We start from the raw sequence: 72,089 nt of genomic DNA, 5'->3' as shown, positions 1-72,089 counted from the left end.
AAGAAACAAACAGAAATCCCCCAAACCACACTGTCCCCGCCAAAGCGACTATCTATGCTTAAATCTAGCAAGAACATGCCAAGCAGCATTTAACAAGCCGAGGATTTTGCTTCGAAACTTAACTGGAAGGGAAGTATCTCTGTCTCAGGAGCACCTTAGAAAACTGGTTTGGTGCCAACAGAGTCCCAGGAGCCGAATTGGCTGCCGCTCATCCTGATACCTGTGGTGCAGCCTGGGGAAACCCCCCGAGCATCACCTACCACAGGGCTCAGGCAGACACGAGGGCATTGCTCATACGGGCCACTCGCTACTCTCCGAACAACAGCACACCCTGCCCCTTTGGATATTCCATGTTTCAGAGCTCTACATGAGCCAAATCCCCATGCAAACCCGGAGCTGCAGCCTTTCCTTCGGGAAGCTGCCTCCCCATCCCATACTGACCCAGCCCAGGTTGTAGGATTGGACAGATGCAAAGGCTGGTGGTGCAAAAGGAGAATGTTTTGGGTTTGGAGAAACTCAGAGACCTTTTTGCAAGCCCTTATCGAGACAGATTTTTTTCCACTGACTTACGTTATGGGAGAGTAAATAATATTGTACATTACATTCATTTTGGTGCTTTATGGGAGTATCACTGTGTCAAGAAATAAATGTATTGTACTTCTTGGTAATTGGACCCAGAACAGTTTCGTTCTTTAGCCAACACACTGTAAAAACAGAACTAAAAAACTACTGTGCCGGTCATCTCATCAGACCCACGCTTTTAACTTTCTACACAAGCTCCTGAAAATAAGTGTGAAGCACAGCAGCATGCCTTAAGAAAACAACTACTCTCTTTCAATATCAAGCAGGTGAGCAGCTCCCTGAATGGCTACCACGCCAGTTCTTCAGTAAATGGAATCATTTCTTCTGCAAGGCACAAGAAAGCCATCTGGACCCAGTGGAATCATCTTGCATTTGTTCTTTCCCAAATCAACAGGAATGTGCTATGATCTACAGACTTCTGCTTCTTCCCGAGATACCTACTGGCTTAAGCTACTGAGAGAAATCACCCCAAAAAGCAAGTGCCAGATCTGTCAGTCTTGTGCTGCTGCTGCTCTGGAAATAGCCTGACCTGAAAGCAACATAGCCCAAAGCCACAGGGGAACGGGCACAGCACATCGTGGTTCATCTCATCCACAAAACAGGAAAATGCAGCAGGTTAAAGACGCTCGCGGCTTATGCCAGGTTACAGGAAAATCTTAGGGTGCAGGAGGATTAGCAACACTTTTGAAAGAGTTATTTTGCCAGCTCATGGTGTCTTCAGATACCATCAATTCCATATAAATGTCATGCTTAGCTATGCCAGCTACTTGTATCTCACAGCAGTCCTTCACAAAACCTTTCATGCAAAACTTGCCCAGACTTCACTGGAAAAGAAGAGTTGAGCAGAGCTGGAAAACACACCAGAGAGGCTGGGAGACAAAGCAAGCATTAGCTTCCCAGATTAAGTATTCTGCTAGGAAAATGGCATGCTACATATCCACTGATGTATTTTACACCAAGACAGAAGTTCCACCTCACTTAACATCCTACGTCAAACCAGTATGAGCTTTTTATAAAAGGTATTTATAGATATGTCATGAACAAATCTTCCATAAGGAGAACTGTTGTGCATTTTGAAGTAGAGATGGATGTTTCCCTTTTGTTAGAAGCACAATGTACCACACCCCACGAAAAAGCCATGCAGCATGGGGTAGTTTTTTTAATTATCTTTTTTTTTTTTTTTTTAACTAGTCATTTATCTACTATCCCAGGGGATTCTTTTAGGTCTGTCTTAACCACAGAGTGACAACTACTTTAACAGCATACAGAGATCTCTGTACAGCAGGGACTTAAGAACATGTCTTCTTTTCGTTTGTACAAACTGCTGACTTCACCGGTATACATGAAATAAAAGGTAAAACATATCCAAGTATTCTAGGGAAGGAAATAAGAGAGAATCTCTCCACAAGACATTCCAAACAGTACTTACAACAGAAAGTATTAAAAAAAAAAAAAAAGAAAAAAACAGGAGCCTGCTCAGATTCCGCCCCACCCGCTGCAAAGGAATCAGCCATCATTTTTTGTTTTCTTTTATTTCATGGAATATGACACTGCAAAACAGCAGTGACCATTGCACAGTAGCAGAGTACCAGGTGATGATTTTTTTTTTGTTTGTCAGTTACGTGGAATGTTTCACGGATGCAACAACAGACTTTTCCCCCGTGTGAGTAAAGCACAATCCCGCAGGGACCCTCCCTGTTTACCCTGTAGCTCTCCGCTGGTTTTCTCACAGGCAGTTTGCCGAGAGAGCTGGCAGAGTTACGCTGAAGCCCCCCAGTTCGGGCAGCGAGGGTCTGCGGAAGGCTCTGCGCTGGCCGCCTGACACCGAGCACACAGCAGAGAACTGCAGTGCTCAGCAGCTCCTGCTAAGCTGGGCTTTACACATGCCCTCACGCTGCAGCTCAAAAAGCAGCTGACAACCAGAATGAAGAGTCTTTTATCCCCTTTCTGGTAATATTAACATGAGGTTTCTGAGCTGGCTAGAAAGATTCGGTTTAGACATTCTCCTTTCTAAACAGGAGGTATTTGTCTGAAAAATCAGTTTCAGATCAGCCTTGTACTAAAAGGGAAGCAGTCACTCTAGACCTAACAGAAAAATGAGATGAAAATACTGTCTCCTTCACGACTCAATTCCTAAATATTTTACCACAGGGGAGGGGGAAAAGGGCTGGAAGCACTCTCTCCCATAAACCTAAACCAGAAAAGTATCCTCATGGGGAGCATCCCATCAGGTGCTGAGCCTCTCTGTATCTTTCCTTTGCAGATGCTCGGGAATAAAAGCATTCAAAGGAACAGGGAGAAACGTGAAGAAGCCCCATGCCAGAAGACTGCCTCAGTTGCTTACTACAGCAAACAGCTCCATGCTCTCTGACAAGACCATAAGAAGCAAGCCAGCTAGAAAAATACATTTTTAGGTATGTCAGCCAACACAATCAATCAGAGAGTCACCTTGAGGTTGCAGAGGAGCAGAAACATAAAATGAAACTGCAGTCTGTTGAGACTGTTGGGTAGCTAACCGCATAAGAAAGCCATGGATTTACCACTGTCGCCTTTTCCTGCCATGGTTAAAGATGAGATACATCTAAAAGGTTTTTATATTTTAAACTTCAAAGCAGAATCAAAATACAGGGGGTTTTCTCTGTTTTAACCAAAGGAAAATTTAAGGTAAGACATTTTAATCTTCCACGTTTCACTGTGTTGCACATGCAAAGCGCATGAAGATGGATGGAAGAGGCCAGAATATAAGACACCGGGTCAAATCACAACTCCAAGGGGTTTAACTGGTTTGAAGAGAGTTGGGACATTGCCCTAGGACTTCCCTGACAAAGAGCTCTCAACCACGCAACCACAGGCATCGTAGAGATACAGCTTTAGTCACGGCATGAAAGATATCCTGAGGAAACTCAAGCCTAAGTTGTCCAACTTCCTTCATTGCTGTTTGTTTTCAAGAAATACCATCGACTCATGATCTTTAATTTTTGTTGGAAAATCTGCTCAAGGCCCTAGGGAAGTATAATGGGAGATGATGGTGGGAAGTTCAGAAAGAAAGCATTTTCCCCATAGTTGTTTGTTAGGAAGGAGAAGTAAATTTATTCAGACTTACTAGTCAGAAAAATAGACATTATCTTTAAATCAATTATATTTTTTTTCTTATGTGATGACAGAATTCCTCGGGGCGGGGGGGCAGGGAGGTTGGTGGTTTTGTTTGGTTTTTTAAATTTTAACAGAGCCACTTTCTTTCCAGTATTTTATGGAACAAAAATAAAAGCTGCATTGCAGTGTTTTTCAAATGCTATAGTAAAACAAACTAACAAAAAAAGTGTTTGGTTCTGGTTTATTTTTGCTTTATATGATGTTTCTAAGAGCTTTTGAAGACCAAAATCCTGCTTTCTAGAAGGAAGTCTACTCTGGCAGTGCCTTCCACCAGAATTGGGATTCCTTGCCACTGCCAGGCATTATTTGTTGGAGCTAAGCAGCCACCCTAAACCAGTAAATAACAACAACAAATACCACTTTCTACTAACGTACTGCAGTGGCATCGACTGTAGATCAAGTTATACACCAAAGCACAATGAGCCCAGTACTGCAAATAAAGAGGACAAAGAATATGGAAAGATTTTCATGTTCGTTTACACTTATAAAACCACAAATATCCCCAAGGAACCCCAGCCGGATGGTTTCTCTTTGGAAAAAAAGCAGCTGTATTTGAGGACATATTGCACTAGTTAAGATGACTAAAATGCGCACCCAAACAAGACCTGTATTTTGCCCTGTGAAGGGGAAGGAAAAGCACACTCTAAGCTTCTGACTGGATTTTCAAGGTGGCAAATAACCCCCTCAAAAAGATCCTGCCGAACTGAACGTACATATAAAAATATTTATATGTATTTATATAAATAAATACATGCACTTTTCTTGTTTCTCTCTAACAATTTTTTAAAACTTCCATGGTAGGAAATTGATAGTGGTTGTTATTTTTCCTTTTTACCTTCACTAAAGTAATTATCTCCTGTCTGTAAGATATAAATACCTTTTTCAAAGCATCATAGTTACTGTTTTCCCAGACAACAGATACTTTATAGACAAAGATACATTATACGCTTGCACATTCACTTAGGTGGGAAAAAAGGATTCTAAACTCTTACTTCTCTTCAGAAAATAGTATTGTTAAGGGATTTATAGTAGATGTACTTTGATCTACTTTTAGTATATCTGAGGGTTTATTTATTGGGGGGAGGGGAATTTGCTGACGTTTGTTTCTTAAACATCCAAATGACTATGCTACAGTTGCGCTTTCGTTCCAAATATCTGTTGACCAAAGACAGCCCTTCATTGCTGACTGAGATTGATAACCAATTTGATTATTCTATTGTTAACAGATTGTTGTGGGTATTATGACTTTAACCTTCAAATAAAGAAAATTAATTTGGCTACACAGAAAACATTTAATAAAAAGAAATTAAGAAAAACAAGTTAGCCACTCCTGTCCAGAATTCAGCGATCTTTCTTCCTCGCTTTTCCATAACTGTTTGGCAACTTTCATGAAAAAAGTTTCTAAAAAACGCGAGGTTTTAGTAAGGATCTTGACAAATCGCACGCACGATTGCTCGTTCTTTGTATTGACAATTCGTATCAAGATCTCTTTATCATAGTACAGTATGGATCGCGTTATCGGTTTAAGACAGTAGACCGATATGTAAAACAAAGCCCCAAAGACATGGGCTGGTTAGACGGCAAACCAAAAATGTACCTCAAGTTCAAGCGCCCGGTGTCGTCTACGTGGACCCACCAAAACCGGCACCAGCAGACTCCTCAACGCAACCCCAACCCAGACACCCGCTATCGGAAAGCTCCAGCGCTGAGAACCAAAGAAAAGCAAAGGCGCTTTCCTGCACAAGGCTGATGAACGCGCTGCGCCATGTTCAACGCTCAGCAGAGGAGCCACATCGCGGACCACGGCGGGCCCAGATACACACACGCTTTGTTCATTTTTAAAGCCTTTGCTATTGTCAGCAGCCAACCCCCTGTGAAGTGTGGGGAAAACGGAGAGTTTGGGTATGTCGTTGCTGCAAGCGGGTAGGGACTCGATTTTTTAATTTTTTTTTTAATGAGAAGAAAAAAAAAACTTCACCTGGCCTAGGTCATTTTAACTAACGATGCTTCTGCAGTCCCTACAGCCGTTCTGACCGGGACTCTCCGCCAGCCATGCGGGACAGGCACGTCGCACCCCCCCCCCCCCCGGCTCGACCACCGCTGGCCCCCGGGCGAGCAGCCAGCTCGGCTTTGTCTGTCCTCTCAGGGGCTCCGCGCCCGCGCAAGGGCGGCGGATGCTACGCGGACCCCGGTCCGCGGAACTCCTTCCCGCATCCTCGGCGGAGGGTGGGAGGGAATCCCACCCTACCCCTCACACCGGGGAAAACTTTCTCCCCCCCCCCCCCCCGTCGGCTGCCGCAGGGGCGCGGCGGAGGCGCGGACGGCCGCCCCCGCGGAGAGCCGGCGAGCATGCCCAGTCACCGGCATGACATCAGCGCCGGCGGCGGCCGCCCCCGCACCCCCCGCCCCGGTTCCCGGGACAGACCGGCGACCCCCGGGGGTGGGGGTAGGGGGGGGAGCCCAGACCCCTCGCCCGCGGTGGGGGGGGGGGGGGGGGTAACCCCGCCGGAGGGGAGCCCCGCCGCCGCCCCTCCTTCGCTCCGCCGCAGCGGGAACAATGGGCGCGGAGCCCCCGGGGGGCGGCGGACCGGAGGGGGGTGTTGGGGGGGGGGGATGTGGATGTCTCCCGGGACCGCGGGGAGGGATGCTCGCCCCGTCACGGCCCCGCGCGGGGGGGGAAGAAGGACGCGGCAGACTCACCCCGATGACCACCGTCTCCTCGCCCTTGAATTTGGGGATGAATTTGTCCCCCCGGAGAATCTCCGCCTCGTTGAGGGGCCGGAACCGGCACATCACTTTGATGCTGCACTCGGCGGGATCCGCCATCTCGGCGGAGGCGGGCGGGCGCCGGCCTCAGGGACCGAACGCTCCCCGCCGGGCAGGTGCCGCAGACGCCCCTGCTTGCCGCCGACCGGGCGGGGCGAAGCGGGGCGGGGAGAAGAACCGTTCGGCGGCCGCGCACCCCGGTTCGCCCCCTCCCCTGCCCAGGCGCGGCTGCGCGGGGAGGGAGAGAGGAGGAACGAAGGGCGGCGGGCAGCCCTCGCCCCCTCAGCGGCCGCGGGGGCCGCGCCTCAGCGCGGCGCCTGCCGGGAGGCGTAGTCCGCGCGCCAGGTAACGGCCGCTAACGGTCCCAACGGCTCCCCGCAGCGGCGGAGTGCCCCCCCCCCCCCCCCGCCGCCAAGGGCGGGCTTCTCCCCCGGCTCTGCGTGCCCCATTTTCTAAAGGGTAGGTGCTCTCTAAGGGGAAAAAAAAAATAAGACGGGAACACGGAGAGAGGACTGGAGCCAGGTCTGTAACCTGGTTAAAGGAATTTTCTTGCTGGGATGGGACGGCATGCCAGCGCTTCCCTTCGGTACGCGGCCCTTTTTTCCTCACAGAAAACAGCGGAAGCAATAGTATCTCTGGGCGACGCTTTGACCTTGTTCAATTTACAAGAAGTTTGTCACGAAGCAGCCGGTGAATCAGCATCTGGGAAAAACAGCGTCTGGAACCTGTTCCTACACTTCAGGGGTTTTGTCCTCCTCCTCCTCCTCCCTTCGCTCTCTGACAATGCTTCTTCCTTACCTGCTAAGAATACCTGCGACTTACCCTCCAGCCCTCAGTGCCGTGCCAAGGCTCGTTCATGCCACTAGATTAAAGTTATTGGAAATAGTCTAATAGTCATAATCTCCTCCTCCTCCATCATTTTCTCCCTGCAAGAAGCTAGAGTGCTTGAAGATGAACCAACAACTGTTGATGTCTTCTGGAAAGTTGCAGACAGTCCCTGGACTTCAGCAGCTCTGAGCAACTTTTGAAACTGGTATCCTCCAAAGTACCAGTTTCATTAAATTAGCCTTAGTCATGCAATTAAGATGAGAGTGGTCACTTCTTCAGTATTTCTACAGAGATTTCCCTTTCCTCTAGCCACAGTGGTTGTCCTCAGCACCTGATGTGGATGCAAGAACAGCAGGCTAGTTCCAAAGGCTCTCATGCCCTTCTTAAAAGCAATTACATCATGGAGAGTTAGCAATGTGCAGCATGTGATAAGACGTTATTATATAATGTGATTTATTCCCGTGGATTACCAATTATCTAGTCCTTTTATTTCTCTTATGTTTCAAGCTTTTTCCCTGAATAGCAAATTTGTTAGTCATGACAAGTAAGGGCTTAGTCATAAAAAGACAACCGTTTCAACGAATTAATCCTTATTTTTCTCCATTATCAAGAGCTCATTTTGAAGCAAGATAGGCAAACCTCTATTTTCCTATTACAGCAGGTATAATCTGCCATCAGTAAGAATGCACTGAAGAGCCATCTTTTCTTAGCAGTTTTGTCACAAACAGTATTACATTGTCTGTATTGGAGACAATACCGTATTGTCACAAAGCTGCTCTTTTTACTACTTATTACCAGATTACTGGGTTAAGCACCCTAGTCAGAACATTACTTTTCAGCCAGATTCAGGAGCGGTCAGAACCTCCTTGAGCTTGTGAGCTTCTTCCAGGCTGCTCTGGATGCCTGATGGAAGGTACAATTTACAGTTTATTGGGAAACTGCTTCACATAAAACATGAACTATCAAGATACAGACAAAAGGAGTCATACTCCGCTGCTGTAATCTTAGGCATTAGCATTATTAATTTCTTTCATTTCTGAATCCACGCATTTTTTCAGACTGCGTACTTACAAGCATATTGGCTTTGTGTGGCAAGGTTTTGGTAAGGGGGGAGGGTTACAGGGGTGGCTTCTGTAAGAAGCTGCTGGAAGCTTCCCCTGTGTCCGACAGAGCCAATACCAGCCAGCTCTAGGACAGACCCGCTGCTGGCCAAGGCCGAGCCCATCAGTGATAGTGGTAGCGCCTCTGTGATGACATATTTAAGAAGGAAAAAAAGTTGCTGGGACAGACAGAAATGCCAGCCGGAGAGAGGAGTGAGAACATGTAAGAGAACCAACCCTGCAGACCCCCAGGTCAGTGCAGAAGGAGGGGGAGCAGAGATCTCCCTGCAGCCCGTGGGGAAGACCATGGTGAGGCAGGCTGTCCCCCTGCAGCCCAGGGAGGTCCACAGGGGAGCAGATCTCCACCTGCAGCCCATGGAGGACCCCATGGTGGAGCAGGTGGGTGCCCAAAGGAGGCTGGAACCCCGTGGGAAGCCAGCACTGGAGCAGGTTCCTGGCAGGACCTGCAGATCTGTGGAGAGGGGAGCCCACAGAACAGGTTTTCTGGCAGGACTTGTGACCCCATGGGGGACCCATGCTGGAGCAGTGCACTCCTGAAGAACTGCACACCGTGGGAAGGACCCACGTTGGAGATGTTCATGGAGGACTGTCTCCTATGGGAGGGAGCCCACGCTGGAGCAGGGGAAGAGGGTGATGAGTCCTGCCCCTGAGGAGGATGAAGCAGCAGAAATAACGTGTGATGAACTGACCGTAAACCCCACTCCCCATCCCCCTGTGCTGCTGTGGGGGGGGGAGTGTAGGTAGAGAATCCAGGAGTGAAGTTGTGCCTGGGAAGAAGGGAGGGGTGGAGGGAAGGTGTTCTGAGATTTGGGTTTACTTCTCATTACCCTACTCTGGTTGACTGGTAATAGATTGCGTTAATTTTCCCCAAGTTGAGTCTGTTTTGCCCGTGATGGTAATTGGTGAGTGATCTCTCCTGTCCTTATCTCAACCCACGAGCCCTTTGTTATATTTTCTCTCCCCTGTCCAGCTGAGGAGGGGGGAGTGATAGAACAGCTTTAGTGGGCACCTGGCATTTAGACAGGGTCAACCCACCACAACAAGAAACACCACTATAGCTAAAGTTCGCTTGGGTTTATTGAACTACAGGCACCAGACTGCAAGAGAATTTTCTTGCTACCAGTACTACAAAAGTAAAAGAGGGCAAACCTTGATGTCATCTCAATTTCCTACATTTCAGGCAAGTTCTCCAGCTGGATACTGGTTTAGATCACCCTGGCAGATTAGATACAGTGTGACAGTGAATTGATTTTTCCTGAAGAAATTCTCAGGCTGAGCCAACCTCAGCTGGGACAGTTCACTAAAAAGCCCAAGATGTTGGAGGTCTCCAAAAGGAATAACCAATCCACTCCTCAAAGACTGGGACAAAGCGGGACAGCCATAAGAGGACAATGAGATTCCACTTCTTTGCAGGTGAGCCACCAATCCAAGAAGGGGGCATGGGATGGAGGTTCTGAACAATGGCAGAATGTGGATTCTGATAGAGAGGTGGTCCCACGGAAATAAGGGAATAGATGCTCGGGCATTTCAGAAGTGAAAAACCAATTTCCTATCCACAGAGCCAAAAGAACGTTGCTTGCTTTCATTGCTTCTGGGCTCCAGGAACAAGCTTTGGAGTTGGGAAGGAGCTTCAGGAGAAAAAGAACAACAAGGTTGAATTTCTGCTGTCTTTAACAATTCAGTGCAATGAACAGACACCAGTACTGGCCAGGGGTGTAACTTATCAGCAGGAAGAGTGGCTTTAATGTAGATTCCATTGATCCTGGTGTCTCAGCAATGGCCATTGAGATGAAATTTGATGATATGCTTGTGTCATCAGTGCTGAGATATGTCTACGGGTAAAAAGGTGGTAAAGGATTTCTTCCAGAAGGTACCAAAAAGGTTGGGATCCCCATGACAAAAAGCAATTTTAAATGTCAAGGATAGTTAGTGACCCACAGATGCCAGAAAACACTGTTAGGAGTGCCTCAGGGAAAATGTTGACAAAGCCAGAACATAGTGCTTAACAGGAAGAAAAAGAAAGCAAGCAAGCAAGCAAGGAAGCCAAAGACTGAAGAACAGGCAATAAAATGAGCTAAAAAGTGCTGAGAAGGCAGCTAGGAGGAACTGAGATACAGAAACAATCTAATCTGCATACCCACACATCACCAAAGGCAAGGAGACATATTTATAGTTTAGGAGAGACTGGGCTAAAAGACCATTGGTCCAGGTAAAGGAAAAATTTAATAGCAAAATGTATAGGATCTGCATAACTGACAGTCACCCAAGATGATTATCCCAGAAGCAATATTTCCCTTGGTCAGACAGGTAATGATTTCTTTGGTGATCCAGGGCCACAGGGTTGCCTTTCTCACACCTCCACAGAAAGGTCAGATTTGCAACTAGGGTACTGCCAGTCAAAAGATACTCTATCAGAAAGTGTTCTGGTTATGCTAGCAAGGAGTTTAAGAACAGCCAATGTTTCTGATTTGCAAAACACTTCAATATATGCTTACTTTAAAGTGTATATATATATATATATAAAAAGTATGTTAAGTACACACATAAATCTCAGTCTTCATATAAATTATTCACATTATGCGAAGTCATATATATCTAGTTAACTCACCTATAAAAAGATGGGTTTGCTAAAAATAAGTAAATCTGGTTTTACCACTTTGTATAAAACAGCAAAATGTTTTTGTTGATTATTCAATACTCAAAATATTTTTCCAAGTTACAATCCTTTCATTTGGATTACTCAATAAATAATCCAAATAAAAGGACTGTAACTTGGAAGAAGAAAAAAAAAACTGTCTTCCTTAACTATAGGAAGCTATAAAGCAATCATAAAAATCCCAACTAAAGAACCCCGAACCCACTAAAAAATACACAACTCCAAAACACAATGCCTCCACACTGCACACCGAATTTCGTTGTGAGGGAGAACATGTCCATTGTCAAACCCCCCCCATCTTTATGCATGAAGATCCAGAAATAGTTAAACAGCATTACAGGCAGATGATGCCATCTTCTGGTGTCACTTACACAGCTGTTGATTTAAAACCACGATGACTAGTCTAGTCAGATCATCATCAGGAAGATAGGGGATGATGTTATTTTAAGCATCACTTTATCCCCAGGGCATGGTTCAATGAAATAACATTAATTCAGGAAGAGTCAGTGAAGCATTAACAGCGATGGTGGGAAAGCGAGCACCAGGCTGCCATCAATTCACAGCGAGCTGCCACCAGCCTGTCCCCAGGGGGTGAAGTCAGGGCACATGGGCTACATGGCAGCTTGCTGAAGCAGGGCCTTACATTTCCGTCAAAAATCAGTTTGAACTGCTAGTGAGGTTTTGAAAGTGTAACTATTAACTGTGCCTAGCCTTGGTCAGTTGATCACCTTCTGCCCCATTACCTTCTTTCTGCTATCCTTAGGAGAGTTCAGCAGCTGACAGGCATAGTACTAGTTTATTTTTCAGACATTTCTGAATAGATAAGATCTTGCCAGAATACGATAGGATAGGTATGGTGCTGTGGTCAGAGTCTTTTCATTGTACCTGTCAGAACTCTGAGGAAGTGGTTGCGTACTCCTGTCAGACAAAAAGATTTAGGCCAATATATGTGTTCTGTTACAAGTTTTTTCTTATCATTATCTGCTATAGTATAGCCTTGATTAATTGCCTCCCTCCTTCGTTTGCCCCTTGCTCTCTAATTGATCTTTCTACATTATCCTCCCTGTGTAATTACATTTGTATTAGAGTTAAATCAGTGTGTAATGGATTGAAGCCAGATTGGACTAAACAGATTTTCCCATTCTTAGTCACAGAAACAATCGTAACTGTAGAAAAAAAAAGCAGTGTAACTGGGGTACAGGGGAAAGGCTATTCTGGCACACCATCAGGGCTCAAGACATCTCTCATTTTCTGCACAGGAGATTTTGGGCCATCGCATCTCTTCATGCCTGCACATCCACTCACCCCGAGACTGGGGAGGGGCGCTGGGTTGCACTACATAATTTTTGCAGTTGGTACAGGGCCCACCCCATTCAACACTACTGCGTACAGAGCAAGAATGGGAAGATGATGCTGATACTCAGAGAAAAGAGTGGACAAACCCAGTGAGGAGTGGACATAGCCCATGTTCAGGAAACAGTTTAGTTGCTTCACTGTTATTCCCTTCTAGTTTTTAGATTTTAGTCCTATTCCAACTACATTAATTTTTTTTTCTTTGAACTATAATCACTGGGTCACAATACAGACTGTGATTAAATGGGGTTAAATTCATAGCAAAATGTAACTTGCATGGGTGCTCTTCATTTTTTTTTTTGAGATTACACCATTAAAAAAAGCATTTTGAGATACACTAGGTGACTTGGAAACAAGCAAGCCACTGAGAAAACAGGGAACTTAAAACTCCCTTTTCCTCCTGTATCACAGAAAGGCACTTCAGAAACAAAAACGTTCTCACATTAGGGAATGTCATTTTGGGTACTGACCGTCACTGCAGCAGGATGGCACACAATCAAACCAGTTTAGGGACACGCGAGAACCTCACATCACCTAGCTTCAGACACTGCTGCTGGGTTCCTGCAAGTAGGATGCTGGTATTCCTAGGTTCTCCCTTACGCAGTTCAGCGAAGACGCAACTACCTTCAGTTAACAGAAGTCATGTGAAAGCATTCTGAAGTCACTCCTTTAAGAAGGCTCTGTATTCACTAGCAGGAGGATAAGACACAGAAGTTCAGTGCTTGGTGAGCTAGGTGCTTAGAAGTACAGAAAATGTATGAGCAAAAATCGCAGCCTGCTTCCAACTCATTCTTAGCCAGTGGACTTTCTTACCAAATGGAAATGAAATCAGTATTACATTCCCCTTCTGGCCATTTAAGTAAAGCTTTGTAAAGAAAATTACCCAAATATATTCCCATTTCATACATATGCTATTCTTACACATTATCACTGGCCTACAAGAGAAATGCTGCCATTAAATGCATTTAGGAACTCTGCAAATAGCTAGAAAGCTGCTTTATTTCTATGTAGGCTAGAGCAATGTAGCAGGGTATCTGTCAAAGACAAGCAACAGGCTCTCCAGAATTAAAAACTCCAGACAATGCAGTTACGGTAGGATGTGCTGGGAAGCACAACAGCCCTCATTGTGGATCTGCCCTGGCTTCAAGTAACACTTCCCTCACCCTGAAACGGCCTGTTCTTTTCCCAAGAAACCCCCTTCCAAGCAGCTGCCTGCTTCAGGGCACTTTCCAGGTACGAGTGGTTTCACACTGGGGCTCCACACGCTGACACACCACTGCCTCCACGCTCGTTGGTCTGGATGCCTTTCCTGAGAGATTAACCTGACCCAGGGTTGCTTTGGCTCACAGACAGCAATCACCCGTATCTAATGTCTTCCACGTAATTAGCTGGTTAGATCAGAAGAAAAACAATTATCCACCATGTGCCTTTGTTCACACGTAAACACTTGGACCTTAATAGCTAACCCAACTTAAATTGCCTGGGTCTGCTGCTACACAGGAAACATTTCCTCTCCCTTTTACAGAGATGCCTTTCTTTTTTCCTTCTTTCCCAATTAGCAGTTTACTGTGAAGACATGCTTTAATTTATGAAGTTATTCTCCATCCTTCTAAGAAGTCTGAATATTGCAAACCCTAAAAGTAGAAGAAATAAGGAAGTGAGATTTGAAACCGTTTCTCTGAAAGTCAAATCCAGGAAGTCAGTTGAGATGACAGCCCTGTATAAAGTGTTTAGTTTGCTGTAGCCTTCAGAGCTTTCCTGTTTGAAGATGTGAATTTCTACCAGGGCACTCTATTCTGAAGGTCAGAGTAGTTCTTCCTGAATGGTACTGGAAATAGAGGAAGGCTGACTACATGCAAGCATGATGCCGCATGAGTCCACTTGAGGATAACTCTCTCACCTCCTGGAAGGCTGCACTGTCTGAAGATTCTGCTTCAAAAATCACAATTACTATAATAAGAAAATAGGAAACATTTCTGTTATTTTCTACAAAGGAGTTGGAGTAGTATAGGAAAACGGACTATCAGGGAAGGCAAAGCACTCTAAGTCAGAGCCTCAGAAAAACTGTGAAGGGCTGCAGTAACTGTCATCTTGTTTGCGGGGGGGTGGGGTGGGGGGAAGCCACACATACAGACTACTGTAGAGGATTAAGGAAGAGGAACAGCTCTGTAAAGAGAATATTGTTTAAGATATTGTTTGGAAAGGGGAGGAAAAACCCTATAGCAGAATTGGCAACAAGATGCCTACAATTAAAATACATATCAAAACTCCACTCAATCTATAGAGTAAATAAATTAGATAAAACTTATCAGAAAAAGAATCATCATTTTCTAATATCTGACATGTAAGGGAAAACTCTGCACATTACACTTGTAGTCCAATATAAATTGCTGTAGATAAACTACATTCAAAAAATCTTACCTGAACATTCCCTAATACGTAATAAAGCAGAAATCACTATTAAAATCATATTGCAGAAATGCATGATTGCATGATGTTCAAATAAGGGGGTTAAAGAAGAACGTCATAGCCTCAACACACACTTTTAAAACAGCACACAAAAATAACTCAGTCATTGGTATTCCCTGCTGTATACCAGTATGAGGAGAAAGCAGAAGACTTTCTAACAATACTCCCCACTCTTTTTTAATGAAGTTTTCTATGGACTACAGTATTATTCATCATGCTCCTTTTCTTGCACTTGAGGCACGCAATTAATTGCTAAAAATTCTTAAGATGACTATCATAGTTCTACTTTACAGAAAACTACATCAATACTAATTCTTTAAATGCAATGTATGGCATACTTACCATTATAGCCTTTGGAGTTTATGAAATCCTTTCCTCCACCTCACATTTTTCCACAATCTATTAAAAGTCAGAAGCTCCAGCTAGAAGTTTTTTTAAGTAATTAGATGAGGGTTAGACTATACCAAGTCATGGATACACAGCAATCTTAGAGACATTTTCAGTCCAATTTACCATGAAAGTGATCTACGTTTGTAGTGAGAAGAGTCTATGTTACAGAGCTCAGTAGCTGTCATTCGCTAAAGCGAACAACTTTCAGTCGGCAGAAGAAATGACTTCACATTTTCATTAAACCTCAAAAGGGTTTTGGGAATATTTTAGAGAAGCAAGGTTATTTTTATCTATCAAGGAGAATAACTTTTTTTCCTTTCAGACACAGTTTTGCAACAATTCTGCTTTAAAAAAAAAATTCATTCATACTTCAGACTACATAGGTCACAGTCATTCCCAGAAATTAACCCGGTTCTACAGAAAACCTCAGACATACCTGAAAAGATCACGTACATGTAACGAACAATTTGCCAGGGAGCAGCAGTTCCAATGAAGACACAGTGCAGAAAGTGATAAACAAACATGCATTTGCAAAGGTGCCTCCCCCTTGTGCTGACACCCCGAATCCTGCCATCATGCCTTGCCTGACCAAGGCGGTGACACTGAAAGTGTCATGGGTTCCTTTGACTATTCTCAGCAGATATAATCTATTATCATCTCTCCTTGAAGACCTCATACTGAATAGGAAATAAAGCATCAGTTAAGCAAAAAAATAGTTAATTTTAGACATCTGAGTTTCTGACAAGCTCTCGGTATTTAAAGCTCTGCAAGTGTTTTTAACTGTCAGAACTTTTAACTTACAGAACGTATGACAAAACATGTTTAAGCACAACTTAGATTAAAAATAGCTCTTTATATAAAAAGCCAAGAGGAAAAATACACTGACTGCATGACATATAGGCAAATCATTATCTTGACTTTCTTTGGGGAGGGTGGACTGGACTAGACAACGTCCCAAGGTTCCTTCCAACCTCAATGATTCTATTATTTATAAGAAATACAGAAACATTAACCAAATCACAGGTAGAGAACCAAACAGCAGAAAATTCAAATGATTCACCCAAAGTAATAGCAAAAGTTTCTTTGGCAGAAAAGAAACTGTCTCATCCTGATTATTCCCAGGTCACAGGTCCCAGCTACCAGACCATCCCTCCCCTACTGTATACTGTAAGCACAGGAAATAATCACATAAACTGAAACCTTTTGGAAAAAGGTGCATATGCTTTGGTCAAAATCATCAAAAAAAACACTAACTGCCTCTAAAATTTACACTTATATTGCTTGCACATTGTGAAATAAACACATATGCAACATGTCCATGTTTTGATATGTATTTTTATTTCCCTGCAGTTTTCACTTATCAAGAACAAGTAACAGGGAAAGTTGTCTGAACTAGTGCATAAACAAACATTCTGAAACACCACTACACGTATCTAATTTACAAGAACCGTATAAAAAAAGTCACTAAAACACTACACTACGAAGGTGTCCAACGCTTACAGTCAGACTTTTTCCAACCCGTTACTTGCCTTGTAGCCACAGGAAAACTCTCCAAAATTGAAAAGACAATCTTGCCACAACCCTCCCTCCCCCCCACCACCTGGGATGGCTCGATATCTAGACATCCAATAATTAATTATTGCAATGATATATAATGCAATACATACCTGGTAAAATATCCTTTATGTGGTGTGTTACAGTTTTAAAGCCGGTTAAAATATGCAGTCTTCAGATAAAATGTAATCAGTTGAAAATTTTCTCATATCTGCACAGTTTTATATGTGCTAGATGCATAATTTTCCTAGTCAGTTTTTTTCCTGTGTAATTATTTTTTATAAACTGGTATTATAAATAGAAATATACATTCAAAATATATGGAAAAGTGAGTTACTACATTAAATTTGCATGTATCGATCCATCCCTTTCCCCTGCACAGTAATAGAAAATACTATTTTGCCTTGAACTTCATATTTGACAGTGAAATGCCACTAAAGTATTTACCAAAAAGTCCATCTAGTCAAATTGTGAAACAAAATGAACCAAGTGAAAACTTTACATTTTCTTTAGAAAAAAATTACAAGAATTTTGTTTCCTAGCTATGAATCTTTAACTTTTTTTTTTTTAGACACAAAGTTGGATTTATTTGTACAAGATACAAAATGTAAACATGGCAAAATAAATAGTTAAAACAAGTGATGCAGGATCCCATTTCATGCTCATGATCCCATTAAAGAATTATTTTTTAATCCATTCAGTTGCAAATTCAAGTGCAAAAGCATGATGATGAATATCTACTATTCAAGTAACAGAAATAATATTGATGATACAAATAAACTATTTTACAAGGTAGTGATTTTCCCAATTTTACAAAATTTACATTATATATCGACTTAATACACGATATAATGATAGTCCATTTAGGTCCATTTTAGTTCTCTGTGATCCACAGAGTGCTGTATTTTGCATTCAGTTGGAATATAAATGACTACACCATTAGCACAGGTTGAGACTCTGGTTTGAGGTTATGTCACTTCCATGGCTACTGTTGTCTCTGCTATGCCATTTAAACCCAGTCGTTCTGGTTCATGGTTCTCTCTGCAATAGAAGAAATATTCAGTAGTTACAGGTAGAACACAATCATTTCCTTACACAGTTTTAACTATTTCCTGTTTTTATACAGCTGTTACACGGATCAGGGAGAAACGTTGACACGTACACTAGAAACAGATTATTTGAAACTAAATACTGGCATTTACGAACTGCTTTTACTCCACTAACAATGCAGTCCCTTCTACAAGATTATTGCATTTAACTGTAAATTACCAGCCTGAATTATGGATAAGTGTACTGAAGATCTCCTGAAGGAGCAAAGTCAAGATATACCATGATGACTCAGTATCAAATATTCTGTTAGTGAGCAAAGCATTGTTCTAACATAATTCCCCCTCCACATCCCAATTCCACTTTAGCACTAATGCAAGAAATCTTAAATGCTTTTCTAATTTATTATCATTCTCTGTAGAGAAGCCTACAACTTATTCAGCCAAGATGGTACTCTTCAAGGCATTTACTGACATGACTTGAAATACCCCTCTGACTTGAGGGAAATAAGAACTAAATGCATTAGTAATATAAAAGTATGCTTTAAGGTATGACTGCTAATTTAAAAACACCTTTTTCTCAATCTATGCAGTGACTAAATTATACATGCAATTTTCCATCTCAAAAAGCATTTTTTAACCTCTCCAGAAGCATTATGACATAACCAGCAAGCCACATTTGCTAATATCCATTTTTTATTTTTCTAAATCATAAACAAATGTAACTTTTTTTTAAACATCACACAATCCAGCAGAGACTTAAAACAAAGCCCAAATATTGTAATTTTCAGAAAACATAGCCAACTGCAAGCTCCTGCCACTCCTGCGAAACATCTTCTAAGTATCCTGAAATAAGAATGCTGCTGTTCGATAAGAATGAATAAATATCTATCTATATACGTAAGAGGCAGGCTGGCACATATCTAGTTTATATTTTACATAAATATGTAACACATATATCCATATGTATATATAAAATAGGTATGTGCCAGCCTGCATCTTACAATATGGGTACACAAAGTTCTGGAGAGAACACATGGAGAGTTTGATAGAATCTACCTGAGAGTGCTGCACGAGAAGGGACAAATGAAAATTATTAAAATGAAGCCATTTTAAACACAATAGAAGTTTACCAAAACTACTGGCACCTAACATCAGTGCAAATTATGTGGGGGTTAATCTCCGAAAATCAGCTCTTGAGGTTTGTCATGGCCATGCTGAAGATACCAGCAGCTGGATGTTTTTGTGAGGTTGAAGCTATACTGAGAAGTCTCTGAGAGGTGGAAACAATTCTATTCAGTGCTCTAGTGCAGAGTTAGGCACATCTATGGAGACATGTAGGACAAACCTAACTTAAAATTGCTCCAACTTGCTACATGCTTACCTTGCTATACTGCTGATGGCACTGCTAGGAGTTACCTTTGGCACTCTGTCCATACTGGCAGCAACTGTGGCGAGTTTTAAGGCTGTTGGCGATGGTGCTGAAGTCCTTGTATTGATATGCACATTGACTGGAGAAACAACACTGACATTGTTGAGGTGCACTGTGTTTGTCAGGCAAGAATTGTTCATGGGAAGCGTTTGAGGGCTGCTTGTGCACAATGCTGGAATTAAGTGGTTTGTGGTGGTGTGGCCGACTGTCCTTACAAGCTGTACAGTTGAAATCCCTGGGCTGGATGATAAAGCCATGTTGGTGGAGTACAAAGTTCTAGAGGTTCCTGTTACAAAACAAACATTGTTAATTAACAAGATGCCAGTCCTTAGATTCAAAGCCAAAGATTAACCTCAAGGGTAATGCTTTAAGTATATATGTCATTGGAATTGTGCAACAATCTGTTTTTTAGAGATTCACAAAATGTAAAATTTTAGAAATATTTCTAGTTAACATTAGAAATATTTCACTTTTTTTTTTTTCATTCACAAGAACATCAGAAAGTTACTGTATGACAAAGAACGTTTATATTGCCCAACTTTGTAGGCCTCATTTTAGGTGCCTTAAATTAAAGGGGCAACATTCCCCAAGAATTAAACTGAATGGCGAACACCTTAGCTAGGCAACCTCAGAGACCAACTGTGAAGCCAAATTCTGATGCTTTGAATCACCTCCTCACCTCCTACCTTGTTCTGCTGGCAATGTAAAGAGGTTTTGGGGACCAGTCCCTCTCTAGACAGCAAAACTAGGGGTCTAAGACTAGGCAAAGTAGAGAACTCCTTTCAGATTATGTGGCAGTGCTCTGTTTGCATTCCTGAGTTGTGAGAAACTTCAGGTTTCACAGTGTATATTCAAACCAGAGGTTCTCAAATTTCATCTTGGTATCCTAGCCATTCACTGTTCTGATTTTTATCACAGGGGAACTAGATATATTTTCCCCTAGACTCTTACTCCTGAAAAAAAATGTGGCTTCAACTGTCCTGGTTTCAGCTGGGATAGAGTTAATTGTCTTCCCAGTAGCTGGTACAGTGCTATGTTTTTGAGCTAGGTATGAGAAGAATGCTGATAACACACTGATGTTTTCAGTTGTTGCTAAGTAATGTTTAGTCTAAAGTCAAGGATTTTTCAGCTTCTGATGCCCAGCCAGCAAGACGGCTGGAGGGGCACAAGAAGTTGGGAGGGGACACAGCCAGGGCAGCTGACCCAAACTGGCCAACAGGGTATTCCATAACATGTGACGTCACATCTAGTATATAAACTGGGGAGAGTGGGGGTAGGGGAATCGCTGCTCGGGACTAACTGGGTGTCGATCAGCGGGTGGTGAGCAATTGCAGTGTGCATCGTTCGTATATTCCAGTCCTTTTATTATTACTGTTGTCATTTTATTAGTGTTATCATCATTATTAGTTTCTTCTTTTCTGTTCTATTAAACCATTCTTATCTCAACTCACGAGTTTTACTTCTTTTCCTGATTTTCTCCCCCATCCCACTGTTTGGGGGGGGGGGGTGTGGGGGGAAGTGAGTGAGCAGCTGCGTGGTGCTTAGCTGCTGGCTGGGGTTAAACCACAACATCAGCTAACATTTCCTAATTTACAAGTCTTCCTATCCTAAACAGGAATAGCTATTTTACATCATTGCCACTTACAGCTTTAGAACAGTAACAGAAGTCTAATTTTATATGCCTAATATTTGCAAATGGTTTTCATCAATCTTAAAGCTGTGTACCATGTATTGGCATGGTATACCACCATGTGCCTGATCTTATACCCATTGAAACATTACCCTCTCAGATATGATCTTACAGAATTAAACATAGATGTCTTTTTCTTTCCTGGAACTGTTCCAGCATATTGATTTTATTCAGTTGTGTTTTTTCTCCTTCTATTAATTTCATATTATCATTAACCCAGCCTGGCAGAAGGTCTATAAAACTAATCACATCATTAGCTGTTAAAACAACAAATTACTCTAAAAGCCTTTTATTTGTTATGGCAGTCAAATGCCAAATAATATTTGTCTCTCAGCAACATGGCTACTGCACCAGCATGACTGGCTTTACTGCCTTCTGATAATGGAGGTTCAGAAGGAGGGGTGGGGGGAAAGTAGCGAATGCCAACATCTACACTTTTGTCTCAATTTGGGAGGAACCCTAAACGTAATGAAACCTGAACTTCTAGCAATTCTTTTGACATTAGTGTAAGTAGCCTATTAGTAAGTTTGTCTGAATACGAAAGTGAGATAATGACTAAATAACATAGCAAGTTTTCTATTTCCTTCTCAAACTACTTGATGTTTAAAGCAATTGATTTTTTTTTTAACTACACATTCACCATGTTTTTAAAATGCTGTCACTTATGCTTTTGATCAAAACAGATTATTAAAAGACAAAAGCCGACAAAAGAAAACAGAAACAATACCCTTCCAATGTAAAAGAGCATTTGGTAGTTTTATTACCGTACTAACCTACATGCCATTGCACAAAAGTATTTTAAAGAACAATCTTTAAAAAGTATCACCATTGATATATTTGATTCTTTTTGTTTATTAAATAGTGTTGTAGAAATCAGAAGTAAGATCAGTTGACATATTCACAGCTCACACTAGACCCCGGGTTTTAAGAAATCATCACCTGAAGGCTGGACAACACCATTAATATTGTTGTGGCTGGTGTTTTGTTCCTTCGTTACCTCACTGCGACTAGGAGCAGGTGCACTAACCACTGCAGATGCAGCAAAGTGGGCGCTGGCTGAATCAAGTGTTTTTGACATACAGTCAGAGGTGCTGGAGCCCTGTGGGAGTTAAAAAAATAATTTTTTTTCTTTATAACCATCAGAGTACAAAATTAAATACAATGTTAGGGTTGCTATAATGCACAATTACCAGCAACTAAATAAATACATCTTCTAAATGTAATCTAATGCACTGAAACATTAAATATTTCTGTATCACAAATCTGATAAAAAGTTGAAAATTAGCATCCAAATGAGCGTCAAGTAAGCCCTGCCCAATTCAGCCAGTCAATAGCAAATGCAGTTCTTAGCACAACAGATCACTTCCATGATGTGTTCTTCAGCCTGGAGAAGAGAAGGCTCAGGGCAGACCTTATGGCAGCTTTCCAGTACCTAAAGGGAGGCGTACAAGAAAGATGGGGAGGGACTTTTTATCAGGGAATGTAGTGATAGGATGAGGGGTAATGGTAGATTCAGATTAGATGTGAGGAAGAAGTTTTCCACTGCGAGGGCAGTGAGGCACTGGAACAGGTTGCCCAGAGAGATTATGGCTGCTCCATCCCTGGCAGTGTTCAAGGTCAGGCTGGATGGGGCTTGGAGCAACCTGGTCTAGTGGAAGGTGTCCCTGCCCAGGGCAGGGGGGTTGGAACTAGATGACCTTTAAGGTCCCTTCCAACACAAACCATTCTAGGATTCTATGTGTTTGAGAAGCTTCCTCAAAGAAAACAACTATGCCTTCTCTCTTCTGTCTCCAAGCAGCAAATACACTGCAACAGCAAGTCTAACAAATTTTCAGTATTTATGGTACATTCATTCTCACAGAGTAATCTGTACCACAGCGTAATTGCCCACCGCATTCTGGAAGTACATATCTTTTATTAGTCCAGTTTCTCTGAAAGCATGGTAAGTACCCGAAAGACACCCTGAAATGGCAAATGTATCATTCTTCACAATTTCAATTTATATTAGCTAAGAAAGTGACTTTGCATAGACATTCAGAGTGTCTTAAAAATCCAAAATTCAATCCTTTTGTTTAAAATATTCTGGTATCATGTCTTCACACTTACAAAAAATGTTATCAGTAACCACCAGTACAGAATCCCTGATTAATCAAAGTAGAAAACACTGAGGGGAAAGGACAAACACCACTGGCAATTAGATGTAATATGCTCAAAGTAAAGCAAGTTTTCCTAGTAATAGATAACAGCAACAACTGTTGTATTTTCTTGGTAAGAAACTAAGAGAAAACTAAGCTCAACAGAGAAACATATATTCTTCCCTTGCAAGGCATTACAGAGAAAAAAAGTGATTCTTTTAGAAGACAGAAGTAGTAACACTGGGGATGGGGAAGGAATCAAATTGAATAGGCAAAACTACGTTTTTCCTCTCAGAAGTTACCAATTTTTAATACTCACTGAACACCTGTTCATAACAGAGTACATTACCTCACAAAGTAGTTTTAATAAAGAAGTCTCTTTGGAGCACATATATAAAGGAGGATAAAATCAGTGAATACCGTATGACTTGACAAAGCACTGAATCTTTCTACACTGACCGACTCTGTGAACGCAACTAACACATTAAAATATGAAGTCTCTTACGCAACTTTTAAAATGCAGCCATGATATGTAACTTTAAAAGAAAAAAAAAAACCCACAGGTTTTGATGTTGAAACTGAAAATATTATCTCATTCCAAATAGAAAAATGAAAGAGAGGTATTTGTACTAGCTACAGCTTAAGTTGCCTTCTGGGCAGTACATAGCAAACTGGAAAAGCATCTTGACCAAAAGCATTCTACATTCATTCTAAAATTTAACATATTTACCGAGGTGTTATGAACTTATAAGAGAAATGAAAAACACAGTAAGCAAAAAGGAAGATAGCAGCATATGACAACAGTTAAGGTGCATTACCTGTGCTTTCGGATGTGTCTGTTGTGAGGAATGCTGAGATTGCTGTTTCTGCTGAAGCTGAGCAAGTTGTTGCCTCTGCATTTGAACTAACTGCTGTTGATGTGTCTGAAATTGTTCCTCTGTGATACCCCCTGTTACTACAGAAAAGAAAGTGAAGCCAGTGTTAAATAAGCCTGCAGAAAACAAATACATCTAGAATGCAAGACTGCATCCATGTTGGATAACAAGTGGTTGAAGACAACATACATTGTGTTAGATGCTTGCAAAGATCTTCATATATTCTTATGTAAAGGAGAGGTCAAGCTACATTTGTTGTTGTGTTCTTTTAGTGTAGAATCAATTTATAACAGAAGATTCCATAGCTTTTGTTGCTTTTAAGCAGTTTCTAACTTTGGTGGTTTTCTCTCCAGTAGCTTTATGCAAAAGCTTGAAGAAATTATTTTCCTAGCTTTCAGAAAACAAGCACATCCTAAAAATCTTAGCTGAAGAAGTAGTACACTGAACTGAGCTGGGTGTCTTCTCTTCCAGTGAGCACTTGGAGTTTATTCCTGTACAACTTTCCTTCCTACAGTCCCTTGTTATTGCCCTTTTCTCTGACACCAGAATGTAAAGGAAGCATATGCCTGGTATTCGAGAACACCTACTTCAACAGCACAACCAGAATTCATATATTTAAATAGTTCGTTACCAACCCTCACCTGAAAGGACTGTAAACTAATATATGACACAGCTGATCTCCAGGTCTAAAACTTAGTGTTTGCAAATATCACAAGCCGCTGTTTATTTAGCAAATCCAGTTTGACCCTTCTATTTCACACTTTTTTTTCCTGAAGGAAGTGCTTAAGTTTCACCTGAACAGGATTTTCTCCTCCAATTAATTTTTTTAAATGGAATAAGAGTTTAAGAGTGACATAATATATTTGTTTATGAGAACCATGTTAATGCAACCCCAGTAGTATCATAGTCTCAACAAGTGAAGGGAATGGTGAAGTCAGAAAAGCTGTTCTCAATATTCTCCCCCCAAAGAACTGCACATTGATAAACTGAAAATACTGTCAAATGTTCCATGTTAAAACCTGAGTTTTGTGCAGTTGATGCTAACCTGAGAACTAAGTTCTCCTAGGAGTAAGTAAAAAGAACATTCACTTTTCAAAGATTCCCATTAAGTACCTTTCAGCAGTTTATTCTGAACTAGATTTTTCAAAGACTGAAGCTGTCACTCATCTCAAACACCTAGATTCTGCAGGAATATAATCTTATCAAAAGACACTGAGCTAACATTAGAATATGAAGTGATCCATCTTTCAGGGTCTGGCTCTTTCATTTACTAGTTGTAATACTCACAGTTGTCCTGAAATTCCATTCCGAATAAACACCAAAATTAAGACTGTGACTGTTTAGAAGTTAGTAGCGAAACTTCCCTATTGCTACATTATTAAAACAGGCTTCAACCACAGTAAGAGGGCACTTAAAAATCCAATGACTTATACAGTTACTCCTCTGAGATTCTAGGGGTTTTATTATAATTTCCAATGTATTCTAAAATAAAATTTATTTCATATTTAGCTTTACTTTGTTCCTCTTGAAGATTCTTACCTATTACTACAAGTACTTGAAGTTCAGTCAGCTAAACTTCCTAAGTTCCCTCACAACAGTCTCCCCAAACGTGTTGCATTACTAAAGGCAACAGAGCCAAGAATAGCATTATGGAACATTACATATATATGTATTTCTATTTTTAAGTTCTGAGGTAGCAAATTCCAGAACATGTCTTTTATTTTATAAAAAAAATGTTTTGGAACAAGCTTACATGGCACAAAGAAATACCTAATTTGCATTTAGATGTAATTAACTATTATTTGTCTGCAGTACAGGGTTATTCATCTAGACTCAAAGTTGCATTCTTCTATGGACTGTAAAGACATAATGTAGAAAGCAGTCTCTCTGATCAAAGGATCATCTAATTTAGCCAACATATCAATTCTGCTTTCAGTCTCCCTTCCTTCTTAGCTTGACACAGACCACAAAGTCATGAAACACTCTATTACAAGGTACAGGGAAGATACTGTAGTAATGTAAAAATCACTTACTCTGCCTTTACATGCTTAAATGCCAGTCAGTTCACTACCTATTGACTGAACTCAGCTGTTAGCCTTGTTATAAAACAGCAGATGTTCATTAGCACATTTAATATCATTTGCTTCTGCCAAATCAAACAACCAAAGGGTCCTAGAGAAAAAAAGATCGCAAACCTCCAGGATGTCCCAAGGTAGCCTTTAAGGTCATAGTTAAGTGCAAGTGTTCTACACTTCTTATAAAAGGTTCTATTTACCAGAATTTTAGCTTCCACTGCTGAATATCAGGATTCTCTATTTTACCATAGCCTGACTGTATTGCAATACTACAATGGAACAGGGTAAAAAAGTCAATGTGAAATTAATTCTTCCAGACTCCTCTCCTCCTTGACGGCTTTGGTTTGGATTATTATGTCACTTCTCTTAGGATTTGAAGGCTTTAATCAAAGATCATCTTTCAGGCTGCACCCAAAGTACTATTAATTACTTCTACATGGTATTTAATTCTGGAAAAAAAATACCTCTAAAAGGTAAAAGACTGTTCTATAAGCAAAATTTTTCAACTGAGAATGCCATCATACACAGTTGTCTTTTGTATCTAGGGTCATGGTAGCTAAACAGATAACTATTTGAGCAGGTCATTGGAACTGGCAGCTGACGCAGACTGGAAGCCAAATGCAACATTCTGACTGTACTGCAAGTTGCTGAAGATTTTGCCTAAAGCCTACTTCTTACTTCAGTCCCCAAAATCAGCTGAATTGCACTCTAGGAATCCAGCAAGCAACTTAAGTATTACTTAGCTGTCGCAAGTAGTACCTTCTACAAATTCCTGGTAACTTCCTTCCTCCATCATCAATCCTGATGATCAGTTGTATCCCTAGCTCATCAGTTTATCTCATTTTAGATTAAACGGAGAATTCTTCTGGAGGTGTCTCTGGAAAAAAAGACCAACTAACTTTGCCAGAGAGAGTGTGTAAGACTACAAAAAGTTTACACAACTGATAAAAGGGATCAGATTGTTTCAGTGACCTTGTCTCATGAAGTTCCTCAAATTCAGTTTTCCCACTTGCAGTTCTTATAACATGAGCAAGAGAGTAATTTTGCTTGAAACAGTGGTTCTTTATTCATGCACTGATTAGGCACTTTCAAAAAAAGACCAGTCACACATTTTTAAAGTAAGTCTTTTTTTCTGTTTGTACAATGCCTAGCATTTGAGGAAATACCAGAGTAAGAGTTGCTTTATTAATACAAGTGAAAAATACAATGTAGAGGTAACTTTGAATATTCTTGTGCACCGAAAACCAAAGCAAGCAACTCCAAGTCTTCTCTAAACTAAAAGAAAAAAAAAACAATCAGTTTAAATCCTGTCATTGTTTCCTCTACAGGCAGCTTTATGCTTACAGGTAAGTGTGCTATAAAATCAACTGATTTCAACTACCATCTCCCAAACAGAATTACTTTGATAAATGCAGTGATAGTACCTGTGCTCATTTAATGCACAACCAGACTTTGACCAGCCCTTTTAAAATTTACTCCCTATTTACTAATGAGAAAAATCTAACAGCAGTGCCTCTTGCTGGCTCAGTTATTTGGTGAAGAATTCTGCTGTCTATTGCATCTGATCCTTTACCAGAATTACAGGATCTGTTTTGTAATTTAAATCTGGAAAGAAAAAGTTCTTCCAAAACCATAAATTTCCCTGCATAATGTACTTCAACTACTGAGTGATCTCTATTCTAATCTAAATGTATTCTTCAGAATATTTCTAAAATTATGTAACAGAAGTTAATTACTGTTCCTCTACAAAGTGGCTTAGATCCATCAGATTTGGTTTTATGCATTTTTTTAGGTAACAGTCTCTCCCATCATTAAAATACATACTTCTCTATTCTTTCTTTTACTCCTCTTCCCCTAACAGTGCAAATCCTGAAGTACATGAGTGCTAGTCCACATACACAATATCAGGTCTGTCATTAATTTGCCAGATAGCACCAACAGTTTCGGTTTTTTTACTCTTGTTGATGGTAATACCCAAATCAGGAAGGGCTGACATTTTTTTTTTCTCATGTGTACACAGTTCCCTACCATAACACCAGCCCCTCTTTCCCTGAATATACTGCTTAAATACTGTTCTCATTTTTCTTTTCTTATTATGTGCCATCTTTCCTATAGCTACTGGAGTTCTCTTCCACTGCTGCAATCTTCATTTATACTAAAAAGCCAGGCATGGAGATTTCACAAATCTCTTCAACCTTTTTCCTTCACTCATTTCTTCATATACTATTAAAATCAGATATGTTAGCTTCCATCCCAAAATATTCTCCTAGTTTTTCAGGTAGACTTTCCCTTGGGGGCAGGGAGGGAAAGCCTCCCCAGAGCAGAATTCAAAGCCTCAAAGCTTTACATCTAGCTAACCCCTAGACAATCAATTGATATTATTACATTATCATGAAAAATTCTACAGAAAAAATAATCAACTTAACCTATATCTTTTTAAGCAACTTTCCTTACCTTGGTGTCATCATACTTTATTCATGCAAATAGAAATCTTGCAGTATTACTTGCTCTTGTTATATAAAGAGCTACCAGCAAATTCTCCGTTGCTCCTTAAAGCTTATAGTCCATGTTTCACATCCTTAACTCTGACAAATAGTATTCCTTTCTATTTTCTGCATTTGCTTTAACAAGACTTCTCTTGATGCTTATCAATAATCCCATCACACAAAACTGCCCCTTTCTGCTACAGGTGCAACTCTCCAGACCTTCAAGTTCCTTACAAAAAAAAATTATACAAAATATAACCATAGCACATGTCTGTTCTCTTCATAAAGCAGAAATATATTCTTGTGCAAATCTTTGCATGAGAGAGAGAACAATATAAAGGTTGCAAAGACTATACTGAAAAGTTATAAAAGTACTAGGCTGGAATAAATATTCTGTGTTTATGTCAGTACTACACTGATGTTACTTAGTAAGATAATGCTCAGTCTTCTTGGATGCTTCCAGTGTCAAAATTTTTACTATGACAGATATCAACAGAAAGCGCTGTTTTCAGACTTCTTCATGCCTGCTCAGTATACTTACTAACTTACTACTGGTTTTCTGAGATATTTTGGCAAGATTCAAAAAGAAAAACTCCGACAACAAAAATGACACACCCACACCTCCCGCCTTAAGAAACCAGCTGCTTTTCTTTTGCATTTATAAAGAGCATCCTTCTCTCCTTAAACAAAGGTAGACCAATTAAAGTCTTTGAGACTCAATCATACCTAAGCAATTCTTAAATACAAGCAGAATCCCTCCTTTGAATAATGCACATTTAAGTCCAGCACTTAATCAAGATTCTGTTGAAACTGTAATAAAAGCAGGAGGAAGAGGACTCTTTGTGGAACGTTTCTGTATTCTAAGAAATACAAAATAATTAGCTTGTATCTTTGGTTGAGGTACATGTCACTGCTGAAGAGCTTATCAGTCCACTCACAAGTAAAAACACTAGAATTCAATACTTCCAGAAGAATTCAAATCCTTGCCTACCTGATATGCCATTCTTGCTGGTGTTCAATAAAGCTACAGATGCTGCAGAAACTCTTTTATTATTCACAGTCTGCCCTGGTTTCCTTGAGGTACATTCTTCGCTATCACTGTCCTGTAGATTTAGTAGCCTTGGCTGAAAACACTGCAGTCGACATGATCTGATATTGCTTAGTATTTCAGAAAGGGACAGTCTGTTTTCACAACGTTTATTGGAAGCATTGGTCCGTGAAAAATTAGAAGAAAAGTCTAAAGTCTGGGAAGAGCTTGAAAAACTGTTCAGCATTTCTGGGTCAATCTGTCTCAAGACAGGATCATGTTCTGTGGATATTCGGTCCATTATAACCCTGATTAAAGAGGATGGAAAAAAAGACATTAGTTTAATTATCTTTCTAATACTTTTATCCTTTGAAAGGGAATGAAGAGTTAAAATGATGCAACTGTACCTTCCACCCCTGCCAATTCGTCTTCTTGCAAATCCTATACATCTCCTTGGAATTGTAAGGGTTGTAAGGCAATGCCTGAACCTCAGTTTGTCCAATTCTGCCAATTCTGAGTTTTCATATGAAGAATTAGTTTGGTCCAAACGAGGCTGTAAAGAAAAAAGAAAAGGCAATTTTGCACTTAGAGTATATACTTTGATTAGGTTACTACTAAGTGATTATCATGCACAGGCTACAGTATAGAAAATGCTGAAAATGCCCACAGAACTATCACTTGATTAATATGCTCAGATCATAAAAGAACTTGGAAGACTTTTTTTTTTTTAAAGATGAATTCATGAAGCGGAAAATCCTCTTTCCTTGATTAGTCATAATCTTAGATGCAACAACCAAAATACAGAACAAGCTGGAAGTAATTCATTCCACCAAGAAGCACATAAAACTGTCCTAATCAGACACCAGTCCATCTGGCCCAGTACCTCCTGTCTGATAATGGCTCTTTTGGCGATTCATCACAATATACAAAACACAGTGAGCAATTCTTTTCTTGTTACAGCCTCTGAGCTTCAGGCTCTTAGAAGCTGGAGGACTTCCTGCAGCCAAAGCTTCACCTTGGCTATGTTTTGTCATCAGCTGAGGACCTATCCTCACCCCGATTTTGCCTAATCCCACTAGTAAGGGTCAGTAGCATAAAAGTTTTTGTCTTTAAAAATGTGTTTATGAAAAATAATTCATACAAATACCTCAAAACTATAGGCAGAACTCCAGTGCTAAGTATCATGCTACAGAAGAACACTTTTAGTACTTATTGTGACAAAGGAAATACCAAGAAGGCCTGTTCATCTATCAAGGATCCTGCTGAATCACCAGCTGTACAAAGTGACAATTCCCAACTCAGAAAGCTTGTAACCTAAGCGTGTAGGTAATTTCAAAAGGGGTTCCTAAATTTGAAGTTTAATTTTACTCATGAAACATACTGCCACAGGTAACAGGCACTGATCTGAACGGCCTTTGTTCCAATACACAGCATTCCATTACTGGATCTTGACAGTGTATTTTCTGTATCAGCTTACCTTAGGGCATTTTTATTACTCCATGAGTACCTTCGTTACTATTATGAACTCAAAACTGCACAATCTTTACAAGCAGAAATGCTGTGTGCTGTCTGCTATGTCTTATATGACAGGTTAATAAATATTCATTAAAATAATCAATTTTTGTCACCAGGTTAAATCTACAGCAACAGTAGTGCTGTAGATTCAATCAATTTGTTAAGAGTTAATCAAAACTCAAATGGCTTCAGTAGTTAAAAAAAACAAACAAACAAACAAAAACAAACCCAAAACTAGAAGGCTAACATTGAGGTTGTTAACTAACCTGCTTCTAAACAGAAATAGAAAAGTAACAGAAAAGAATGAAAATACAAGTTTTCAGTTGTCTCAACTTCTTTTTGCAAAGGAGTTAAATCACAGGCTAAGGAAAAAAAAAATAGGATAAAATCCAAGGAACAGAGAAGCTTCAGCTAACTCTGGAGCAAAGCAGAAAAGGTGACTAGATTCCCAATCAACAGGTGAAAAAAAAGAAGTCACCCAAACTGGAAGAACAAGTAAGTTAAGAGGCCACACAAAAAACAGATGGCACACAGAGAAGTATTATCCTAACCCACTAATAAATCTCTAAAAGAAGAGTAGTTAAAAATAACTACATATTCTTAGAAAGATCAAGCTGTCTGTGGTATTCTGGAAGTGACTACAACATAGCAGGACACTGCAAAGCAGACACAGGAGCAGGCACCAGCCCACATCTGACCTGCGCAAAGAACTTTCAGTACAACTTGTGGGAAATGCCCATGCTACAATTTGAGTATTCTGGAGGATATTTGGGCTTCTGAAACAGCCTACCTAGTGACTAAATGACTTCTCTGTAAGTGGCTTTAAAAGCTACACAATTATTTTGCCACGTAACTTCATTCTTCCCGTAGGAAGCAAGCAAAAAAAATGCAGACCCATTATAGTGTTGTGTTGCCTTTCTCGGTCCTCTGCAGCCTAAAGCTCCCCATCTATAAGCACGTGCTTGGTAAAAAAATTTCACTGTCAGTGGTTCTGAGATGATGACAGGACATCTATAATTAGTCTCTGTCCTCTGCACATTCTTGCAATTGCAACCTAATGTTTCTCAGTATATCTACAGTTTGTGCTGATTTAAAAAGAAAATTTTGACTTAACTATATGAAAACACTCCTCAATAGATTAAACCCCTCTGCTTCAACAGCAAACTCTACTCCATGCCCCAGTAGGATGTCTCAGCAGGTCTAAGAACTGGGACAACCAGTATCTAACTCTAACAAGCTCTACAAGCTGGGAAGAAAGATGTGCTAAGAAAACTGAGGGGGGACAAAAAACCACATCTCTCCCTTCTTAGCAGTGGCTAAATTAGTCTGAAGGCAACACATTATATTACCTTCAGGTAATCACAGAAGAACAGTACAATGAGAACAATTCTTGTGAAGACTGAAAATCATTGTATTTGGATTCAACAAATCATTAAAGCTTTGGTGGTGAAAGTGGGAACAGAAGAACTATTACATTAGCACTATGCCAATCTCAATTTAAAAACAAACAAACAAACAAAAAAAAACCCCAGAACACAACAACATCACAAAAAACACCACACTAAATCCAACAGCAGATAGTCTTACAGCGTAATACTGGCATCCTGCTCTTCTCCTGAAAGCACAAGGTCCATCAGGATCATTTTCTTCTTCTGCTTCTGATACTGGTGAGGGTACCTAGACCAGAAAGCAAAGTCATTCTTCCAACTGCCACGTTTATATAATTTTTTTAATTTATTATACAAGTTTATATAATATGCACTGCCACTTTTATATATTACATGCAAGCTTCTCTGAAGCATAGCTTAGAAGAAGAAAACAAACTCATAGTTTATGCAATTATCTTTTATATATCCGCTGTCCAACAGAGTTATTCTCCATCTCAAGCTAGACTGGCCAAATTACAGGCAACTGAATTTTCTGCCTTCTGTACACTGAGATTTTGTAACAGAGTGTTACCTGTGGGAACTCGTCTTCATCTGAACTGTGGAAGTCATACTGTTTAATATCACTCTTGTTGATAACAGGCAAGGGCTCAGCAGAGGGCTGTTGAGGAGTTACTACACACTCTATTTTAGGTTTCTTTAGATACTTCTTCTTTTGACGTACAACATCTGACACCTCCTCCTTTAGAGATGAATGATGAGGATGCTGTTAGGGAGAAAACCAAAAAATTAAAAAAAAAAAAAAATTAACCTTTCCTCTTCTCATGCCTTAAAGGTATAACTGCTTATCTTCCAAAGCCTCTCAACACACAGCATCTGCAGACTGTTTCAGACACATAATGCAAAATTTATTCAAAACATTAAAAAACCCAGAACTTTACCTCTGATCGTCTTTATGGGTATTTATTCACAAACTGAAAGCTTTCAAGCCACATGACTACCAAAAAGGTTCTTTGCTTTGCAGTACACTCAGTGTATCATAATTGGAAATCCCATTCCAATTATTTTCCAAAATCTCAGTTTTCTCCTGCAAGCATTTTCAACTTTCTGAACTGCTCAGATATGTTCAAAACAAATGATCTAACTTGTTTCATGTTGCTCAGTTTGTATTTTTGAAAAGATGTAATGTTATTCCGTTTTGCTATTTAAGATTTTGCTAACATAAACCCTCTGTAGTAAGCAACTCCACCAATCTTAAACTGTTCACTTGACCACAAGTGCTATTAAACTTCAAAGCTTTTAAATTAAAAGGAAGATTACTTCACTTGCAAAATTCTCAATTACAAGTAAAAATCAGTGCAGTTTTGAAAAAGCGTTTAAATTCTACCCCCAAACTGAAACTAACTCCAGTAACGGAGCTCAGCTTCACAACCGGAGATGAGAAACACAAGGCATAATAAGGAGATTGCTGCGGAAAAGCGAAGGCAAAGGGTCTGTGTTACATCAATCCCATGACCAGTAGATGTCGCGGGTGCTAAATACAAATTCCAAAAGGCCTTCCACTCCCCAGCCCTACATCTAAGCATTTTGTAACAACTAGTATTTCAGGTTATTTCTCAAAACACATCTTAATTCAAAGGCAGGTGCATTTTTTTTCCTGTTACATTAACAGGGGAACATCAGGTCTTATCCTTTTTCCATACTGTACTCAGTTCAGTGAGCTTCACTATAATGATGACATTAAAATGGCTTGCAGTAGAAACTTGTGTTTTGGTTTGTTTATTCTAAAACACGACCATCTAGGATTTATGTTTTAAAGGAAAGACAGCTCCTAAAAAGCCCAAGATACTTATGGCTTAAGGAACAATTAAAGGAAACACAGTATGAAGAAGTAGAAACAAGACAAGTAGAACAACCATTTGTAATAATACAATTACGCTAAGATTGGAAGCAGTTAATTTTGCAATTAATGCCCATATTAACTGGGGAGAAAAAAAAAAAAAAACACAAAAAAAACCCAACCAACCTTACTCCTAAGTAGTCCTTTCAAAACCATTAACCCAAGATGGATATATTTGTCAGTACTGCTGGTTGTAGCATAAACTGCTTATGACTGTACTACTATCTTTCATTTAATTCTACTGGAACCACACATCACCAGAACCAACAAATACAGTTAACCATGACTAACTAGAAACCTCTGGAAAAAAGTATTTCAATTCTCTTCCGCACAGATGTAGACCGTCCTTGTAGGAAGATCATAATGAATATACAAAACATTATGATCCTATTCAGTACTGGATCTGAACAGTGACAGAAGATACAGAGTTCCCTTTGATGTTGGGTTTGTTTTGGGTTTTTTTTTTGGTTGTGGTTTTTGGGGGTTTTTTTGGTGGGGTTTTTTTGAGTGGAATACATTTCTTCATGAGACAAGAAAAAAGAAAACCATTCAAGTTTAACATTTCTAGCTATGGATTATTCTTATACTACTACTTCTCCAGATGTTACTAATCAGGTCAGTTATAAAAATAAAACTAGATCCACTGGGTTTCTGTACAGATCAAAAAAAAAGTAAAGGAAGACTTTGTCAAAGTAGCATTAAGTACAGCATTCCACAACTTTGCTAGTCTTAGAAAGACAAAGTAACTAGTGTGTGTCACACACCAACTTAAGTCTTGCATCCTTTTGCACTCATGCTCTGAGAGCAGCCTTCCATCCCTTTGCAGAAACTAAGGGTTCCCAAATTTAGCCACTCTTTCCTCCACCTTCCTATGTTTGCTACTTACCTAATACTGAGGGCCAAGAAATGGCAGATACAAAAATGCCTACTCAGTATCACTGAGAAGTATACAGCCTTCAGTAATAACAAACTACTACAAATTCCAGCAAGTGTTTTTTAAAACATTAGTTGCTTGCAACTTTTTTCAGCTGTCAACAAGATATAACAGTTGCATTCTTGTGCCTGGAAATGCTACTAATCAAAAATTACTTGAACAGTTCAGGGTAGTTTCTAGAATCCTTTGGCATTCTAGCTGTAATTCAGTAAAATCCCGTATTTTCAGGACTATCTTTGCACTGAGGGCCAGTCAGTACTCATGGACAACCCTATCAGAAAAATTCAAAGCTCTCATCTCCCTTTAAAGGGAGAAGGAAAAATAATTTACTATACTTTGCAATCTCATGGTGGTCCTGATGTTCACTTAACATGTTCATGCTTACATCACCTTACAACAAAAGAGACAGAACTAAGAAGGAAAACGAAGATTACTACTGTGCTGTTATTTACAGAAAGAAACAGCAATGCCAGCCAATCATCTTAAAACTTAGGTTGGAAAGACAACAAACATTCAACTGTAAGCAAGCATAGCAGTCTCCTTGTCTCCTACCTTCAAGTATGGCAGCCTCCTACTCAGTTTTCCAATGCAAACATCTTCTGGGCATCTCCAAAAGAATGATGAAACTGGTAACAAGAGACTTGCAGCAGAAGAAAGCTTACCTTAACTTTACATTCTTGAACTTTGTGATGATTTCCATTATGAAGAGTGGATGGAGTTGTGCTCATCTCTTTTTCAGGTCTATTAAGCTTCACTTCATTGAGGATTTCACCTCCATAATCACCCAAATGGTACCTCAAAAAACACAGTTAAAAATATAATACTGCATTTCCACTGGGAAACGTTTAAAAGACACAAAACAGGCAAACAGCCTGCATAAAACCCTTCTATTTTAGCTTCTGAAGTTTATGGTGCTATGTAAGTCTTCAGCCATGCATGTGTGCAGAAGACTAGCATCCACACAGAAATAAATTACGGGAGATGTTTTCAAACCTATTTGATGAAAATTAAAACCTTGGTGTTATAAATTACTTCTTACAGATATAATTTGCAATTTTACCTTTTCTCAACAACTTCTAATGTTAAATGCAATAGCTCGCGCTTTGTTTTCTCTCTTCTCTTAATCATCTCCAAAATTGTTATGGCTCTGCTAAACTCTCTTCTTAATTTCAACATCTTCTCATAAGACGCTTCATCATTCTTTCGATTCTATTGAAAGATTGAACAAATTTTAAGTCAAAAGCAAAACCTGTGAGGCACAGATAGCAAAAAAAGTTACATAATGCTGCTGCAAGTGAGAATCATATGAGTACACTTAGAAGCAGCTTTCCTAAAGCATAACCTACCTAATTGGTAAACAAAGCCACAAAAGAGCAAACAAAACCCAACTTGTAAGCTGAAAAACTTTTCTGCCATTTCCCCCCATGCTTTGTTTGCTCAGATTCCGTATCAACCCAGTGGAAATTTGTCAGAACAAGGAATTCAAGACTTGGTTCCTAAAACACTTTTCCCACCTTGATTCTGCACACAATGAGGTTGTGTACACATGTGTACAAAGCTGATGCAAAATGCTGAGTAATTACAGATTTCCTAGTTCAAATCAATTCATGCTACAAATACAAAAACTGAACCATTTACTCCATGGCAAATGGAAGATTGTTTCCCCCTCTCACAGAAAGGGAAGTTTGTAACACAGCAAGTCCCGCTGCTGCTTGTTTATGTGCCAATACCTATAAATCACCCTTTGAGCTTCAGCTACCTAGAAAATGGACAGACTGTAAATTGTCTATAGAGAACCAATGGATTACACATTGACTACATCATTCAGCAGGTTTGAAATTTAGCTGGGTCATCCAATATTGCAACTATTAATAGAGACAATCAGATTACTAACTGTGGATACTGTAGGACAGATACTGCAAGACACTGGATAGGAATCTAAGCGACTCCTATCACTGCAGGATTTAAAATGACAAATTTAAAACAGTGAAGTTTGACAAGTTACCTTTCTTGTCTGCATCTTCTCAGTTCTCCTCCGGAAGGCAACGTAAGGGTCGTTGTTGGTGGAGCCATCCCTCTTTTCTTGTTTGATTTGGGGGATGAGAGATGGCCCTCTGCAATTCTTACGCTTTCTTACCCAGTAGTCATATACAGCCTTAATAAGGTAGTCATCCTCATTTAGCAGCAATTTAGCTTCCTGAAGTGTTACAAGCTAAAAGAGAAAATTCAAAAGGTGCAGTTGAGATGGGGGTGGGGTGGTGGTGCAGGGAGAAAGTCACTGCACATTCACATCTCTTGTACACATAAACCTGATTCTTTTCTAGCACAGGAGAGTAAAGAGAGGAAAAAATATTGATCTAAATTGAAGTACTTAAGCCACCAGTTGGTCTTCCTAAGTTAAATATATAGTTCTCAACTTTTCTGAACCATCATCATCATCATCTCAAACTTTCATACAATAGTCTAGAACTTCACCAATTTTTCATGAAATCTGAAAACACTGTTTGAAACAATTACAAGCACAGGATATAAATAACTTACTACAATCTGCAGTTCATTATTTGGGAATCACTTTAATTTGACAACTTTTTTTCTAAAAAAAAAAGAAGTTTCTCATTCGTTAGCCATTATTAATGTATGATTCTTTGCAGTTTAATGTTGATTACCCTAGAAGATATTTTACTTTAGGCAGATATATTCTGAAATAAACTAGTTTCTTCATTTTTCCCCCAAAATGTTTGTGATAGAAAAGGATAATGACCATCCCTGTTTATTACAGCCCAGAGACACAAAGACAATCACTTCTTAGGTAAGTTATTTCAGTAGGAGGTAGTTAAACACAGGTAATTAAATCATAACCTTTTTTTTTTCCTTTTTATGTTCAGCTTTTCATATGGAAATCAGACTCTAAATCAATGCAAAGCCCATCACTGACTAACCAGTACATTAGTTTAACATGCTCATATCATCTTAAACCCCTTCATTAAATAAAAAGATAATAGTATCTCTAGTATTACTTAAAACAGAAGTTGGACAGCACTTCATCTTCCCCATAATTTGAAAAATACCCACTGAACAACTTATATTTGCCATTTTGCAACATGTCAATCTATGTTAAATCTTGTCCCTATGTTAGGATACGCAGAAAAAGAAACAATATATTTCAGAAAAATAAGGATATCCTAAGTGTAACCACTGCTAGTATAAAAGTGCTAATTCCAGCCAGAATAGAATAAAACCCTTGCAATCTACAGTAGAATTAGAAAAACATTGAACTGTTTTTAAAAGAAAGAAAGAAAAAAAAAGTCACTAATCCCTCTGTGCTTATGACCTCATGCAGCATTAAAACAATAATTTTGCCTCTTTTCTACGTAGAACGCACATTAGCCTGGTTAATCAAACACACATACTCACCAGCATACCCTATCTATATGTAAAAGTTGATATGATTGCGTGTGTAGCTAATACACAACTTAAACATCATTCCATCACTGTGAATATTGCTTTAAAATAATTTCAGTCTTGTCTTTTGTTCCCTTTTTTCCATTAACATATTTCTTAAAAAAAAAAATAAATAAAAAAAAATTAAAATCGACTCTGCCTTTAGTGTACTGCTGAAAAAGTTAAATTTTGACCCTGCTTGCTTGTTTTTGCAAGTACCACCAGCAACATGGATGTAGAGTCCCTGTATTCCTTGCTTAAATCAGGTTATCGAAATGCCCAAGAGGAATGTCTGGAACCCTCTCCTTGGCGAGGAAGGCATTCCCACCAGCATCCTTTTACATTTCAGAGGTAAGTCATATAAACTCTTCAGTGAATTGTGTAGTAGTCCCAAGCGAGATTCAAGAGCATTATAATCCCATGTGGGGAAGGAATCTGCCAGGCAGCCAAACTTCTTTCCTTCCCAGGCTCCAATAACCTGCAAGATTTGTTTTTATCTTACCATTCCTAACACAGAGCTCAGGACAGAGCTATTCAACATCAGCTGAAAATTTTCTGTAGCCCAAAAGCAGGACAAGAAGCATGAACACACACAACACAATCCCTGAAGTTAGGCAGAAAATCCTATGCAGGAAGTCCCATAGAAATTTCATCCACAAAGGGGGATTTCTCCTTACATACCTTACCTTCAAGGGGGAGCCTATGTTATAAGAATCAATTACAATGCTTCATGTACACATAAGATCTTTTCTGTCATGGATTTCCTTAAATAAGCACTTTCTGGTTCAAAATACTCTTCACCTCTGTAATGCTTCAGTGTTATTTACTTTTAAGGGAAAGAGAAAGGGGCGGATGCCCACAGAGAAAAATCCATATTCTTATTTTATTTTAGGAAAACATCTTTCAGTTCTTGAATTTAACTTCATTACTCAAGCAATGAAAGATGAAACCAGCACAAGAAGGATGCAAATTAATCTTGAAAAGTGATAACCAGAACTGTTTTAACTGAAAGCCAAAAAAGGGGTATCTATCTACATCAAAGCTCTGAGAGATCCAAGTATCACATGTTCAACAAGCATCATCCAATGTACTCTGCCATTTTTTACTTCACATCCCACCTTCTTAGCATAGTAAGAGATCTTTACCTAATCCTTGTTAAAGTTGCTCTAAGATGTAGCGAATACAACATTTTGGCCTCTTAACAGGTAGCATTGAACTAAACCAGGTTAAGTAACCGAGGCAGAGCTACAGATCCTGCAATGGATTTTTCACTCCTGAAAAACATCCATCTCACTGAGAAATAACCCCACCTATTTCAGACTTGCCTTTCAGAAACTGACCCTTCAGATGTAATTTTCAAGTAATGTTTTTGGCTTTAAGACCCTTGTCCAGACACTGGCCTCCTGGAAGGCCTCAGGAGCTATTAAGTTCCTTTAAGTTCCATTAAACTATTAAGATACTGGTACCCTTCTGATAAAATAACCAAGTAATTCACAGCACATGCTTGCTTCTAAAGCAAAGAAACCAGCCTCTAAGTCTGAACTGGAGTATAACTTACTTTCTTGCATCTGTGCAGTTTCTACTACAAGAGCCCAATATTAACAAATGCTTTGCTTCACTGTCTATGCTTCTAAGTTTCTAACCTTCAAACATCAACTGAAGTCAATGTCCACTAGTACCAAGTGAAACAAAGAATCTGGATTCTCATGTATGTTTATAGCCAAACTTATACACCTACCCATCACCACAAGCTTCTTCCACACCAACACAGGTAAAACAAGATGTTGTAAGCTGTCTTCTCTATCACATTGTGGTCAGGAATTAAAATTTAAAAACAGCTCCCCACAACCAGCCCCCAAAAGCTCCCTCCCCACCTTTTTTTTCTAAGTTACCAATACTGACAATAAGAGACAGCAATGCGATTTCTGTATGACTGCAGACTCACACAAACACACTTACCCTGCTAGTAGGAAATAAAACAAAAGCCACCCAGAACCACCCCACCAGAAAATTCAGAAATCAAAAAGCCTCAGTGATTTCTTAACACAGTACAATACCTGACTAGAACTGGCTTTTTCAAGTCTGTCAACCATTATTTCAAACTGCAACGGCTTGATTTCCATCTTCCGATTTAGTCTGTTCAGTAAGGTTTCATCCTCGGAGTCCATATCATAATCTGGCTGTTCGTTGTCCAGATTAAAGGCTGAAACAAACACATACACACGCACAACAGAAAAAAATTGAAATGCTTGGTAAATAACATGCTATGGAAATATAGAAGCATGCATCTGAATCAGATATCAAAAACAATCTATAAAATTTCAGATTAGCACATCTCTGCTGTAACACTTTCATTATACTAAAAAGTTTCCCTATATAATAGCTGCAAGACAGTAGTTAGAAGTTGCTTGCCTCTGACTTCCAATATGAGCGGAATCGAAGCAGTTTCGTTTTATTTTAAGTGACTTGAAAGGGTGACAGGAAAAAAGCTTTAGTTTAAAAATTACCACAGAGGCACAAAAACTTTAATATACCTTTGCAAAACAAGAGCGAAAATGCTTCTTAATGCTGTTAAAATACATCTCCTCCAGAATATCATGGTAAGATTCTTAACAATTAAAATAATTTTCAATCAAACCCCAGACTTGGGAGAAAAAGCACTTAACACTGATGTTTCACAAGAATTTCATTTGCCCATTTCTAAATAGCTCAACAAACTTAGAGTCTTAAAATACTTAATAGACTAGACTTTTTCCTTCTTTCTTTTTCTTTATATAACTGTGTGACAAACTGTAAAAATGCTACACCAGTCCTGTGGGAATTGTTACTTTTTCTCCAAAACCAACTCAACTCTATATGTAGAACCTGAGTATTCCTCCATACTCTCCAAACAGGAAGTTCCCAACTTCACAGCAAAGCTCACGTACTTACTACAGATTGTGCTATTCATTTTCCATAATTAGACAAAGTTTCTGGTCCTACTAAAAGCAGAAAGAAGTTATCAATCAGGTAACATAGCAGAAACTAAATTTTACTACAAGTACGAGCAAATTGCATACAACAGCAAGATTCTTAACCTGAAATGGTAATTGTACCTAATAAAACCTTGAAGAAGTGAAACACTAACTACAACACTCCAAATAATTCAATCAACAAGTTACTCGATTAACAGTAGTGAAGCCTTGTTGAAATACATTCTATTCTTACTAGACAAATAGCACTATCTTATCTTTATGCTCTTAACTCACAGCTATATCTGACCGCTAACTTGAAGAAAACCTCTGCTACTGAGCTTCCCTGTGTGCTTTGAGAGTACCTTAAAACAAAAACTTAGAAGACCAGGAAAGACCAGGAACAAAAGAAAAATGCTAAAAAACAAACAAACAAACAAAATCTTTAAAGCAAATTATAGTATTTTCACTTCCACAGTCTAACCAGTCAACAAACAGGTGATAGGTAGCATATTCTTTCCATATCTCAGATTAGCCCAAGACCACTCACTCTGTATTCCAATGCAATAAATTAGCTAAACCACTACCAGCATTTAATCTATTTGGCTATGCATGGAAACTGAGTCAGATACAGCTGAGAAGTGCTAATAAGCAGTCCCTTACCATTTTCAGCTGCAAACTGCTACCTCCCAGGGGAGACAGTGCTCAACTGTACTAACTGACAACAACACTTGGTCAGAAGGCTTCTCTGGCCTAACACACACACACCGTAAACATACTATAAAAATTTATTTCAAGAAGAAATTAATAATATTGCGCTGTAACTATGTATTAAGTGGAATTATTAATAATATTAATTCAATAATACAGGTTGCATGGCAACTTTATTTAAGACATTGTCATTGGGCACGTGACCCACAGCTTTCCCTCTAACAATTAACAACTGTATATTAGACTTAAAAACTACAGCTTACAACACTGGATCCTGCTTCTCCAGTGGCAGTCTGTAAGAATCAAAAGTTCTGAGAATAAAGCTGACCAGATTTTTTTTTTAAATTCATAGTTTATAGAACTGCATTAAAAACATCACCAGGCAGGACTACACACTTGAGAGAAAACAAAGATTGTTACAGTACCTGGTGTGACTGCCACACAATCCTGTTCAAAAAGCTGAACAGCCAGCGACTAGCCAAGTATCAATGAACCAGCTGCCAAGTATCAGTGCTGGACTCGATGAATCCAGTCTGCTACATATCACCTTCAGCTCCTGCAAGCTTTGCTCCAGCTTCTCTCCTGTGTGGTCCCAGCACAGCCCCCTGGGAGCACAGAGTGTTGGCACCAACAGCACATCACATCAGCCATACACTGAAATGGGGTGAACTGTCCCACCTGAGCTGTAACCCTCACACTCCTTAACTCCACTCCACTTTCCAACACTGGAAAAAGCTTCTCTCATACAGCACTGACCACTGTTCAAATGTGGACCAAGTATGCCTGACTCCACCTGTTATACACTGGAGTTTCAAAACTCTTCAGAGCCCTCCCAGGCAAGTCCAACCATGGCAGCTCATACTTCTGCTCCTGCAGAATGATGCCCGATATTGCACCTCCCCTTCACTACAACCTGTAATTTGATGACCTCTTATGCATAAACTGCTACTTTCACCAGAAAGGAAATTGCCAGCTTCCCCCACCCTAAGACCATCCCCAGCACCTACAAAACTACTGCAGTTCCTCATGTACACTGTGAAATCACATTCAAACAACTCTGCTCAAGGAAGGCGGCCGAGATTTTCTAGATCAGATATTCCCAGTTCTCTTAACAATAAAGCAGGTCTCTCTACTCCAAAAAAACAGGTGTTTAACCATGTTCTCACAGATGACATGAGAATGCACAGAAATCCACTGAAGTCCAGAAAAGGCACTGCTTGTTTAGCCTCAGACAGATGTTGATCTTACTCCAAAACAAAGTCAACCTATTACCTGTCAGTACATAATTCAGTAATCCCCTGCAAACAAAATGTTTCCAGTCAATCCTTCTAACTCAGAATATCAGTGAGCAGCAGGATCCCTATAACAGAGAAGACATGATGCTGTTTGCCTGTAAATTGTAAGCCGTGCCAGTAAACTTGCCTTCATTTCCACAATGAGGAAAGAAAAGTCACTGGAAGTTCTTGAACCATGCACCTTCCTGAACCACCTTTCAGAACAAAATCAGACAGGCTCAAGTGAGATATAACTAGCAGAAGACACTAAGATTAGCAAGAAGAAAAGAAAAAGCCCAACCATTCCATCAACAAGCAACTTAAAAGACCAACCATCCTCAGGAATGCATTATGAATATTAGCGATATGAAGGCGAGATCTCCATTTCAAATAGAGAAGGCACATTACTGCACTGCCAGCATCTAAAGGGACCCTATGGTGCACCTCAGCTGAAAGCAGGGGAGTGCCTCCCTTTCGCTGCTCACTGTTAGCAAGTTGAACCAGTTTGCAGAGGCATCCAGTAAGCATCGGGACCAGCTGAAGGCACACAGGGGTATATGCAACCAGAAGTGGAACAGGGAAGAAAAGTGGAACCTCCCCTTCTGGCTGTTATATTGGTTCATCTGCCCCTGTGAACCACTGGCTAGGTAACATGTCAAGTGCACCCCACTTCATACATAGCACTAAATTATTTGCTGATAAAACACCAGCTATCTTAGCAGTCGTTCTGAGACTTCATGAATAACAAATGAAGTGCTGAAAAACTGGAAAATGGAAAAAAACGTAATCATTAAAAAAACAAACCCCAAAATTACACCCTGCACTTCAACTCTACAAAAATATTTTGACAAATAGTCAAAATTACTAGATGAAAGGTATCCAACATGTACCTGCCAGGAACAAGTTACACCGAATAAATCCAGTCTCATTTTCCTCTACAAAAAGGCATTGGTACTGTGAGAACAGTAGTAGCCCTTGTCACATACCCTGCTTTTCATATCTGCTAGCAATACTTTTCTTTTGCTAGCAATGCTTACCATGCTCTTTGTCATGACCTGTAGTTATCAATATAGCACACTTTCAAAGAAAAGGGGTTTACACAGAGGCTGCAGGTTAATGACACTGAAGTAATGGAAGCAATACTTGCATTCCAACTCCTGTTTCAGTGCAGACAGGAAGGCCACAAAGTCTCAGCAGCCTGTGGAGGTCTACAAGTCTCAGAAAATGCAAGGCTATCACTCTTCCTTTAACTGCTGCATGCAATCATGAGGAGTTAATCAACCCCAAGCTGGCTCGTCACAGCTCCGAGACACTCATGGAAGTGTCCTCCTTCCCTGAAGGTTCATCCATCACCGCACTTTGAAACATACTTTCAGTGACATCTTTAACCACCAGTTTTCTTCTTTTCCCAAGCACAGAGTGAACTGTACTGGTTCCAGAAAAAAAGCCATTTTTCATCCTGGAGTTGGCCTATAGTATGGCACCTTGCTGGCTTCAAAAGCCATCACAAGACACAGGTGGTTTATGTGCTGTGTGATGTAACTATCCATCACCACCCTCTGCTTCTGCCCCTGCCAGAGCAACAGATGCAACTGTTCATTCACGCCTGCAACAATTAGTGAAGAACTGGACTCAGCCACAGAAAGCACTGTATTTCAGAAGACCTGCTACTAGTTAAGTGTTTTAAGAACAACCAATCTGCTAGTTCATGTAGTTAAAAATGGATCATCTATATCCCTTCCTCCAGGCAATTCCTGGGTGATTCTTGTGATTGACTGATGAATCTAGTCTTCCCACTCCAAAACTTAGGCATTTCTCCACATTGCATGTTTCTACAGTGCACTGTTGGACGGGGCGCCCATGATCCTACCAGTAAAATTGACCTCATATGAATGCTCAGAACTCGTTGGCTCGCTAATTGCTGTTGCAAAACCAACATCCTAGTTTACATCCTCTGCCACTTTAACTGCTCCGGATAGCAGTACCCGTCATAGGGATTTGCTTTTGTTTACTTGAGCTCCCCTAGGAACCGAGTTTAGACTAACTTGCAGAAGTGGTATTTGTTTTTAAGTTAAGTTACCTTAAATTGGGTTTAACTTAACTAAATTAACTAATTTCATTTAGCTAACTAAATTAAGGTTGTGTTTCCACAGTCACTTTAAGCTGACATGGGTGTGAGTTACCACCAAAACAAGCAGTTCCATCAGCTTCCCTCCCCAGCAAGCCACGTTCCTACCACCTAACACAAGCAATCATGCAATGAGCCAAGACAGAAAACTGATAAATATGGAGGTTCACCTAACCAAAAAATGAAAGATAAGCTTTCTACCAGATCACCTGCCAGACTTAGCTCACCCATGAACACAACTGCCACCAGAAAGGCACTGGCAGTAAGAAAGGAATGGGCAGTGCTCATCCTGATGGCAGCAGATCCAACTGTGCTGACCTAGGGCAAATGAAGAACCACATCATGGTAATTATATCCAAAGTAGTAACAAAGCAGCAAAACACCACCTCAATGGCAAGTCTGCAGCACCCAACTGGAACAGAGCTTCCAGCCCTCCCTGCCTGCACCGGAATGCCTCAGCTGGGGAGGGATCATGCAAGTACATGTTTTACATACCCAGGCTGCAAGCCGCAGCCTGAGCAGATCCTGCTACAGCATCCTCTAAAAATGTAGAACACACAATGAATAAAAAATGGCCAACTCTTAATTATGTGAAATGCACACGCTTAAAGAGTGACTAGAGGTCATCCCACACAACTTAATGAAGATTATTTGACCTATATTTGAACAATACGACTGCGTTACAATAAAACATTTGTTTAGTATCATTACCCTTTATATACACACATAGGTAAAATATATTTATATACACAGAAAGTATTTTTTGCTCCATTCTTATTGTTTTTGTTAGGGACACTGATTTTCTTACATCCACTTAGCTGTAATTCCAGCATAGGTACAAGTGCACTAACATATTCTCTTTGCTACATATTAATAACCTACAATGCATCACCATGTTACTGAAACTACGAACTTTCTTGGAAAATAATTAAGCATACTGGAATAGTTAGAGTAGTTCAAGGCTTTTGTTTTATATTCAGTTCAAAGTCACCTGAGATGGTGCTGCCTAGGTCAACTAAGACCTGGAACCATGCTTATTCATGAATTCCATGCCTCACAAAGAAACTCACTTTTCTCTGCTTGGAACCACTCGTCTAAATAAAAAACCAATTATAGTGGTAAAGTTTAATATTAAAATCCTTGGCTACCAGACAAAGAGCAAAACATAATTTGCTAGAAATAACCACCAGTAAGTATGGATTACAGTACGTGGCCTCTTGGCATCTATCAGTTTACATAACTTCCCTGGCCAAATTAAGTATTGTTGCTCTTTGTGCTTTTAGCATTAAAACAGATTTCTAAGCAGTTTATGTAGGATAAAGCTGCCTTGTATCACACCTACTCCAACCAGAATATGTGGGAAAAATTATCTTGGAGCAGTATCTGATGTTTATCTTTAGCTCAAATACTTTCTGTAATTCTGTCCAGAAAGACTGAGAGTCTCAACAAGACAAAGAACATTTTGGCATAATATATTTAACACTTTTAGACATGTTTATTAACAATATTTACAGTGTTTCTGGCAACATCCAACAAAGAAAAGAATAAAATACATTCCTCATTCAGCAGCTTCATTTCAGTTAATTCAGCCTGCCTTACTTGCAGGTTTGTTTCTTCTACTAAGGGGAAAAATACTTAATCAATTTTCTTTAGCTCATTTCTCACCTTACCAGTATGATCCCTAGTGTATCACAGAGGATCTTGAGCATGTTATTTCCAAAAATGTATTCTTTTGTAAGTGCATGGAAAAAATGGGAGATTTCACCATGTTGGTGAGAAATGATGGCAAGGATCCTCAATATACAGCTGGGTTTGGGCTTAAGAATCTTTGCCTAACTTCAATTTCAGTTATGTCTATAAGCAGAAGACACACTAACAGAAAATGCTTTCTCTGCTCAAATCCACATGCAGATCAACGGCCTCTTGTTGAGGTAGCTGAAAAAAAGTGCCTGAGGAACGGATTATCAACATGCTCTGCCTGGCAAGATGAAGTTCAGTAAGATTGATACTGTTCACACAAACCCCAAAACTAACAATTGAGGACAACATTCCTGTTCAAGGTGCTTTAGCACACCCTTGTCAATAGTCTTTCCAATACGACTAAGAACCAAAAACATAAATGAGTGATGAGCCAACTCTTCTCTGCAGAGACCAAGGACTGAGTCTGTGCTTTACCATAAGGACTAACGAGCCCCTGCAATGATTGAATCTAAGGTTTTGCTACAAAGATAACTCCTGGGAGAAGTCCAAGTCACAAAATAACCCCCTAGAACCACACGCTGCAAAGGACAAAGATGGTTTGGGTACCAAGGAACACCTGAACTATAAATGTGTGTCACTTGCCGACAGAACATCAACCAAAAAAGTGTTAAAATTGATCCAGAGACCACTATAACTAAGTACAACTTTAGATTAATTAATTAGATCTTTTAAGACATAGGAAGCTACACTCACGCAACAGAATACTTCCTTTTATCTATAAAATAAGCTCAGAGTTCCCTACAGAAAGGAAAGTCTCTACAGGCTTAGCAAAACGCAGAGGAATAATAACTGTTACCCATAGCACCGAATACATCCGTGATATAATGAATAGCTTGAACTCCACTGTTACCACAGTTGAAACTGAACGTTCAAGAACTATATTACAATCAGTCAAATGAAGGCTGATCTCATTACAAAAACCCTTCTGTTTTACTGATCTCCATTTATCTAGGACTTCTGAGTTAAAAGGCATTCCAGACTCATTCAGTGAGCAAGACAACCCCTCTTCCACTCCCTGCATTAGTATAAGCAACTAGGAGGCAGCCAGGCTAGTTCAGTTATTCCTTCTTAGAAATAGGAGGGGAAAAAAGAAAAAAAAAAAAGAATGGCTTTATCAGCAATACTGGATGACCAACAGACAGAATAAGGCTTGCCAGCTACTGTACACAGACATACAGTATCATCACTGAGCCCATAAACAAATACAGCAGGAAAAAACTCACATTTACCTTCAACATTAAAGTCTTCCACAACTTGAGAAGACATACTGGAATTTACATATATAAATCCCCCTTGGATTTTTGAGTCTTCCCACTTTCTGAATATTGTAGCAACTTTGCCCTCAAGATTGTCTGAAGATTACTCAATTTAAATAAAGGCAGGGGGGGGGAAGGAACAAAACCAAAATTTGTTAACTTACGTTGAATGTGAATGAACTGCTTTGGTTGCTTAAATTCTCCTTTATACAAACGATTGTAATAGTTGACATTGCTCTCCGCTTCAGGGACTGGGATAACCATGCTCTCTTTCTTTTCTCTGAAAACTTGTTGTGCTGAGATAGCCCGTTGCAAATGATGTTCCTGCAAGAGGAAAAATTAAGAGTTTATTTATTTAGGTATCAGCATATAGAAGTGCATACAGAGATAAGTCATCCTTTTTTTCTCTCACTGTTTTCCTGGTGTTCTACAGGAGACCCAGATAAAAGAGTTGAGGCTTTACTATATTTTAGAGGACAGCAGGATGCTTGCTTCTATGTTGGTGACAGGAGATGTCTTCTCCATCACTTAGTATACCGTGGGGTTCCTAACCGATAGGAATCTTAAGAGCTCCAGTGAATGTAAGGCAAGCCTACAAACATATGAAGAGAGCCCTTTGTTCAGACAATAGCACACACCTTCTACCAGACTGGGAAAAAGTCAAACATTCAAACTACAGAAAATAACCTTAGTAGAAAATTAGGCCTGATATAAGCCAAATTCATCAAAACCTGTCATTGAGAAAATCTAAACAAGATCATTTAACAGATGTATAGCAAGTCCCTTAAAGTATTATAAGCAACAGATTCAAATCAAAAGAATAGCTAATTTCATCATTCCTGTCTACCCAGCAATTCTGACTGGCTTGCTTTCTTTAGAAGTTGAGCTAGTTAAGAGCAACAGAAAGAGTAGTCCTCACAGAGTAACACTTGAAAAGCATGGACTCCCTAAACAGGCATCACTTCATTTTATTCTTACAGGACAGGAGACAATTGCTACAGAATCATTTAAAGTAAAATACAGATCACAAGTGTATTAATTTACAAAGATTTTTTTCACACATAATTTTATTAATTAACCCAGTGAAACTCATCTACTGCTGCAAGTTAGCACTAACCTGTGGCTTTTCTCTCACAGACTTTTCATCAATACTCGTGTTAAACTTTGGCAGAGAAAACCAGTACAAATGCAGTATTCTGCTTCACGCTACCATCTACGTATCATTTCAGTGCAGCCTGCAGAACACTTGATATGAATTGACCGGCAAGAAGAGGAGCCTGTCTGGCAGACTGTCAGATGACCTTTGCCTACTCCAGGGGCTTCAGGTTATCCTCTAGCCATTCCCACACACCTCACTACTACAAAGAGTATTTGTTCTGAACGGGCAGGGAAGAACAAAAACAAAAACCAAAAAAACTTTGCTAGCCTGTCTCCTTCCTTTGGTTTTCTGGGGCACCCCTCCCCACAATTAACACCAGTGACTATCCTGCCTCACAAGAGGCCAGGCATCAACACCACAAACAGGAGAACCAGCCAGCGTTTCAGTAACTCCATTGCAATGCAGTCTGGCATACACGGCAGTCTTTTGCTCTGAGATTCTGTGCTACACACTTGGTAAATTCTCTCAAGAATAGGCTTTCTTCCTCTTTAATTCTACAGAACATTATTTAAAAAAAGGGTAGTGAATGAAAGCAAATCTTTAAAAATATGTAATTATATTTAAGAAATTATTCCCTCTTAAATATTAAGATCTTGCAGAAACACAAATAACACAATTTCTGCAAAATTAGAATATAACAAATCAGTGACTGGAAGAGCAGCTTTGGGAATCTCCTGTAGCAGATGAAGCAACATTAAATCAAACTATCAGGCTCCCAAGTGAATGCTATTAGAATTAAGACAAGCATGCAATCAGATATCTGGTGTGATCTGCTTGAGTTACTACATACTGGGTAAATCTGTCACTCCACCATTAAAATGTGTCTTGGAGAGCTTCACAGTGCTGAGTAGGTAATTCAACTAAAATAAAATTTGTTTCATTACTGTGTTGCTTTCAACTGATGTCCCTAGAGTTGTCTCCTAACAGTTAACACCACAGTACGCAGGAGTACCACAGAAACGCTGTTAGGAAGGACTTGTGGAGGTTATTTGTTCAACTCCAACTTGAAGATGATTATCTTCAACACTAGATAGGTCAGATGTGACTTTTTCAAGTCCTGAAAACCTCTGGTTTCCACAGCCCCTCTAAGTAACCTGTTTCAGTGACGTACTAACCCTCTTTTTCCAGAAGTAACAAGAGCAGTTCCCTCACCTTCTCCTCAGAGTAGCTACAGTCTAAGCTTTTACCCCCTCTGGCAGCCCACTGACAGATTATCTTCAAGTTTCTCAACATCTTTGAGAAATTTGGGGAAAGCAGAGTAACATGAAAGAGCATTCCAAGAGCAGCCTCACCCCTGACAAGCAGAGGAGCATCACAACTTCCCTATCTGGCTGCCACATTCATCCTAGCATAGCCCAATCTACAGCATGCGTTAGACACACGGTGTGTGCACACTGCTGGCCCATCACCTGGTCCTTTCTTTCCATCCATGCTGCTCATCAGCCAGGCAGTTCCCTGTCCGTATCGATGCACGGCATTATTCTTCTGCCCCAGGTACAGAAGCTGTGCACTTCTAACTCAACTTCGTTGCAGCTGGGCCGGTCCTTGAGTTTCTCAGCATCCACAAAGACGGATGCTCCACTGTTGGAAAGCCAACCACTCCTCCTAACGTAGGATCATTGACAAATGTGCTGAGGATGCATTCCTTACACAGCCAACCAACTGAGGCTGACCAACTTATAGCTCCCCACCACACCCCCAGACACTCTTCTAAAATGGCATTAAATAACTTGTAGAGAAGCTACTCTAGTCCACAGTGTCCTAAGTGATGAATGGGTAAATAAGGTTTAACTTTCAGAAAAAGTGAAGAAGGACATGCAGCAACCAAAATTCAAAACATCTTTTGGCTTCACAGCCCATTACCCAGTGCAGATGAATAATTCAGATTCTCAGTTTTTGTAACACTGCTAGTAAGCATACAAAGAGTTCCCAAGGAAAATCTGACAATAGGTGTTAGTACTCACTTTGCTATAAAAAGCCTTCAAGCATAACACAGCTTTCAAACAGAAAAGTCTTAACGCTATTATTGTCACTCATCAAACAGTAGAGCTTCAACAGAGATAGATAAGCTATGTAATTTTTAAAATGGCGGGGGGAAGATGTTCTTTCTGCTGAACGTGAAGTGAAGGAAAATATAAATTTTAACTCCTGGAACAGTTCTGTTTAAACAAACTTTTAAGACTTTTATATGAAAGTTGGTCTAATTAAATGGCTTTATTAAACCTGAAAAAGCATTTTTAAAGATAGATTTAGTAACTGGTATACCAATACACTTTTTGTCTATTTTTCACCTTTTCTTATGGTTGAAAGATGTACAATATATTTTAACTTGTACTTCATTCTGAAGTAGGGGAGATAAGATCTCATACAGAATGACTGAACATTAGAGGAAACAGTGATGATGGCAAACAGAACATGCTGCCATGGGAATAAAAAGGACTACCTGTCAAAGAGTTATTACCCACTAATTCCATAAAAAGCACATCCAAACCTTTCTCACTAGTATGACTAAAAAATTTCAAACAAATACAGCTTAGATTGGACTATTTCTTCAATTAACAGCATAACAGAATTAGAAATATCTAAATGTTTAGTAAATGTAATAATGCTGCTTTAGCATATTTACACATTAAAAAAAATTATTCTCCAAGTGAAAGGTTCATCTCTCTAGACAGACCTCAGCCATGCAGGTACCTTCACTGTACAAAAACCATACTGACAACAGTTTACAGCAAATTGCTCAAGTCACTGGCTTTATATAATCCACTATGTCTTCTTGGTGTAGGCAGCCTGTCCTGCCAGCATGAATCCACTCATTCTGTGCAGAGCGGCACAGAAGAACACACTGCACCTACCAGTCTCACACCACCACCTTTGAAGCTCCAATCCAAATGACTTGACAGCCATTCACAACAAGGTTGACAGAGAGAATAAGTATCAGCTTTAGTCCAGAACAAGACTTGAAATAATGCCTCTGAACCCACACTGAGACACTGCAAACTTTGCTTTATTTTTTCCTCAGAGAGGAAAACTAAAAAATCCTACAACACTGGTACCTAAAAATACTTAGCTTTGGTTGCACATATTCAGAACCAGGCTCAAAGCCCAAATCAGAGCAAGGTACCTTCACTGCTATGTCCTTTCACCCCTGAAATACCACAGGTTTCACATGCTCTATCAGGAAGTTTCTTCACTATGAAAAAACAGTTCAACAATAGCAATAAGTCAACAGGTAAAGTTTAATTAAATCTTTAGGAGAGTATTAAGGGAAACAGTGATTGATACTGAACATTATTTTTACCCATTAGAAATGTATTTGCCAATATACTCCCTTTCATCCTGCTGCTGCAAAACAGAGCACTTAGATCCTACAGACCAGTTTGGTTTTTTCTTATCCTTTAAGTTCCCTGTTGCCATCCCCCATAGTAATCTCTCTGGAATAGAGTTCATCATACCTTAAACAAGCATGCTATTTTTTTGGAGGAACATGGTTGGAGATGCCTATGGTTGAATACCATCTTCACACTGAAAAGCTGATCTGTCTTAATTATGAAACTGCAATGAGCAATCCCATATTGGATACAGATACCCTAGGAGACGAACCTTTAGGACTAAACGTATCTGTTCCCTTCTTCATTCCTTAAAACTATAGCATACAAGCGATGCTACAACTCTTTAAAAGGTTATTTCACCACTTTTATTCACTTACTAATATTTACATTTACCCTGTGAGGTAGAAAGTAATGAAACATATTACAGTTTCACTATTTCAGAAAAGAATTTCCTCTTTGCCAGTCCTTTCACAACAGAGCTTCAGGTGACACAATTTACATTAGATATTTGCAACATTGTAGACTTGAATGAAAGAAGTATCTTGACAGATATTAGGGAGACTTAAGGGAAACAAAACGTAACATACCACAGCTTAACTGTTAAAATCCACCCTGTTAACAAGATAGATGGCTTTAACCCCATAGTACTCTGCTGTAAGTATGATGGAAGAGAAAAGTGAATTTAACAGCTTTACCTACTCAAAATAAGCTATTTCTAGGACAACTTAGGGTCAGCCTTCTGATCCACCTGCGATCCAGAACAGAATTAAAGCAAAGAAAACAAGGAAAACTTACTAAAGCCTAGAGAACCTATTTGCTTAAATTTATATTCAAATTAGGAAATACAAATTAATTGACATTTTTATATTTAATATGGAGATTCAGAAACAAAAAGCAAAGCATTTTAATCCGAAATGTGCAGACTCATCTTGCAAAGTCTCAACCACAGCTAGCAACACCTGTTGCCAACACTTACAGAAAAAAGTGTCACGAAGCTCAAAAGCTACTTTGATCAAAAGCCTCTTCCCTTCTAAGCCACAGCCCTATCTCCTCCCTCTTTGCACACACACAGAGTGGTTTTTATAAAAGATTTCCAAGATAAAAGTGTAAACTCAAGCACCATCTTCTGCTTTATTCTGCGGTTAACCCTTTCAATCTCTAACTGCCAGAAAAAAACATGGCCAATAAATATTTATCCTCCTTAGTGCAGAAAGAGCTTGATATCTTCTACCAAGAAGGATTCATTTGTCTCCACACCACCAACAGGATGAACCTCTCCTTGAGCTGTTAGTAGCTCACTGGCAAAGCTGCCCCCCCCCCTTTTTTTTTAAAAGAGATGCCTGAACATGTCAACTTCGTATAAACAAAATTATGACTAATTACCTGAAGTATGATTGACTTCTTGCCTTAACATTATCATAACTGAAAGCAGATATATGCAGCGGAAAAGCTTAAGAGGGGAAACAAAAAAAAAAGGGGGGGGGGGGGGGGAACATACCTACAGACCTGTTTTCCTTTCTTTCCCATCCCTCTGCCCTGGGATGGAAAACAGTTAACTGAAATAAGGAGTCACACATAGAGCAGGAAACCTGTCTGTGCACCACAGCAATTTTCAGCCTTGAGACAGCAACGAGTATCTTAGGAGAAACTCATTGCTTCATTTCCAATTTAATTTGAAAAGCAAATATTTTAGTGAATTAGCAAAGCTGATCTTATATTTTTTCTACTGATCCAATGGAGAACTAATCTATTCAGTAATCGGAACTGTTTCCTCATGCTACATGGTGCCCTTAAAAGGTTGTATTAGTTATGAAGTAATGCAGGGACCTGGGCAAACAACAAAAATTCACATATTGAGTTCAAATCAATGCACCCAAAGCAAAGCTGCTTTATAGGACTGAAACTCCTCTCGGTTTCCCTAAGGGGTTTCTGACACTCAGTGGAAGGAAGCTCAAGAAAACCCACAAGAAGCAGAAGAAGGTATGGTGTAAGGCCCTCCTTACAAGTGGAAAGGGTTCATGGAACCACTTCTCAGTTTCACTTTTGACCATATCATGTTTTTCCAATTATATCCTCCACCCTTTTTTTTTTTTTTAAATAATCACAAGAACCACTCGCCATATGCTTGCTTTCCATACTGCCTAATTATGTCTACAGGCCAAAAATACCCATACAAATGGTAGCCTGCTGTTACAGATAACTCACTGAAGGAGGCAGTGGCCTAGTGTTTCAAGTTGTACTACCCCATCCTAAAAATTCACGGAAGTCCCTGGAATAGATAAGATTTTATTATTTAGCTACTCTAAAGTCATTCTATTCTTTCAGAAGTGAGTGAACTAATATGTCAACAGAAAAAAAGTAACACTTTTCTGTCACTTTCTTACCTTTTCCAGTTCTTTAACAATTGTAATTTCACAAAGCTATGCTAGCACTATCTAAAAACCAAAGACAAACCATTCTGTGAATACTTTACATACAAATCATCTGATTATAGACAAATCACCTGAATGTTATCTCAAAAATGCTGATGTAGGCTGAAACAATAGAACAGAAGGGCCACCAGCAACACCTAACTGAGCCCAACATCCTTGGATGATGCTTCATGTCTAGATAGGTCGACATAGGAGCTGTGTATCTAAATGAAGAAAAAAACACTCTGGACCAAAAAAATGCCCCCCCCAAATTCCTTCATTCCTCTCTGGCAGTCTGACTAAAGCCAATTTAAGCACTACAAAGCAACTACAGGCAAGCTAGGAAAAAAGAGTGGAAATTAGCCCATGAGACACTGATGGAGGTATAGGGGAAGTGAGATGACCAGAGGATATCACAATCATTTTTGTGCTTCTTTAGTTAACTTTGCAGCATAAAAAACCAAAACAAGCTCTAAATAAGTTTAATGCAGAAAAAGCAAGCAATAAGATTTCAATCATCCAATGTAATAATGGACATGAAAAAACTGTGAGACATCCCAAATATTACCCCACTGAGTGGGACAGTAGTAATGTATGAGAACATGAGCAATCTCTCATTCCTATAATGATTGTTCACTCTTCATAAGCATATCATTGACACAAAACTGTCACTGTTTATGAAATGCCAAAAAAACCCAACCAAACTAGAGCACTATATTTTAAAGCCACATTCAATTATACAAATGTCTAGTCTGCCAAAATGTGAATGTACATGAATTATTAAAAGTAGAATTATTGTTATAACAATTAAATTGAATTATTAAAAATTCCTTTTGGAAAGGCTGAATATGGTACTTTATGAGAAATGTGTGTTTCCTGAAAAGCAGGACCTTTCTTCCCCAAGATGCCTTTGCATGAGCTTAAGAGAAAATTGTTCCAAATACTGTAACATCTAGTCAAAAGACATAGAAAGTAGTCTTCATCTAGCTCCTTGTGATACATTTGTATCATTCACCATACCCCAAATGCAACCTTACACAGAAAAGATTGTTAACTAATTGCATCTGAGGAATTGCTTTTTATTTTCTTTACAGTCTGCTTCAATTAGCATAACTTGATTGTCCCAAGTCAGACAAGCTAGGATGGAAAAGTATACACCTACATACATACTCTCTCTTTATTTTTCATGTCATTAACACCACAATGTATTTTAAAAGGCTGATACTCCACAACAACTAGTTTTTCCCTTTATTAAATTACTTTATTATACACAGAATCTGAACTCAGTTTGATTCCTGGCTCCACACATCAAAACCTTCATGTGACCACAAGTCACAAAGCGGTGTTCCTTGCAGAAGAGGAGAGGAAGAGTCACCAGGAGGGAAATTCTCCAACAGAAGCTGGTAACGGCTCCCCATGGGATCTGTCTCCCTCCTGGGAGGCCACAAGGACCTGCGAAAGGCAGCACAGTAGCGGCAGCTGCCTCGCTTCATCGCACAGTTAGAGATTTGTATTACCCAACAACTTCGTAACAACTCACGCTGCTTCTGGTCCCTACAGAAACCTCAACTTGAAGCTACTCAGGAGCCTCACGTGGCTAAGATGTCTGAGGCTACTTGCTCTATGATATTTGTTAGCAAAGAAACTGTGTTACCTTAATATTAAGGATCTGGTCTTTCAAAAGCTCAGTTCTCTCTCATGCCACACAAGTTAAGTGGGGTCTTGTCTTGCTGGTGCCTATCAGAAGCTTAAAGGCTGGTCAATGATCAAGAGGTGTGAACATCTATGACTCCTTAAACAAAAGATGTGCATTAAAAATACATTTCTATGGTCAAAGCAGAATTTACTGCCTTGGCATGGAAGTTCAGTTACCAAGAGTTTGGGCAGCAATGCCATTTCCTGAAAAGTTTCAGGTATAACTTTTACATTCAAGAACAAGTTGCTTACAGTACCTCTCCCTCTCTCACTGTGCCACACATCTAACCTTCTGACTTGTAACATTTTCTTTCCAGGAATAGGATCCAAAATTCTTATTATGAATTTTTATTTAACTGAGGTACACACACCAATACCGGAGAATTTGTATTTTACAGAGTTTTTAAAACAAATGTTCTCACCAAAGTGACGAGACCTGGAGTGCTGAAGACCTGATGAACCAAACAGAAATCAATCATATTATAATAACACAAGAGATACCAGATATTGGTTCTAAAGTTAGGACAACTCAGAAAAAGGTTAAAAAAATTAATTAAAACACAAGTACACATATAGTAATTGGTAGGAATTACAATAATTAAAAATTAACTACAAAATTCCATTTTAACACAAACACCTTTAACTCAAGAAACATATACATTACGATTTTTTAACTTTCTTTAATAACAGCGTCTCTCTTACTTATCTAGTCATTGGATACCACTGCAAGACATCCAGTATTTTGTTTGTATCTAAGTTTAGCACAGGGGAATCAGACATTACCAGGATGCTTAAGTAGAAATATTTTTTGTTATGCAACTCAAACTGGTCAAACATACAAAAAATATGAGTTGCAGCCATAAAACGAGCAGAAAGCTAAGAAAACCAAATTATAAATTAAAATGTAAACAGAAAACAACTACAGAAAAGGGGGGAGGAAGCATTTCTAAATATGCTGGCTAAGAATTGATACGTACATTAACTATTTTGTATGTCACAGTAGACATGACGAGATAGTAGTTTACTGATGCGGAAAACTGACAGAAAAGCGACATCTAATGAACTGGAGAACAGTCTCACAAGGCAAGCTGGGTAAGCCCTAACTTCTTGCGATCAAAGATGACATAAACATGAGAAAATACCTTACAGAGAAAAATTCTACTGAGGTAGACATATTGGTGAGGTGTTGAGCACACCAAACTTCAGAGACCAGAGAAATAAATATTAGACAAAAGCAACCCAGTTCTGTCCTCACACATTTACTGGTGGGGAATGGCATTTTTCTTTGCCAAGTAACTTTGAGAGGATACAACTCTGGTATCAGCTCACCTACTCTTTCCACTCTGAAGTGTGCACTTAAAATAATAACAGACCAAAGGCGTATTTCTACCTAATAAAGTCCAAAATTCTTACTCCAGGCATTTCCTTTTCGGCTTATTTCTGAAGACATAAAGTTTTTTTTAAAAAAACAATGAGAATCAGGTGTGGTCATCTCTCCTTTTACCTTAAAGGATTAAGCATTTTACTCATGTAAATGTATTAATCACAATTAGAATTGCATCAAAGTAAATTAGGAAAAATAAGAACTCAGATTTTTTCTGCAAACTTCTGCTCCCTTATATTTAGAGCACTTCTGTCATGAACAGGTACAGTATTTTAAGCCAACATCTCCAGTCACACTGTAGGGTAACTATTAGATATTAACAAGTAGGAATTTGCAAAACAGATTAAAACCAAAAATTAAAAATAGTATATCCTAAAAACACTTCATTTCTTTGACTTAGAACTAGTCAACATTAAATGCAAAATTATGACAGTCTATACTGATATTACTTTTAGTTTCATAAAATTATTTTCTCTACTTCTTGCTCCTTTTCATACACAGTAAAATTCAGTTCTGGTTCAGTTCTTCTCTACTTGTTATAGAAATTTCAGTTCTACAATTAATCTTCACCACCAATGGCTTTTGAGACACCAAAGGTTTAACCGTAACTTTGTTTACGTAAATATTAAATGTGTTATTCATCTTTTTAAAAGATGAACAGTTAGAATGATGAATATGCTAAGGCATATAACCATTCAAGTAAGTATAAACAAGGCAGAGTTTATTAGCTTTGTTGGCAAAATAAATTACAAGTAACCTTCTGAATGTCTAACACCAATCAAAATGATCTTTCCTATGAAAAAAATTAAAACCAAGCTTAATATAAGCAGATTTAATGTCTGTTGATCTAAATTATTCAAACAGAACATCTCAACTGATCTCAATCAACACAGAAATTGTACAAAGCTGACTACTGCTCAATTTTGCCAAGCAGGAGCAACATGAAATCTGGCACCACGTAATTCAAAGCACAGCTGAAGCTGCCCGAGGTATTCCTTTCCAAGGTTTTCTTAAATTGAAAGAAAAGGAAAAACTGCTACCTACATTTGAGACGTTCCAGAGCTCAGCGACAGAGCAGAGGCAGATTTCAAAATGTTCTCCTAAGCTTTTCTCATGGAATTACACCTCTTCCTGAGGAAACCTACCTATAAGGGAAAGTTCCTGCATAATGAATTGAGGTGTGACTCTCAATGTCCATGCAGATACCATTGTTCTCTACTATGGACTCAGGCACCCAAACCAGTTAGGGCAGATTTCACTGATAGGGCAGATTTCACTGGTGTTAATTGACCTTATGAATAGGACTCTAGCCTGCAGCAAAAAGGCAACTTTTATCTCAATTAAGAGTGTGGTTTCAAGATACGGCTGTACCCATCTAACCTCAGGATGAGACCAAAAGCATACTAGTCTCACACTTCTCCATTCCCAAGCCTTCTATCCCCACGTGCTCCTACCACTTCTCCTGAAAGTACAGGATGCTCAACTTCTCCATGGTGGGCTTTCAGCTCCCATTATCGAGTCAGATGGGCCTCAGTACTCCGAAAAGCAGAACACCCCTACCAGCTGAAGGCCAGTTACTCTGGCTCAGCTGTATCTTAAAAGCACACTCCAAGATAAATTACTTGACATTTGTCACAGGCTAAGCCTATACTCACAAGCAGTTGTTACAGGTTAGCTGATAGGTGTTAATGTGATAAGCCCTAATAAACTGACCCGGAGTTTGAGACTAAAGAGCAAATCTTTGTATTGTTTAACTTCAGCCACATAAATACAACCAGAACAAATCAAAACAAAAGCTACTCAGTTTAGCAGCTCACCAGTTAACTACGCTCAGCTACTCTAACATTTAGATGAGGTCCACATTCAACAACAGCTTATTTTCATCCCCACTGCAGTATCATGCTAACACAGTCCAACCTGCTTAGTGTTAAGTCTGATATACACTTATCGAATGGGACATTAAAAAGTACCAGTGGTGGACTGAAAGGAAGTTTGTTAGCCACAAAAATATTTTGCAGGTAAAAGCACAGGAAGGGTAGAGGATCACAGCTGAAAACTGAAATAATGGCTGGGAAATGGAGCTGAAATGTGCACTTGTGAGGAACATCACTGCATGATGCAATGGGTCTCAAAGGGAGGGAGAAAAATACAGGACCTGAAGGCAGGGAAAGAAGTCTTATAAACAGAACTGAAGTTTAAAATTCCATGAATAAAGATTACAGCACAGCATTATGCTACCTACTACCAAACATACTTCAGTAATCCCAGCAGTCTCCAGACATACCCAAAATAAATAAATAAATACAGGTGCTGAACTCAAACTGAGAAATAAACTTCCACTGGGAAATTACATTTCCCCAACACATAAGCCAGTTGATTCTAATCAAACAAACCCCATTTCTTTCCTAAGGCAAGTCTGCTGTCTCCATTTCACTTAGTTTTTGCATGGAAGTACAGTCTTTCGAATTTCCTACTTAAACTTCCATAAAGTGTTTTTGAGGGACTTCTGTTTTACAGAATATTTGCATGGTTTGAACTAAAGTTATCCTCTGTTGACCTTCTATTTTACACACTGGTGTCCCGGCTTCTCCTTTGTTCTACAAAGCCCCTCATTTGTAAGCAACTTTGAGGGTTCAACCACAGGTTATGAATGCACATCCAACATACAAATCTCAAGTTAGAATAGGTTCTGTCCACACGGGGAGTCATTTATGCACATTTATGTTTTGAAACCTAAACCTGAGTGCATCAGACAGCACCAGGTAGGTACTTCTAATCAACAGCTTAAATAAGTCCTCACACATTTGATAGCTCCCACCTTGGAGATATTCAACAGCTATCTGGACATGGTTGTGGGCAACAGGCTCCAGGTGGCCCTGCTTGAGCAGGGTGGTTGGACAAGATGACCTCCAGGGTCCCTTCCAACCTCATGCTTTCTGTGACAGTCTGTAATACTTAATTGCATTTATTTAAGCACCTTTCTACAAGTCATGGACATCGATAGCACAACTATCTACAGAATTTCATCTCTCTCTAAAAGAAAATACCATCAGCATCATAAAATTTAAGCTAATTGTTTTAAGGCACCTATTGGTTAACAATTGTAATTTAGTATAATTATTGCTAAGCTAGGATTAAAAGAAATCTATTCATGCTATGAAAGCAACTACCTGTAACATTTCCATATACAAAATCAGCTGTAAAAGACTTATGTTTCCCAATAAAGATGTGATAGTGTGTCTGGAGCGGAGCGGGAGACTCGAGCACTGAACTCCAAACTCTGATTTCATTGCAGAAAGCAAGCTGGTAGCACAGGGGCACTCAACATAACTCCAGTGTGTATAAAGTATATCAAAACAAGACTACTTGCCTTTATGTTGACAATTAGCTGTAATATGTGAACAATTGCATGAATCTTCACATAAAATAAATGACACTATGCTTTTTTTTTTTGTACATTGCATTAATTGATAATCTGTAAATGTGTACCATTTCAACAACAGATAAAAGGGGCAAAAGCAGAGCACCCCCAAAGTCCCCAATCAAAACCAACGTGTTTACGCTCACGCATTGTCCTGGTTTCAGCTGGGATAGAGTTAATTTTCTTTCTAGTAGCTGGTATAACGTTATGTTTTAGATTCAGTATGAGAAGAATGTCGATAACACACTGATGTTTTCAGTTGTTGCTGAGCAGTGTTTAGACTAAGTCAAGGATTTTTCAGCTTCTGATGCCCAGCCAGCAAGAAGGCTGGAGAGGCACAAGAAGCTGGGAGGAGACACAGCCAGGGCAGCTGACCCAAACCTGCCAAAGGAATATTCCATCCCATGCGACATTATGCCCAGTATATAAACTGGGGGGAGCTGGCCACAGGGTGCAGATCACTGCTCAGATTCTAACTGGGCATCGGTCAGCGAGTGGTAAGCAATTGCACTGCGCATCACTTGTTTTGTATATTCCAGTTCTTTTTATTATTGTCATTTTATTATTGTTATTATTCTCATTATTATTTTCTTGCTTTCTGTTCTATCAAGCTGTTCTTATCTTGACCCACGAGTTTTACTTCATTCTTCCCCCAATTCTCTCCCCCATCCCACTGGGGGGGGGTGGGGGGGGTGGGGATTGAGTGAGCAGCTACATGGTGCTTAGTTGCTGGCTGGGGTTAAACCACGACACACATGCAGGATGAAGCCCCTCCAAGAAAAGATTAAGAAGTGACTACTATTTTATCTTATAAACAGAAGTCACAAAAAAAAACCCACCACCAAACATTTAGGCATAAGAACATGTGCAAGAAAATGTGAATGTAGGACTGGGTCATAACAAACTTTTAGAAAAAAAGAAGGTAAGAATTGCCATAAAATTACTGATGTCTCTGTGTGTATGCATGTGTTTCGAAGTCCTCCTGATTGAACTCTTCCAGTTCACTGTATCAGCAAAAATATTCATTACGTTACACTGTATCAGCAAAAATATCCACACAAAAAACTATGACTTGTGCAAAGTTAATGCTTCCTGTTTCAAAAGAAGAATGGATCTGCTGCTTTAGAAGCATCACTAGCTCCAGAATGCCTTGAAAACCAGATGCTGAACACTTCAAGTTTCCAGTATTATAATAGAAACTGAATGAACTAAAGGATGGAGAGAGTACAAACAGAAAAGAAAGCAAGAAAAAATTTCTTCAAGTCAACTACTTCCAGCCTGTCAAAATATTCAAAATTGACCATTATATTTAACGAACAGTGAAAGATCATCCCAAGGTGATTACTCAAGGACTGAGAATGAAACTCACTTCTCATTCATACTCTGTCAGCATTTTAATAACGTTAAACCATATCCTTAACTTGCTATTCATGCACTTTTTCCTCTACAACCTTAGCCTTGTCATGTGATGTCAAACTTGGCTCTAAGTGAATGTATGTTCAAACAAGAATTTTGAGATGAACATTCAGACAGCTTTGACCAGGCAATCTAGGTATCATCAATTACCACCATGCTTTTAGCTTCCTAACAACTCAAATTTATTTTCAAAAGCCTTCAGCCTGAATTTGCCTTATTATTAACCACGATTCTTCCCCCACAATGTGCAACTCAGCAATCTCCAGTAATATGTATTCAAATAAAAAAAACACATAGTTATGCGAGAAGAAACAAAACCAGGGCTTATCTATTCTGCAACTTTTCCCCCTTCTAGCCAAAACAATTCATTAACATTATGAAATACAACTCTTACTCATCAGAAAAAAACAATACAAAATGTTCCTGCTCAGTTTCTGAAGCTCACAAAAGGAGATCTTCCTGCTTTTGCTTAATAGTAATCTCTCTCTCACGTGAGTGTAAAAACAAAAAAACAAACCCACACAATTTTCCTCCTCAGGTTTAATTTAGGGTAAATTATAAACACTTGCTAACAAACATGCTACATACAGACCAGAAGCTTAATTCTTTCACAGCTGTAATCTCCAAGTAAGAGAAATGAGCTGCTGACTTGTAAATTGCTGCAAGTGGATATAAATCTCTAAGATACTTAAATAGAAATAGTTCCAGAATATTCACCAAGATCAAAGCAAAAAAAAAAGTCAAAGATGCTTGTTTGACAAACTGGACAGTATACTTTTTTGTAGTGGTATGACCGGCAGTGTGTATTGTTGCCCAGTCTGGGACTACAGTGACTGTATGACATTTTAATACACAGTCCAAATAACTTTAGTAGTAGTAGTAGAAATGAGTGATAATCATTAAGGTGTGTTGACCCACCCCCACCAGACTTTAAGCCTTTCTATGTTCCAAACAATAGTACTAGTTTAAAACAAAAAACAAACAAACAAAAAACAAAACAAAAAAAACAACACAAAACCAACCACAACACAAACACATTAAAAGCATATGTACCAAAAGCTGCAATTTTGTACATACAAAATATCAATCGTGACCAAAGCAAATCATACGCCTGTACTAGCAAGAGTAGGTTATAAAGAACAGGTCAGACAGACGTGTCAATCTTAACCATTTTACAACTTGCAAATCTGTAAATACATTGTTATTTTCAGTGAGAGTCAGCCCTGGAAGATGGTATCTGACCCCATGATACACTGTACTACAAGACCTTTCTGATTTCACCAAGGCTTCACACAGGGTGGCACAGCAAGGGAAGCAGCATACTGGGGCCAGCGTAACATGAGCTTTGCGTCTTTGTACAGCAAATGTAAATCCTCAGCTACCCTGATGGTTCAAACACCTTTCACAAGATGCACCCCTGAGCAAAAGTCCTGGCTAAAAAAAGGCCTTGAGACACTCAAATAACTGAGATGTCAGAAACGACTATGTGGATCTCTTCCTCCCCCCAAAAGTCCCTTCAAAATACATCAAATCGGTCATAGCAATATTTGCTATGAATAAAAGCCATTTAAATATATCTCAAATATTTAACTACTGTCATCAACAACAGCCTTTCCTAGAAGGGCTTTACACACCACTAGCACAAGAAATTTACACTAAAGAATTATTTGTGCAACACTGGAAAAAGGGCTACCTCATGAATGAAAGTGTCACTCTACAGCAATTATCTGAACAATCTATTAATAGTACAGTTTATAATCTTGTCTGGCTGATGTATCTAGCACTATGCTTATATATTACTTCAATGACCATTTCATTTCAAGACTATTACATAATACATCAAATATAGCCACAATTCAGTACAAATAAAATAAAATTCATTCTTACAGAAAAGCAACATTTTAGTACAACATTAAAGCAGTTTTACTGAAGTCTAATCTTCACAATCATTTAAACAGTTCACAAGCAGCTTGCTTGCTTGAACTCTTACAGCAATTTTCCATTTACAAGTTTATTTAAAACATAATTTATCAAAATAACACAATCATTTATAAAAAAAAGGAAAGCCATATTTTAAAAACATTAAATGCAAACACAGAGCTGCAAGATAGACTTTAAAGACTGAGAAAAAGACTGAGAAAACCAAATTACTCTCCAAGATTGCTTTGTTAGTACCACACAGTTGTTCCTTTTAAATACACATGCAGATTCTAGCAGAAATTTACTCTTTGGGAAGCACTGGAAGTTTTGATCATGGTGTATTACCCACTGTAAAACAATGGGGGAAATAGCAAAAAAACCAAACGAAAACAAAACAAACACACCAAAACACAACGGTAAGACAGAGGAATCCTTTTAATATCAACAGTCAAGTGAGAAAAACCAATCAGAAAGGCATGGAGCCTCCTTTGACAGCTGTAACCTCTGAAAAGCCAATCCACACGCATAGGGGTTTGGCTGAGGCGGAGACACGGATTCATTGAAGAAATTCTTGAGGGTGCATTTACTATCGGCTCTACATACAAGTACAGACACATTAGGCGACAGCCTGTATCTAAGCCTTATACAACTCTAAGGAGCACAAGAGTCGATGTTTAAAGATCAGTAAGACCAACCAGTACATTCAAACGACACCAGAACTGTGGGCAAGGACTTTCAAAGTGGTGCTGTCCTACTGCTTGTCAAAAACCCCAGAAACTTACCTTTACTTAAGCGGACAAAAGCCGCCTTCCCCCGCCCCCCCCAGCACTATAAGAAGAACAAGCATCGTGTATCTATTTTTTAACACTTGCTGGTTTATTTAGAAACCATCTAAACGCTTGAAAGCCTAACTCTTAACGCAACACGTCCAGCCGATGCGTCTGACATCCGAGGTGCACCGTGCAGCGCAAAACATCTCTCTCGGAAAAAAAGTACGAGCAGGACGCGCGCTGGTTAACAACTACCGAGAATTTCACCCACAGCATCTGCAGCAAGGAACGAGCTCTACGAGCCACAGCTGCTCGCCGTCCCCTCCAGCCCCTTCCCTGCCAGCGCACATGCGGACAACCTGTAGCAAGCGCAAAGCGCAGCCCGCAGCGGTCCTCTGCTTTCAGCGGGGGCCGGACAAGGCGAAAGGCCGCTTGTCACTACACCCACCGAAGCGCCCGGTTTTACCCGCGCGGCGTGAAAAAAAAAAAAAAAAAAACAAAAAACCCACGCTGCTCCGGCTCGGGGCCGCGCAGCGGAACGGGCCACTCTCCAGCGCCTTCTACCCCAGCGGGAAGCGAGAGGCAAGGCGTCCCGTTCCCGCTTGCCTCCGCTCCCCGTCCGCGGGGCCGCCGCCGGTCCGCCCTGCTCCCGCTCCCGGCGCACAAGGGGAAGCGGCGGCAGCAAAGGCACGCTACGCCAACTGCGGCCGCAGCGCCCGCTCGCTCATTCAGAGATGCATCTTGCGCCTTCCTCCTTCTTACGCTAGCGTAAAGGCCTCCCCCCCACACCACCCCCCCCCCACCACTAATCAAAACACTCGCGAGTCGGGACGCAAAGAAGATGGCGGAGCAGGGCCCGCTTACGGCGTCGGACAGCAGTTTACGCTGCGCTCTTTGCGCAGGGCCCCGTAAGAACCGTGCAGCGCTGCGGTGGGGAGCGTGCGTAGTGCGCTTGGTGAATGCCAATGGCCTATTTCCCGTGAGGGGAGGGGGGTGTCTGATAAACAATGGTGCCCCCCCTGCGCGGCTCCCTTACCGATTCCTCCTCTTTCTCCATCCCCGTGGGCATCTGCGGCACAGCCCGGTTGATGGAGACGCAGTCGTTGAGGTCGGGCATGTCCTTGCCGCGGTAGATGGGCAGCGGTTTGGCGGCGTCTAGCGCCCGGGCTCGGAAGGAGAGTTTGCTCATTGTCTCCCCCTCACAATAACACCCCGGGGCCGGGCGGGCGGGGGGGGGGGGCCTTCAGTGCGGCCTCGCCGCCGCCTCCCAGCCGCTCCCGCACCCGGCCCGCACCACCATGGAGGGTCCCGCCGCCCCGGAACAGCTCTCCGCGGGGCCGCCCGTAGCTCACAGCTCACGCCCCGCAGCCCTAGATCCGCGCCGGGCTCGCTCGATCCGCTCCCTGCGCCATGGCAAACATGGCGGACATTAACCAAAGCGGCCAGCGATCCCGACAGCCAACGCGAGAGCTCGGGGGGGGGGGGGGGGTGGAGGAGGAGAAGGGGGGGGAGAGGGGAGGAGGGAGGAGAGAAGGAGAGGGGGCAGCCGCGCTGCGCGCGCAGCCGAAGGCGGGAGGCTGAGGGGAGATGGGGGGGGGCGGCGGGGACGCGGCCGTGTGAGGCGGGACGGGACGGGGACGGTGCCCGCTGAGGCGAGACGAGACGAGACGTGTGGGGAAATGGCGGGGGTGAGGGGGGGGGGGGCAGAGAGAAAGGAACTCGCTGTCCCCCCGCCCGCCGCTGACGGGCGGAGTCATCGGGAGGAGCTTGTGACTGGAAAAAACGGCGCCGGGACGGGCGGTGGCTGCGAACGACGCGCCCCGCCGGCTGCCGGCCGTCCACCGGGGCGGTGAGAGGCAGCGAGGAGGGTCAGCTCCGTGCCGGGTGGCGGGAAGCCCGTGTGGTGACTGTGAGGCGGGAAGGGCGGGCTCCTCTGTGGGGCTGGAGCCCGCCTCGCCGGCCCCGGGCTCCTCTCCAAAGGGCTCGCACCGTTAGCCGTTTGGGGATTAAAACGTTTTAGCAATAAAGACAGCCGTCAGGAGAGCTAGCTTCACTTACTGTTACAAACCAGCGCTTCAGAAACAAAACTCAGACCTGCTCGGGTTTTCTTTCTTTCTTTTTTTCCCTTCCTCAAGAGATGTCCCGTATTGCTCTCCGCACGGGCTGAGCATCGAAGAGAGGTTAAGTTCTGTGTACCGCAAAATAAGGTGCTTCTCATGCGCAGAAATTTGTATTGAAGACCTGTCCGTAGGTCTGGAGTTACTGGGGGGTAGCTGTGCAGTGCGTGCTCGTTGAGGCTCTTTGGCCGTAGAAGTGCCTCGCTCCTGTTTGGTTTGGCCCGCTTTTTCAAAGGATGAAACTGAGGCGTCCGACTGGGAGAGAAAGAAAACAAGTTCTCCACATAGAGAAAGCCACAGTCCTCTACCGATCCAGGGCTTCCCACATCGGTTCAGTGTATTGACTTTAGTCAGCAAAGCCCTTCATCAAAGACCTGTAGTACTTCAAATACCTCGTCACTTCCATATTATTTTGACACCCTGAGATCAGGCCAGCTGCTTTTTCTCAACTCCACCGTAGAGCTCACAGGAGTTGTCAGGGCAATCTTCCATCTCTGAAGTAAACTGGAACTGTTAGGCAGACAAAACTTGACAGTGTTACCATTTGGGCCACAGTGCCAACTGTATCTAATATGCCCTTTTTTGATTAAAAAAAAAAAAAAAGCTTGACCCAAGAGGTTCAGTCTCTGAATTGCCGTTCATTTTTAGTTACCTGCTGCATTTGTTATTTATATGGTTTTGTAGAGCAAATACAACTACTGCTCATGATAAACACATGATTTACAAAACGAAGAATAAAGAACTGTGTCAGCCAGAGAGAGAGATAAGGAAGATGAAATAAGTGCAGTAATACACAAGAGGAAAAAAGAAGCAGCAATAACGTTACATTCATGAGCCATGGACTCAAATTAGCTTGGGAAAGAGAGCTAGAAATTATATTAGCTACTCCTGTGAAAGCATCAGGTTAATGTTCAGTAATAGTCATATGAACAAATGAAGCTTTAAAAATTATGAGAAAAAGGAACAGAGAACAAAACTATGATAGATTGCACTTATTTATAATTTCCTTAAAATATTTTTAGTCATAAAGATAGACAATTCTTGACTTGGATTAGAATTAACGCGCAAATATTTAAAAGTTGTATAGTTTCTAGCTTAGAATGTATAGTTCAGCACCATTTTAGAAGTGGCCAAACTTCCAACACCCAAAATCGTTTTGATACCTCCAAATTGATTCACAGTTGATTGGTAGCAGCAGACGGTTGCCATTTTCCAAAGACTAATTGCGACACACTTCTGCCTGAAGTTGTCTTGTTTATCCGCTACTTAAATGTGTGCCTAAAATAAATGCTGAACCGAATTCAACCCCACCTGCCGGGACCCACCTTCACATTTTGGCACAGACATTAAAAATTGTACCCACGAGTGAGCTTCCCCTACAGTTGTTGACAAACAACATGTGAGGGTCATGAATTCCCGTCTCAGTAAATAAAATGCATTTTCAGCTCATGTTTCATGAATTTTCCATATAAATACCATTACACGGATGCTGTTATGGCCCTGCTGTACAGATAACGTGCATTTGAAAAGGTTACGTTAGCTGCATGGAACAGGCAGTTCCTCCTGAAGTATTTCCTCAAGTAGTTAAAAGACAAGAAGGACTTTCCTCTTTCTGCTTCCCTTCTAGCAAGAAAGAGGCATTTTACACACTGCCGTCAGATATTTTTGCTTTTTCAGTTAGCACAACTGAACAATAGATAGCAATAACCTTTTCCCTTTGTGTCCATGTTCTGTTCTTTTTCACTGCTTAAACAAAAAAAAAGAACAAAAATGCAACATATTTACCCTCGAGGTGGCTCTTAGTCCTAAACTCATCCCATTATTTTATTTCTACAAGCAATGCAATTTTTTTAAAATTATGCCCTGTAGGATTCTGAGGGTTTTTATGTAGTCAAAAAAGCCATTGCACAGAGCCGAACGTGGGTAGAACTAAAGTTTCAACTTACATTAGCTTAGCTTTAAGCCAGAACCACACATCTTTTCAGTACATACTCTGATCTCTTCATCTTGTAAAATATTACAGGTTTTCTGAAGAATTTCAGCTGTAAAAAAATTATGAGCTCTATTTGACCTATAGATAACTTACTTTTGATGCAGAAATGAAGGAAACAATGTCTCAAACAAAAGTACTTGTTCAGTAGTTGAATTCTGACTTGCCTTTGTATTTTCTGTGCAAGATAACGCAATTGAATATGCACACTTGCATACTGGATAGGCCAAAAATACCCAAATTTCTTTTGAACGCATATATCAGAGAAATGTTAGAGCTATATAGGCTTGGGTGCTTTATCACGTCCTTGCTTTTGGTTCTGCTTCTCCATAGTGACATTTAACACAAGGAATGCTTGTTCTCACTGTAGCTGCCTACAGCCTGGGACATTTCTGGTGGTCTTTTTGCAAGTTTTTCCTGTTTCTTTTTTTTTTTTTTCTTTTTTGCTAATAATATACATCTCCCTGCATTAGTCTTATATCAAACAGAAGCATCACTTATGGACGGTTATGTCAAGAAATCTCAATGTACATTATTGCAATATGATATGTCATGAGGATGTAATAGTTCTTTGTTTTGTGTGTTGTCACCTTATAAGTACAAGAAGTAGTAAAAAAAAAAAATGCATGGACAGTATAGAAACAGAGACTCCAGAAGTGGTTAATGGCCTCCGAAAAGGGATGGTGTTGTTCATCAGCCTTGTGGGGTGTTTGAAACCTCAATTAATTGTGCGATGTTAGAAGATAACTAGTATTTTAGGGTGCTAAGGACTTGACTGTAGATACACAAAAATAATCATCAAGCTACAAAGTGTATAGAAGAATTGTCTTTGTCTTCTGCAACATGCCAGGTACGCACTGCATGGGGGTTAGAAGATGCGATTAGGAAAGTGATGCTGACGAATCTATGCTAACAAGTATTTCCGATGTCACTGATACAGCCATTGTACATTCAGGATTCCTGCCTCGTTAGCAGCAGCAGCAGCAGCCTCATTATAGAGTGTTTTGATCTCATGTTTAAGCAAAGCTTCACTAGAAGGGAGCCTAAAAGTAGCCAGGAGGCTGGCTTAGTAACTTCAGCACAAGGGAAAGTGCCGAGCTTTCCAGGAGATATATGAATGGACTAGGGGAGTCTTTTTAAAGGTTATGAAGTCCTTCTTTCTCCCTATGTCTGAGAACTCCTATTGAAGTGAAAGGAACCTCTGTCCTATTCATTTCAAAGGGGGTTTTGTCAGGAAAAAGAGCTTGATCAAAGTAGCTACTAAGCATGCTTAGTGGCTAATGTTCAGAGTTAAATGTATCAGCTGTTCCAAACCATTTCTATTTCAAATTATTCAAAGGGTTTAGGGGACTGGCAGCCTGCACATTTTCCTCTTTAAGGTCACCAAAACCTGTCAGCCAAAACCTGAAATCTAGTATGGAATAGCTTCTTGGGAGATTGAAAGCTCTGAATGAAAATTATAAAAGTTGAAAATTGAGTTAAAAACTGGAGCCCAACAGCAACAGACACTATACAAAACTAAATAAAAAGGCAGCTATGGAAATAGCCGATTGCCCACATTATAGCAGGAAGGTAAAATG

At 40.1% G+C, this 72,089-nt stretch overlaps 2 protein-coding genes across 2 annotated transcripts in view; both read right to left on the bottom strand.

Moving 5' to 3' along the window:
• KIF5C (kinesin family member 5C) overlaps nt 1-6,845 on the bottom strand; it is an 87,429-nt gene extending 80,584 nt beyond the window's left edge. The window contains exon 1 of the mRNA XM_075028985.1: nt 6,436-6,845. Within this exon, the coding sequence (XP_074885086.1) occupies nt 6,436-6,561 (126 nt within the window). The 5' untranslated portion in view covers nt 6,562-6,845. The remainder of the gene's footprint in view (nt 1-6,435) is intronic.
• A 9,743-nt stretch (nt 6,846-16,588) lies between these two features.
• Nucleotides 16,589-67,850, bottom strand: EPC2 (enhancer of polycomb 2). The gene is made up of 14 exons (XM_075028986.1): nt 67,439-67,850; nt 49,059-49,218; nt 40,871-41,016; nt 37,378-37,584; nt 36,433-36,581; nt 36,035-36,167; nt 33,113-33,304; nt 32,741-32,830; nt 30,046-30,191; nt 29,603-29,946; nt 23,994-24,130; nt 21,980-22,139; nt 19,303-19,636; nt 16,589-17,913 (listed from the first exon to the last, which is right to left on the bottom strand). The coding sequence occupies exons 1-14, from the start codon at nt 67,589-67,591 to the stop codon at nt 17,841-17,843; spliced, it is 2,424 nt and encodes an 807-aa protein (XP_074885087.1). The 5' UTR covers nt 67,592-67,850; the 3' UTR covers nt 16,589-17,840.
• Between the last annotated feature and the right edge of the window lie 4,239 nt (nt 67,851-72,089).

Source organism: Buteo buteo, chromosome 5 (genome assembly GCF_964188355.1).
Source record: "Buteo buteo chromosome 5, bButBut1.hap1.1, whole genome shotgun sequence".
NCBI lineage: Eukaryota > Metazoa > Chordata > Aves > Accipitriformes > Accipitridae > Buteo > Buteo buteo.
Note: the sequence above shows the minus strand (reverse complement) of the source record. Positions and strands in the feature narration are given on the sequence as shown.

What these genes read in the sequence shown, in the direction of transcription:
- EPC2 (XM_075028986.1), bottom strand. Translation starts at nt 67,591, where the DNA reads ATGAGCAAACTCTCCTTCCGAGCCCGGGCGCTAGACGCCGCCAAACCG. An exon ending in CGAATTGGCAGGGGTGGAAG is followed by an intron (nt 29,947 to 30,045) that starts GTACAGTTGCAT and finishes CTCTTTAATCAG; the next exon opens with GGTTATAATGGACCGAATAT. An exon ending in AGACACATCCGAAAGCACAG is followed by an intron (nt 22,140 to 23,993) that starts GTAATGCACCTT and finishes TAACTCCCACAG; the next exon opens with GGCTCCAGCACCTCTGACTG.